General features: G+C 42.6%; 1 protein-coding gene across 3 annotated transcripts; it reads right to left on the reverse strand.

Moving 5' to 3' along the window:
- Window positions 1-17,334: 17,334 nt before the first annotated feature.
- Window positions 17,335-51,434, reverse strand: LOC147623374 (uncharacterized). 3 transcript variants are annotated; one of them, XM_086821525.1, is made up of 6 exons: window positions 51,123-51,434; window positions 50,511-50,648; window positions 50,292-50,366; window positions 49,006-49,134; window positions 48,030-48,170; window positions 17,335-17,595 (listed from the first exon to the last, which is right to left on the reverse strand). In XM_086821525.1, exons 1-6 carry the CDS (start codon window positions 51,238-51,240, stop codon window positions 17,522-17,524), a joined length of 675 nt encoding a protein of 224 aa, XP_086677651.1. In that variant the 5' UTR covers window positions 51,241-51,434; the 3' UTR covers window positions 17,335-17,521. The 3 variants fall into 3 exon arrangements, with proteins under 3 accessions (XP_086677651.1, XP_086677650.1, XP_086677652.1); XM_086821524.1 differs by having other exon boundaries at window positions 48,024-48,170; window positions 51,123-51,433; XM_086821526.1 differs by having other exon boundaries at window positions 48,072-48,170; window positions 51,123-51,432.
- Window positions 51,435-72,089: the final 20,655 nt, after the last annotated feature.

Here is a 72,089-nt window from a genome sequence, read left to right on the forward strand (position 1 = left end):
GCCAGGTGTTGATGGCGGGCGCATGCACACACTCTTGGAGGATAGCTTCCACATAGGTTAGCACTAAGATAGAGTGGGATTCCATCGTTAGGGGAGATTACCATTCAAGAAAAGGGGTTACAAGCTTGAGGAGTGGTGGGGAGTTATACATGAGAGTGGGAGACACCCACATGCTTGAGGAGTTACACATGGAGTGGGCTAGTGGGGTAGCCCAAGAGTCACCCATTCAGCACTATATATACACCATTGTATCTTGAGTTGGGTTTATGAGAGTTCATGAGATGAGATGAGATACTGCAATCATAAGCTTTTGCCCCATTTCTTGTGTTTTGAGTATCATTATACCTTAATTATGTTATTAAGTATGCTTTTAATCATCATCTTGCTCATGTTTAGTGTGGATTAGTGTGTTTGCTTAGGTGTTCACCATGTTTGGGATGCCAACCCCAAACAATCTTCTATGTATCTACGTGGTGGTCGTTCGTATAAGGATGTGGGTGCACATTCCTCTCTATTCCTAGATTTATGCTCTCATACCCCACGGGGTTGGGTTGTGCTATTTTCCAAGGGCACTTGTCCCATGTTTGAGAGACCTATACACTACATATTGGCATCTGATGCAGTCATCATGGGTGCTTGGTTGGGCATCATGCCATTTTGAGGAATGAATTCGGTAGCTGTCTCTTTTTCCTTCCCCGTGTCCATTGTTCCTCATCCAAACGGGGTTGTTGGTTGTGCAATGAGTGATTGTCTCTTTTGGAATCCTAGGATAGGTTGTTCTATTCCTCCTAGCACTTGGTTTGCTACTACAGGAGACCATCTTGTTTGGGGAGGTACTACTGCGGGTAGTGGGTCTTGATTTGGCAATGTGAATGTGACCCTAGGTTGTTGTCTAACTTGCGGTGGGGTTGATTGGGCTAGGCTGCTTGTGGGTAATGCCTCTACTACTAGATTTTGTACCATCCCTCCACCAGGTTCTTTGAAAGTCGTGGTCTTGGATAAAGTTCACAGCACTGTTGGCAGAGTTGTGGGTGAATTTGGTACCTGTTAGACCTTGTCACTTTTCATTTCAAATTGGTCCACCAATCCTCCTTCCAGATCTGAGTTTGGTTGATTCATGTTGTACAAAAATTCTTCACTGAAAGTAGACTCAATTGACGGTTGCCATTTCAAAAGAAGGGCACTTTGTTGAGTACTAGTTGTTGGTGGGACTTGATGCTCTGGGAATCAGAGGAAGTAAGATTTGAGGCACTACATTCTTGTTTATCGTAGTCTAGGACTCTCCTTGAATCGAAGGTGCATCAAGAAGTACTTCTCACGTTTTCCTAAGATTTGGTGGTCCGTGGAGTATCGTCCTCTTCGCATGTGACCTGGGGTGTTTCTGGGCTTTGCTCTCTGGTTTTTCTTGTTTTTTATTTTGTTTCGTGTCTTTTTTCATGTGTATATATGTATATATATATATATATAAGAGAGCAAATAATTTGGAGAAAAAGAACAATATAAAAAATAACAATAATAAAAATAAACTTCGAACAGTTGAAATGATTTTGTCCACCTCTCTCTTACACAAGCCCCACTAGGATTCTTCTCATTCAATACACTTAGCTCCTAATGAGTTGTGTAAACAAGCACTAATTTTTCCTCTTTGTGATGTAATCTTTGAGCTCTAATTAATCTTAGTAGATTGATCAATGTATGCAAATGAACATATCATCGAATTCCTCATGGAATTGCTAACGTTTCAAGTACTCATTTGTAAGTACATTCTCAATTAATAAAAAATATAGGATTAATTGAGTACTTAATTTTGCAACATAAAAATGAGCTTAGTAAAGCTCAAATCCATTAGTTTTGATTGATCTGTGAGTTAAAATGAAGTATTGATGTGTAGAAACACTCCAAATCGCCAACGGTGCTTCAAAGAATCATCATATGCACTCAAAGAGACACGTTTTAGCTCATTTTAGTTCACTAATCACTCCCTTAATGGAAAAAACCAGCTCATTAAGGGAAATTAGTGAATATCAAGTGGTTTTCGATAACTTAGCAACTAGATTGCTAAAGCCTATGTGTGATTAGTCAATCTCGTCACTCTTTTTTGGTCTCTAATTTCCCTAATTTGAAGAGGGAAATTGGGACTTCAAGAGATTGATTAATGCATAATGTGTATAAAATAGGGTTTGAAGTGATAATTTGATGATAAAATTGGAGTATGACTAGCCCCTTTGACACTCTAATCAATCCCCTCTCACAAATTGAGCCCAATTATGTGTTTTTTTTTGGAAATTTTCAAGTTGACTAATTATCTACTAATCAAGAAACCAAAAATTAAGGACTAATTAGAAAAAATTAAGCAATTTATGGAGGTTTTGTGCAAATGTTTTTTCATCTGAATGACCTTATGCACTTGCTACACAAGATTATGTAACTAAAACAAACAAAAACACCATATTAATGCAAAAAATCAGAGATTTCTCTCTTTTCAAGCATAAACCCTCTTCCTAAATGCTCATTTTCTTGCAAATTCTCTACTCTAATGCAATGTAAATTAACCCAAATAAGAAAATCATGTAAAACAACATGTAAACAACATCAAAATATAATCAAAATCCTTCAAAATTACTTCCAATTCTCCAATACCATTGTTTTTTGGAGTGTGACTTTCTAATGAACAATAGGCAATATTGGGTGTACCCAATGCTTGGAATGGAGGGAATTGAGGCCAATCCCTAAGGCTATTCCTCAGCAAATATGTTATTTAGAAGCACTCACCTTGTCTTCCATCGAATAACTTGTATAGGGGACTTTGTTGAAGAGCCACAGGTGGTGGTAATTTGAAACTTCCTCTTATGGGTGGCTAGCCGATCATCCGTATCCTCAATTCCTTCTCACACGGAGAGATCCATAGACAATGGGTAGTAAAGAGTGTGCTCAATCTTGCTATGATGGAAGCAAGAAGAGGCTCTTTACTTTCGTAATCTCTCAGACTCACTTGAAAAAGAAAAGATTACTTTTATGCTATTTATGGCATATTTATATTCACAGCTCATTGTCAGCCTACTACAACTAGACGACTAGCACATATCGGAGCCAAACACTAATCCACAAGCAAAAGGTGCTACATTTTTCTTCATGGAGCAGAGGCTTCATCAACTTGTTGCGTTTTCTGCATTTGTATCTTGGGACTAGTGCATTTTTGCTGTTTTGCTGGAGGATGAAGCTCTCTTCTAGGTGCTCAGGACAGGGTTCCTAAAAGATTTGCTTTCTCTTCTAGGTGCTCAGGACAGGGTTCCTAAAAGATTTGCTTTCTCTATTTATCCCACCCTCACCCCCTTTCTTCTTTCTCTCCCCTTGTTGTGCACAGCTTGAGAGGAGGCTATTTGTTGTTTTTTTACAACCCTCTTGCTTCAGAGAAGTTTTTTTGCCAGAGGACATGGCTTCAGGAGATTTCTCTAACTACTGATGCCCTTTCTCTAGTTGATACTCTAGCACCATCACAGCCTGGATTCCCTGCTCCCTCTCCCGAGGTGGTTCCTCTTCCCAATATTTATTCTTTGGGTTTCTCTCATTCAAGTATTGCTCCCACCCCTACCCATATACCAACCTACAATTCCCCCCAAGTCAATGACTCCATGAAGCTTGCAGCAACCAACTATCATACATGGTCTTAAGTTACACTCAGTTATTGTTGGAAGGATGTCTATCTCCCAACTCACTTGGTGGACCGTGCTTTGAGAAGAATATTGGATGCTTGGGCCTATGTTATCATCATCCACCATTGCATGACTCCGTCTAAGATCCAGAGGAGGTATGGGAGAGTTTCGATAGTGAAGATTGCCAAACCAAAGTAGAGAAGCTCACAATCAATGAGTCCAATAACATGGTTTGAGAAGATTGGATCTAGTTCACCCATATCAAGCTGCAACTTGAGGAGTATGGGAGCACAATCAACAATCCTATCCATAAACTTCTTGGTAAATTTCATGTTTCCTCTTATTCTTTTAAGGATGATATTTACTTCTGTGAACCTCTTCCCCCTTTTGAATGAGGAAGTCATAAGTCATCTTCACAAGTGCATGCTTTGTGGAAAAGGTAGATTGGAGTCTGCTTTTGTTACCTCTGACAAGAGCAAAGGAAAAGGTGGAAAAGAAAACTCCAACAACAACAACAAAAACAAAGGCAAAGGCAAGGGTAAACAGGATTCAAAGGAGTCCAAGGACAAAAGCAATGAATGTGATTATTGTGGGCAAGACAGGTAATAGTGAAGCTCGCTAAGTTTTCTCGTCACCACTCGTGATAGCTCTCAAGCAGCCAAAGCTGAGTATGAAGCCTAGGATGCTTCTAAAGCATGTGACAAGGACAATACCAAAGACAAGGGCAAGGACAAAGTTTCAGAGGACGGATCTGCCAAAATTGCATACATGGAAGTCACAGATTCATCCACGAGTCTTCACAGGATTCACTCCTCGTGATCACAGAGATGACTTCTCTAGAAGAGGTCAATGACACACTTGAAGTAGAATGGGTTGGTGATAGTGGTGCTTCTGCTCACATGACCAATCAAGCCCATATCTTGGACGACTACTAGACTCTCTCTTCTTCAGTTTTAATCGGCGAGGGACAACACTTCGCTTCCTATCTCATCGATGTTGGTAATGTTTTTATGGGTTCCTCTGCCACCTTACATGATGTTTTATGTGTACCACAGATTTTCAAAAATCTTATTTTAGTGTAAAAAGCTTCTCGTAAGGGAATTTTTATGATGAGGTCATTAAAGTGATCGGCAAGAAGACTCTCTCGATTATTTCCACTGGAGTTCATGATGGGGGTCACTACAAGATCACCAACTTTTCTTCGTAGATCCCTTGCACTAACTCACATATTCATCATCTTTTCTCCCCCTTGATGGCTTTGGTTTTTGAGACAAATAATTCTCTGTGTAACTATCACTTCGGTCATATACCCATTACTGGTTTACAGAAGTTTCATTCTCTGTGGGTTGTCAGCAGACTACCTTAGCTCAGGTCTCTCTCACACATCTGCTCATCCTGCATGATGGGCAAGCATCATCAAGATGCATTTTCAAAGGAGGCCTCTCATCAAGCAACCCAAAAAAAATTGGAGCTTTTACATGCAGATCTTACTAGACCCATGGAGGTTGAGTCTCTTGGAGGGGCTTGATATTTTTTTCTTCTTATAGATGATTTCACTCACAAAGTCTGGGTATGTTTTTTGGCTAGCAATTCATATGCTTTTGCCAGTTTTAGGACTTGGATTGTGATGGTGGAAAATCATTCTAGGGGTACAGCTTCTTTTCTCCGAAGGGAATTCACCGACAGACCATAGTTCCTTACACTCCTCAATAGAATGGAGTTGTGGGACAGAAGAACCAGACCGTAAAAAAGAGATGGCTTGTTCTTTGTTTAATCATGTAGGTCTCCCTCAGGTTTCTGGGGTGAAGTTGTAGCTACCTCACTTTATCTCATTAACTGCTAATACAAAGTCACCTTCTGCAAAGGTCACCTTTCTACGTCCTTTATCCGCATAAGTTTTAGCGCGGTCTTGAGCGCTACGAATGCTCTCACATGCGGCTCTGAGCATATCATTCATATCTTCAAGGAAATCCTTGACAGATTGAATCTTCTCCTTTTCTAGGCCTACAGCCATCAGAGATCTCGGCTGGAATCCATACATTAACATGAATGGTGTAAATCTAGTCGCTGAGTGTTTGGATCTGTTATAGGCAAACTCCAATAAGGGCAATTACTCTTCCCAATTAGATTGCTTCTTACTAACATAAGAACGCAACATATCCTCTAGAATTTGGTTAACTCTTTCAGTTTAACCATCAGACTCCGAATGATCTGCCGTACTCATACTCAGAGTAGTATCCAGATTTTTGAAGACTTCCCTCCAAAAATGACTGTTGAACTTTCTATCTCTATCTGACACTATATCTGCGGGCAGGCCATATAGCTTGTAGAGATGTTCAATAAAGAGTTTTGCCAACTCTGGCATTTTTACAGTTTTCTTTGTGGCAATAAACTTTGCCATTTTAGTTAACCTGTCCACCACTACCACCCACACCGAGTCATTCCCTCGACTCGTCTTGGGTAAACCGGTAATGAAATCCATGGAAATGCTTTCCCATTTCCCTTGAGGAATCTAGTCCTGCAACCTTAAGACGTTCATGTTTATTGACCTGGCACTTACTGCATTTCAGCACATAAGTCTGGACGTCCTTAAACAAACTAGGCCAATAAAACTGTCTTTTTACTAGTGCATAGATCTTCTGAATCCCAGGATGACCCGCACTTGGACTATCATGACTTTCTTTAAGAATTTGGGCCCGAAAGTCACCAATAGTTGGTACACATATTCTACCCTTGTAGAGTAAGTACCCGTCGTCAATGGAGTAATTAGCATATTTCTCCCCCCGACGAAGTTTATCACTCCCCTTTGAAGCCGTGGCAGTCAAAGGTGATGAAGGGCCTATGTCAAAACTCTCCGGCTCCAAACTATACCCAGAAGACACGGCTAGTCGCTCCGAACAACTAACTCTCGCTTCCCTTCTCGTTGTACCTTCGGACAGTCTCTCCAGACTAGCAATACGTGCCAACGAGGGAGGTGGTCGCGTCTGTGAAGAAGTGCGTATGCTTACAGCGCGCCAGACCTCTGTAAAAGATGGATCATGCTCACATAAACCACGTAGTGACTCCAAGAAATCATTCTTGAAGACTATGAAACTAAGTTCATTAATCTGTGGCATGCGACTAAGTGCATCAACCACCACGTTATACTTACCTTTCTAGTAACGTATCTGAAGGTCAAACTCCTGTAGAATCTCCGCCCACCGAGCTTTTCTACCCTTCGGTTCATTTTGACTTGAAAGCCATTTCGGACTTTCATGGTCTGTCTGGACCTCAAAAGTAGCACCATATAAATAGTGTCTCCACTTTTTCAGTGCATGAACTATCGCTAGTAACTCTCGCTCATAAGCCGAGTAGTTACGCTGCGCACGATCTAACTTTTTACTCTCAAATGCAATTGGGCGTCCCCTTTGCATAAGTACGGCCCCAATGGCCTCATTACTAGCGTCTGTTTCCAAAACAAACGGCTCATTTGGATCCACAATAGTCAAAACAGGTGCAGCTGCTACAGTCACCTTAAGCTTATCAAAGCTTTTCTGTTGGGCTTTCCCCCAACTAATGTTTTTTGTTTTTGACCGTACCTGGTCAGTCAACGGGACTGCGATCTTTGCGTAGTCCTTCACATACTGTCGGTAGAACCCCGACATGCCAAGAAAAATCTGCAGTTCCTCGAGATTCTTCGGCGCTTGCCATTTAAGAATAGCCTCTACTTTTTCTGGCTCCATCCGCGTACCATCGACGGATATAATATGGCCAAGGTAGTGAATTTTTGTTTCAAAAAAATCACATTTGCTCTTCTTTGCAAATAGTTTGTGCCCTCGCAACAACATACTAGACGCAAATGCTCTATGTGTTCTTTCTGTGTCTTACTGTACACAAGAATATCATCTAGGAAAACTACTACGAATTTTCCCAGATATGGACGTAAAATGCTGTCCATTAGTGTCATAAACGTCGCTGGAGCATTGGTTAGTCCAAATGGCATGACCAAAAACTCAAAATGCCCGAAACAGGTCCTAAATGCTGTCTTCGCAACATCTTCTGCTTTTATTCTAACCTGATGATACCCAGATCTTAGGTCTATTTTTGTAAAGTATCTCGATCCATAGAGTTGATCAAACAACTCATCCATGCGTGGCATTGGATACTTGTTCTTAATCGTTATCTGATTAAGAGCCCTATAGTCTATGCACATCCGCATAGATCCGTCTTTCTTCTTTACCAGAAGAATAGGCGATGCCCACGGACTTGAACTAGGCCAAATAAAGCCTTTGTTCAAATATTCCGTCAATTGTTTTTCCACCTCCTGTGCCTCGGAGTGGCTTAATCTATAAGCAGGTTTGCTTATAGGTTTTGATCCTAGCATAACTTCGATGCCATGGTCTACTTCTCTAGATGGTGGTAAACCATCTAAAATCATCAGGAAAAACATTCTGAAATTCCTCTAGTAAATTCATTAAAGTATCTACGTACTTTTTCTTTATTGTCTCATTCACCTTGGATTTTTTCTTGTTTGAATTACATGCATGCCAAACAGGGTTTTCAAACAGTGGGTCTCGTCCAAGGTTATTTTGTTTTTCTTGTTTGTCTACGCAAACAACATTTATCGTTTCATCTACGGAAACAGAATTCAAAAGAGGGTAACAAGCATATACCTCTGCTATCTGGTCTCTGCGGACCGCTGTACACAGCTCCATGGAGGAAATAAGTGGTGTGGTAGGGACAGTACGGTCGCCCTGCAGGGTAATGACTCTACCTCCATGCTCAAAACATAGCGTATTATGTAAGTAATTCCGAGCTAGACTAGGGCCCAAGCCATACAGCCACTCACTGCCTAGATATACGTCTGCTCTGGCTAAGTGCATGACCTGAAAGTCAAGCGGAACCTCGTAGTCCTGCATAGATAATGGGACCCCCAATACTACGGTATTCCATACCGTTTTATCATATCCGGTATACCGTTGGCTGGGCCAACAGTATACTCATGATCACTCCGGGTCTCAGTCAATCCCAACTTCTTGACTAACGAGTAGTTCAAGAAGTTGTGGCTAGCTCCATCATCAATAAAAACTGTGACTCTACGGCCACCTATGGTGCACATGTGCACCATGTCATGCGGACCTACAGTAGGCTGCCACATCGCTGGTGTCACTGAACAAGCGTGATGCTCATCACAATGACACACTGTCACCTCTCTAAACTCTGCGGAACTGAGAGGGAGTCTCTGCACTGTATGCAACTGCCTAGAAGATTTACCATCTTTTTTGGACTCATTGCCACTCGTGCTGGCTTTAGGCTTTGGACACTCAGCCTTCGTGTGTCCTACTTCATTGCAATTAAAGCAGCGATTTTCCTTTCGCGCTTTAATATACTGCTCTTTCTTTTGGATTTCGGTGTCTCTTTTTTTCCTGGATGGTCGCGGTTTTTTAGACCAATGACCACCCTGTCCTTTCTGGTCCGTCCTATCCCCTTGTTTCTCACTGCAGAACCCTTTTCTTTTGAGGCCTGACCTCCTCTTTTCACTACCCTCGGCCCTGCTAGAACCACCACGCGCACTACGGCGCTTGATGTCATCAAATATCTGTGCATATTGAATTGCCTCTGCTAAGTCTTTAGGCTGTAAGGGCTCTACATACTCAAGGTAATCATCTTTGAGGCCTCTCTTAAAGCCTCGCAATGTCTGGAATGCATCGATTCCCATTAGCTTGAGTACTATCTCCCTGTAGTTTGAGATGTACTGAGTTAGGGATTTGTTCTCCATCGAGCACTTGTCCCATAACTCCCAGCTTCTCTCTGCCTCATTAACAGGCAAAAATTCTTTTCGAAACATCATTTCAAATTCCGTCCAAGTGGCAGGGCGAGTTGTCAAACTCATCCACCACTTGTACGCTTTGCCGGTTAATGAGAGGCTAGCCTCTACGGGCTGTATACGGCTAGGCTGCTGTCGCAGCGCGTGCAAATCTGACCACTTTGCTAGAAACATATTGACTGAGTCCTTGTTTCTCTCCTTTTCCTCGCCAACAAAACTAGGTGATTTTAAGTCTTTTAATAACGACGACGAAGCTGTCGCTAACGGACGGCCCCGCAGGCACATCGGCATGTACTCTTGCAATTACTAGCGAGGCTACGCTCACCCGTGCCGCAGGAGCTCGGCTACCACGAGGAGTCGGAGTACTAGCCGAGGCGGCTGTCAGTGCATCTAACCGTGTGAAGATGCTCTAGCATCGTGACTAAATCAGCCTCCTGGACTTTACCCATAGTGTTCAATTTGGCATTAAGATATTTAAACAGTCCACTAGAGAGCTCCGTCTCTGTCAGGACATCAGCAGGGTCCAATAGGTCATAGTCGTCATTGTTATAATCCAAGAGGTCCTCCTCGGTCCCCTCGGCGACGTCAGTGTTCATGTTCTCTGGCTCATCGGCCAGAAAGGGGTCATCAGCCAATGCGGCCGCCGCTGCGGGCTCGCTGGGTCCTAAGGCGGGGTCAATAGACGAGGAGGGCGCTGGCGGATCACACGTGATCGACGAGCGCACTCCGGACCGAACAACGGTCGGGCGTGTACGGCCTAACAATTCGGTCGAGGTCAAACCCGCGACCGAGGACAAGAGACTAGAAAAACCTAGAGAAGTAGAAGGCGGTGGGGACACACTACGCCTAGCAGACATCTTTAATTCTTGCAAAAAATTAATGCGAGAACTCAGAAATTACTAAAAAAAGATGCTAATAAAATGAGCAGTGGTGGAGAGAAAATAGTCACCCCCCTTTACGGTCGCCTGTCGATTTGTGTTGCGTTGCGAGCCTCTACAAGGACGCTTCCGGGATGCTCCGATCCACGAGAAAAATGCCTGCAACTCATATCAAAAATAATTTTTTGTTCGGGAAGCTGTGCCTGAAAAATTCGGATTATTTCTTGCGGGGATTATCCCTCCTCCCCAGCCGAGAGAGAGAATCCATTTAAATTTTCTCATTTTTAATGGTTGGTTGGTTGACCATGGTGGCTGGCCGTTGTGGATGCTTTGGCCGCCGCCGCCGCCGTTGGCCGCCCATGGCTGGCTGGCCGCCTAGGCCTGGCTGGCCCGGCCGCTTGGTTGGCTGCCTAGCTGGCCGCCTAGGCCTGGCTAGCCTGGCCGCCTGGCCCCCCTCAGACGGCACTCACGCAGTTCACGCAGACTTACAATGGCGCACAAAATGGCGCCATTGGGTGCTCTCGCCCCACATCCCCACACACGGTAGTGTGTTTCAATAGCTTTCGTGGGGCTGGTTTGCGTCCCCCCCTTCCACAGAGTGGCGACATTCTTTCGTGGGGCTGGTCTTCGCCCCCCCACTCTACGCAGAGTTATTTTATCGTTTCAGCTACGAGTTTGGGCTAGTTTTCACTGCCCCACCCCCACACACAGTCGTGTTTCAATAGCTTTCGTGGGGCTGGTCTTCACCCCCCCACCTCTGTGCATATTGAATTGCCTCTGGCTCACCACCCAACCATAGAGGAAGAATGAGGATTGTCCCTCATCCCCCCGGCTATATAGTGTGTGAACTGCCGTCCACACTAGCCTGGCCGCCCATGACTCTGCATGGGCGTCCTCTCCCACTGAACCCCGGACATGGTCATCCGGTCTGCCGTCGGTCTCACAGGCATTACAGCCTACGTGACATGCAGTGATGAGAACAACCTTGCCAACTCCTTTTATAGGATACAAGGAGTTATTTACATCATGTGTGATTGTTCCTCCTTGAGAATCAAACTCAAGTGATGAAAATAGATCACTCTAAGAAGTAATTTTCTTGCTAGCATCACTATCAAAGTACCAGGCATGCTGATCTATCACTAACATGCATCACTATCAAAGTACCAGGCATGCTGATCTATCACTAACATGCATACGTCATGGACCGTAGAAGGATCATAACTTCAATGCACAATGAATTCCCAATCCTCTTGTACATAGTTTGCTGACTCCTTCCTTTCAACACTTGGTGCTAATGCATCAGCCACCACACCCATGCTCGACTCTTCCTTCTCCTCCAATATTTTTCTTCATCAACTATAGACATGCTCAATCTTTCTTCTTCTCCTTCTCCAGTCTTTTTCTTTATTCATTGATGTAACGGCCTGGCTTTCGATAGTAGTTGCATTTTCGTTCTTCTTAGGTTTATCACCCCCCCCTCTTGGCATCCTTTCTAGAAGACTGGGATAATTTTTCCGTTGGCTTATGGTCTCTTTGATAAAAGGCTTCGCCTTTACCTTTTTAACTCGCCGCAAATGCCTAATCTCCCACATGCATACTAGTTTGATTTTTTCGAGATTTCTCTTCTTGCAAGAGCACTGCAACCAACTCATCAAAAGTAAGGGCATTGGGTTTACCCTTAATTATGAGCCAAAGTGTAGATACAAAACCCAAGTATGAATCTGGTAGAGTTGTGAGACCAGTAGATACCAAAGAACTATCAAGGAACTATCCACATAGGCCTCATCACTACATGCCTTGACATCTTTAATCCTTGTGTGAGGAACTCATCCATTAAATCTCCCTTATTCGTATGCTCAGACTCTAACTACTTGCATAAGTAGGCCATGCTTTGTAGTTTTACATGAGCGAATATGAGAAATAATGCTCCTTTTCACCATTGAAAGTGCCACTAATGCATGTGCTTGTGCATCCCCACCATCCCACTTGGCTTGTTATGATGTGGGAGATGTAGAGGCAAATGAGCAGAGGTGGATGCTATAGCTATATCATAACTTGTATCACCATCCAAAGTACTTGTACTATGTTGTTGTGCCGACGAGACAAGCCATGCCTCAATGCCAATAACAACATTCCGAAGCGCTTTAGTAGTGATCAATTTATGGTGCATCATATAGGATCACAATTGGTCCTGTCAAGCTTATCCTCAATGGAAAGCACCCTAAATACATCATTGCCTACCTGTAAATAACTAATCCTTTGACGCAGAATATAAATGTCCCAACTACCTATAGGTATTATCATTGAATGCAACCAAAATGGCTGCTAGTAGATCAGTGATGATGATGGAAACTGTAAAGTGTAAAAAATTACAGTTTAGAGTGTGGAAATGATACTTAGCTAGAATGTTAAAATTGATGATAATGTTGATGATGTTGGTGGTGAAGCTGTTGAAGATGAACTTGAAGATGCAATATCAAAGATGATGACGGGGACGGCACTATTTGCACACCAAAATGTTGATGCCATTGTGCTAAAAACCCAAAATCAAACAAAAATAGTTTGAACTAAAACTCCCCATGGATTCTTGCTGGCGAAAACCTTACAACACGCAAACAAGCCCTGAAACATGCTTGAAACATGTCGAAACCTGGAAAAAAAACAATGTTAATGTATGGTAGCTCAATCTAAGATAATCAAAAGAGTAACTTGAGAAGAAGATGACAAGGACAAGAGAAATTACTCTGATACCAATTGTTGGAGTGAAGATCAATGTAGCAACACACACATAGATGCAGCAAGCAATGAGAGATAGATGGAAGCACAATACTCAAAGTAGATTGATGAGAATAAGTGAATTACAAGTGAAGTGACATGATAAGGTCACTTACACACTCATAAGAGTGCATACATATGCTCGAAGGAAAAAAGTGACATGATAAGGTCACTTACATTTTAAGTAGAGATGTCAAGTACATTGAAAATATTTAGGGTTGAAAAAAGTATGTTTGGGATGAGATGAGTCTCCTCCTTTTCCTCATATGTTGTACAACACTTAGATGAGTCAATTAGAGAAGTTCAATGCCCCTTTATAAATGGATGTGAAACACTTCATATAATATACTTTTAAACCCACGCATTTCTTTTTGGTGGAGATGCAGGTTACTCATTGAGTTTCTATTGCCCAAAGCGTTGTTTTCTTCTTAATCATATTGCTTCACTAGTGTTCTCAGATTTGAAGTGAACCACCCCTTTGTCGGGGAATTTTACTACCTTAGGAGTTACTTCCGCCATTTACTGATGCTTCCATTCAGAGCTTATAACATTTCTCCTTTTTACCTTCCAGCACGGAGCAGGTGTCAAACTTTATACATCGTGTTACCACTTAGCGGAGTTCTATGTTTTTAAAATAAACAGTCGCTACCCCCAATACGTGCCGCTTTCCCAATCCTTCGATATAGGAGAGCACCCCTTCTCCGAAAGTTACGGGGCCATTTTGCCAAGTTACTTCAACATGGTTCTCTCAAGCACCTTAGTATACTCTACTTGTTCACCCATGTCAGCTTGGGGTACGGTTGGTTTTTCACTTCAAATTTTGAATCACCCTCCCAATTCCATGAAGTTTTTTCCCAGGAATTGAAACCCTGCATAAAGCAGGGGTGACTTTGTAGCCCCATACTCAATCATCCAATTCACGAGTTTAACAAACACACATGGTTCAGTAGTTAAAGCAACTTCGTCACTTTCATGTACCCCATCGGACGTTTCCCTTTCGAGGTTCCTTATTAGGGACCGGTTCACTCTATGTAGATTGATTGAACGCAAAAACTCTGGGACTGGCATGCGATCATGTTTTTCACATGATTTCTCATTACTCATGTCAGAACTCTCACTTTTGGTACCTCAAGGTGTTGTCACCAACAACCTTCCTCGATTGATAGAAGGTTTTGCTATTGACACTTGAAAGAACTTCTTCCAAGGTCTCGTCGCTTCAGTGAGTCACTTGAGCCCCGAGGCATTTTCAATGCCATGAAGCTAGACCAGTGAGCTATTATGCTTTCTTTGAGGGATGGCTGCTTCCAAGACCACCCCTTGGTTGTCATCACTCGATCACTTCCTTTTCCACTAAGTGATTGCTACTAGTATTTGAAGCGAAGAATGTTTTTGATAATTTGAGAGAGCTTATGCCAGGGATAGGAGGGAGTGAGCTGAAATCTTACCAATAGTATCTTGATGGCCCTACTTCAACTTGGTATGAAGCTCAAGCACAAGAAGTCAAAGCTGATTAGGCCTCCATACCTACTTGTTGACAAGTCGGCCATAAGCTGGCTGAAAAGTCAGAGTTATATAAGAATTCTCTATAAAAAACCTCAAAGGGCTCACTCAACGAGTAGAGGGAGGGAGAGAGATAAGGAGAGGAGAGGGAGGGGGTGGAAGAAACTCATCTTCTAAAGTTGCATTACTTAAATCCCATGTCAGAGGAGGGAGAGAGATAAGGAGGAGAGGGAGGGGGTTGGGAGAAACTCATCTTCTAAGGTTGATTAATTAAATGTCATGTCAGTAGTAGCATTTAATTAATACATATCAAACAGATTGCCTGAATATATATACATATCAAATAAATTGTCTGAATATATATACATATCAAATAAATTGTTACATTACCATGCAATATTTCTCCTTGGGAAAAGGAGAAATATGACTTGTGGGAAAAGGTGAAGAGACATATGACCTGTGTGATGACTTGAAGAATATGTAGTTTTTTGGGTTTGAGTTCTTGTCTTAGGAATTAAATATACTCCATTTGTCTCACAATTCTCTATAAAAAACCTCAAAGGGCTCACTCAATGAGTAGAGGGAGGGAGAGAGATAAGGAGGAGAGGTATGGATCCCAAGTATGGACACGGTGACCTTAGGAATCAATTAAAAAAACACACAGCTTCTTTACAAACAACCATCAGTGAATCGTGATTACCTGCTGACTCCATCTGTGATCCCAGAGACCCCTTAGACCTGTTTTTGCAAGCCCCCACGATCATCGCCATAGCTTAGCTGTAGCTCACGTTTTCAACGAATTTTCATCTCACAGAAACAAAAACAGAGCACTATCCTATTCTATCTGATCAACATAACCTTACCAAGTTGACACCTTTGGACGTGAGCCTTATTAGTTATCTTCTATGTAGCCCTTTGAACTTACAAATCAGTAGCATTCCACGCTTACTGGACAAGAAAACCCGTGGCAAAAATGGCAGAAGAGAGATGGAAAGAGATAGAGAGAGACAAAGAGATGAGAGATAGACCTCTTCCACTTGTCCTCTATTTTTAATTATGTTTCTTTAGCTTTTAGTCTCAATTGAGAAATATTCTCGAGTTAAATCAAATTAATTCTTGACCAACCCATAATCTAGACAAAAAGAAGACTTGAGACTTTTTCAATTTCAATATTATGAAAATAGCTGCCTAAAAGGTTTGATCTCAAATCATTGCTCAAATATTTAACTCTTAACCATTGGACAATTATCACTTTTAAATCATCACTCAAACAAGGCTCATTCCAAGGTTATATATTTTTAAAAGGAAGCAACACACCGCAAAGTATAATTGACTAAAAGACTTTGGTCAATGTACACACACCATGCTAATCTTTACTTCTTTTATCAAACTAATTTTCTTCTTTCTATACATGTTATGTAGAGAACTAAACAAAGAGAAGCCACTTATACATGGAGTTTTTCTATTAGCAACCATAAAGAATACTCTTATATTTAACAACCATAAAGAATACTCTTATATTTAAGATACATGTATTTAGCTACTTGTATGCTTCTAGCACTTTTGCATGTGTTTCTTGCCCTTTTGTTTGAACTATTGGGCAACCCATGCTTCACACGTCTCTCGAGACTCCAAATTCAAATTCTACCCAAACCTCCTCCCTTACCCGAACCTCCTAATTTTTGCCACGTGTACTTTGTGAAACTCTTTCTTAAGATAATATAGAGATAGAGAAGATAAGCTGCATGAAGAAATCAATGTATGTATTAGTAGAATTGTGAAACAATCTTCATTATCAAGTACATTTGTAAACATTTTCATGAATGCTCACAAATATCTTGTTTTCATCTTAAGCTTGATGGCGTTTGGGAGAACGAATGTGAATTTACATTGTGGTAGAGAAAGGCTCGGATGGCTTAAATTGCCTTTTTGTAAAAATTAATGTTGCAATAGCCATGATTTGAGCAAAAGTCTCCAAATGATACAAAGTACAAACTTACTCATAGAAATAATTTTTATATTTATTTTACCATATAATAGTCAATGTGGTCCTTGGTTGGACTTTTTCAAGGACCTTTTTTTCCTCCCTCTTTTTTACACTCGTTCACCCATTTGTGCAGTGAAGGCCAGCCAGAGTAGAACCCACCTCCAAGCTCCACTTAGAGCGTCTTGGCAAAGGTATAAGACCTTTGTCAACAGGCACTTGCCCGAGTGGCCCAGCTCATCACGACCCATAAGAGGTCGTGGGTTCAAGCTCTAATAGGGCAAGGCTGTGAGTGTGAGTAGTGTGTGAGTGGTGTAACTTTCCTTTTTTTTTTAGTGTGACCTTTAATATAAATGTTTATTCATTTTCCAAAAATGGAATGCAATTTTTTTATGCATGTTCATGAGATTCTATTTCCTGTATTAATTGGAACCTTGACTATAAGTTCATGCTCTATGCTTCAAGAGGGCTAGTTTGATCGTGATTAGCTTAATTGTGTTTGCATTAATCGTTTGTTCTGTGTGTCGTGCCTACCTTTTGCAATTAAATAGGGGACTAATAAGGTTAAAAAAAGCAAGAAGTGAAAGTTCAGAGAGCCCACCCCACTTCTATAAACAATCTTGAAAAATAATGTCATTAAATTCAAAAAAAACATTTTAAATTATTTTTAAAAAAAATAGCTAGTAGATGCTGTATGTGTCGTATTAAAAATTAAGGTTTTTGACTCAGGAAGCTTGATTCAAAGGACATGGATTATTCGTAATTTATGGATATTTCATCATTTGAACAACTAAGGTTGTCAAAATTTACCAAGACTGCACCAATGCACAACCAACTTGGCATATCCCAGGCACAAGAACCATATTACCATATTATGTACTACAGTCATGGTTGTTGGCTGATGGTGAAGTCCTTTAATAGTTGGCTACAAACATAATCCAACCAATGCTACAGTTACCCACGTGATTATTAGCCTGCTCAGAGATGCTAGCATAGTACCTGTTCAAACAAAAGCCAAAACAAATGCTCACGTGAGACCAATGTCTAAAGCTTTTGCAAAAGTAAATGTCCATGTGAGGATGAAATTTCCCACTAGCTTTCACAATTAATTTCTGTGTTATTCTAATGACTCGATCCCCCTTCCCTTTCAGCATGCATAGCATGCAGACAAGACCACTTGGCCTCCACAATCCGGCCTTACTAGAACACTTGTGCCTATGTGCTGCAAGGGTTTGAGAGAAGGTATAGAGAAGAGAGGAGCAGAATCAAACACACACGGCACACACGAGTCTTAAAACTGGCTGAGATAGTAGATGACAACTCACAGCCAGCACTGTGCTGAAGATCTCCTGGCCAGCCCACGCTCAGTACGGAAACGCTCTGTAGAGAGACTAGGGCTGAGATTTGCAGATGAAATGATGATTTTCCAATATTTCCACGTTCTCGATGGCACAAGTCTAGTTCTCTATTATTGAACTCATTCCATGCCCAATTTCCATCCAATGTGAATTGCCCTTGGCCTTTGCAAGGGTCTCGTTGTAGAACACTCATGCCTATGTGCAAGGGTTTGAGAGAAGGTATAGAGAAGAGAGGAGCGGAATCAAACATGCACAGCACAGACAAGTCTTAAAGCTACTACTACTGTTCTATATATGTACAACAAGAGAGTGTTACAACTGAATTTCTAGTACAACAGATGGCTGTGATAGTAGATGACAACTCACAACCAGCACTCTGCTGAAGATCTCCTGGCCAGCCCACGCTCCGTACAGAAACGCTCTGTAGAGAGACTAGGGCTAAGATTTGCAAATGAAATGATGATTTTCCAATATGTATATATATAGCACCCTGGAGTGCTGGTAGGCCTGCTGACTACATTCAGCGTGCTCCAGAGGACAGCCTACAACCTGCTGACCTGGCCGACTGCCAAGTGGCAGTGGCATATATGTATATATATATATGTATATATATATATGTATATATATATATATATGTATATATGTATATATATGTATATATGTACATATATATGCCCCGACTGCTGTGCCCGTTCTGCACTTGAAGCTGATGGCCTGCCCATTTTCCACGTGGCAGGTGAGGTGTGTCACACTTGTCTTCCTTGACTCTCATCATCTTATATTTTGCATTCATTAACCTGAACGGAAGTTAACACTTGCACATCCTACTGAAAGCTCCACCAACTAAGAAGGCTGTATAAAGAGCTAATGCTGAAGAAACGCTGAGAAAATCATGCTGAACTGGTCAGATTTCAGATGGACCAACAGGAGCAAGTAATGGGTGAGAACATGTTTTAGCTTGCCAATAGCCAAACAAGGTTCTTGGGTGACAGCTTTAGGCCAAAAGACCTAGTGGTATGTAGCACGGGGTATCAAGCGACACAAGGGACACATGAGTATGGTGTGTGGCCAATAAGCTACAGTTTGCATCTATCGTTAGAAGCTATCTTCTTCTTCATGTTTGTGTGGGCACAAGGGGCACATGAGTATGGTGTGTGGCAAATAAGGTACAGTTTGCATCTATCTTTAGAAGCTGTCATCTTCTTCTTCTTTACGTTTTTGCATACACAGTTTTGGCTAGGGTTAGGGTTTCTCATGGAGGGGACCTCACATTTGGTATCAGAGTGCTTGGTTCAAAATTGGGAAGCCAGCTTTCTTCTCTTGTGTGTGTAAAATCCTCTCGTTTGTTTGACACTACTTCTACTTTCCATATGGCTGAATCATAAGCCCATAGAAAGCATTTTCTTGAGGGAGAGAGAATCTCCGTGAGCTGGAGAGCTTGTCCCCCCCCCCCCCCCCCCCCCCCCCCTCCTTAGCACAGATTTGCAGTGCCCACCCCTGCCCCCTTCGCCTTCGCACCGCCTTCCCTTCGCCCCCATCATTCTCCGCTGCCCTCTCCCGTCTCCCCTGCCCCTTGGATGCCAGCGACTTCTCCCCTACCATACCATCGCCTAGTTGGTACCACCGCCCCATGCACCAGCTGCCCTTTCTCCCACCTTCTTCGCCCTCCTCGCCACCTCTCCTCTCAATTGCGCCCCTCTCCGTTTCGAGCCGCCTCCTCCACTTACCCTTCCCTCAACCCTAGCCTTCTCTTTCGCCCATCATCCTTGTCTTCTCAGCATAGGTGTTCCCCCGGGTTCTTTTCCTTTTGGCACGAGTTGGCTTCTTTGGTTCTTACCCCTTCAAGAGGACTCCATGGCAGCCGCTCCGTCATCCCCGACCAAGGCCACCGTCCCTTGCCCATCTTTTTCGAAGTGGACCTCCAGGTCCTCACATCAACAGTCACCTCCCTAGAGGCCTCCACCTTGGTTTGCAAGATTGTGGGTAGCGAGTCCTCCAACTTAGCCCCATCGCACGACGCATGTGCCATGGCCCAAGCCTTCTTTGCGAGGTGATAACACAGCTTCGACTCAACATCTAACCCCCTCGCAGGTGCGTCAGGCTTCATAGTTACAGTTTTCTTTCCTAGCCTCAGGAAGGAGTACCTCCCCCCTAGTGATTGGTAGAGTTATCGGGAGAGTGATGGAACACCCCCTCACCCCCCCCCCCACACCCACAAAAACCGCTTCAGTTCTAGCTTGGACGGCAAGGATTCCCTCCCTTCACATCTGCAAATCCTCTCCGGAGTTTGTTCCTCATGTCATTTCTCTTCCATGCCTTTGAGGAGATCCTATTATGCAGAGAGTTTAGTACTTTGGCCTCCCTCGATTGCTTCATTTGCCGTCAAATGGGGCACCTTGGTAGAGCGTACCCCCGCCGTCAATCCAAGCGAGAGTCGTTAGCATTCCCTCCTCCCCAATCCCAACACAGCTCCTCCTCAAGGCGGAGGGGGGGAATCCAACCCTCAAGATTCAAAGCACCAGGCCCTAGCCCTCAAGGATTGAGGATCCTTGGGTAGGAGAGTGTTAGACTGCCGATTTGAAGCTAAACCATCGCCAAGCCTCCATGGCGGAGCGACGCCGCTAGGCTTGGCGGTCCCATGAGGATACGGTTATGTCAAAGAACCATTTTAAGCATTATCTCAACAGCCCTCGGACAGTGATGGGCCCCCCTGTCACGTCTTGGGACTTGGCACCAATCCCACTTGCTAGAGACCGTTACCTTGCCATGATCCTCTGCCCAATGTCCAGATACCTCTAGATCTTTTGGCCCTTCCACACCCCCAATGGACCCGGCCCCTTAGCTGTTGACACCCCCTCACCCCCCTCAAGAGCCCCCCTCTTTGTTGCATGCAAGGACGCCTTGCTGTACTGATCCATAGCCCTAAGCCTACTTAAGAACAAGATGCTGAATAAACATGATTAAGACAAAGGACAGAGAAGAAATGAGAGAGAGTTGGTGTCAGGTATTCTTGTATTTCATATGGTAATAGAAGGCTGCTGAATGTATGTACATGATTGAGCCCTTGGTCAACAACAGATGCTGGTAGGCCAGCAACAAATGCTGTCGATCAATATTGGACAAGCAATTAGGCAATAAATGCCATAAAAAATTGTGCTTATTTCTATTGCTTGCCCCACATTGCTGGCCTTCAACTAGGTGCTGACTTGCCTGCTGCTAGGGCTCCTGCTGGCTGCCGACAAGGTGTCTACAGGCAGCCGACAAGGTCCCATGCACTCCATGTTGATGGTGATGATGATGATGCTGTTGATGCTGATGCTGATGCTGATGGTGCTGAAACTGATGTTGCTACTGATGATGATGTACTAATGTTCATGCTGATGATAATACCACTGATGATGATAACACTGAAGATGACCTAAATGCTTTCCTAAGTGCTTATCCTAATCAACGATTATGCTGTTCATGCCAGAGATTAGTCATGGCACGAGCATGCACATGACATCCCCTCTTGCTAAACTTGATGATGGGATGGACACTCTGTCATCCTTCCTCCCTGGACTTCTAACTTTGACTTGCTACTTCTGACTCTGACTTTGACTTTAATATTTTTGTCTGAACACCTTCCACTTTTGATCTCCACTTCCAAGTCTTGCTGAAGAACTGAGCATCTGTTCCACTGTTGTCCCCATGCTTGCCATCCCTTACCCTTAACACAACGGCGGTGGATCACCTGCCGGAACTGATCATGCCTGTTGCTAGGGCCTTTGGAATTGATCTGAGAGCTTAATGATGTACTAGTTATGCGTACATACATACCCTCAAGGAATGCTTCCTCTAGCTTCACCTGTTGTAGACTACTCTTGTTGTATTCTCGTACTAGATCTATGCACCTCCTTGGGACTTATGCTTAGTGGCTGAGCCTGAATGCTCTAATACCAATGTTGCATGCGCAAAAGCCGTGCTATACTTTGGTCAACCCCAAAGGGGTGACCTCTAGCCCCTACATATGCTTAACTAATGACTTCAATGATGAATGATGAATGAATGACTGAATCATTGCTGAATTATACTTGATGCTTATATATGAGTTGCAGATGCTGGTCGGCCAGCATTGGACAAGAAATTAGGCATCAAATGCCATAAAAAACTGCACTTATTTCTGCTGCTTGCCCCACATTGCTGGCCTTCAAACTAGGTGCTGAGCCGCCTGCTGGCTGCCGACAAGGTGTCTACAGGCAGCTGACAGGGGTCCCATGCACTCCATGCTGATGGTGATGGTGATGGTGATGGTGATGTTGATGCTGCTGATGATCATGGTGCTGAAGCTGATGTTATGCTGATGTTGCTACTGATGTTGATGGTACTGATGTTCATGCTGATGATAATACTACTGATGATGATGACACTGAAGATGACCTAAATGTTGTCCTAACTGCTTATCCTGATTCCTAATCAGGGATTATGCTGTTCATGCCGGAGATTAGCCATGGCACGGACATGCACGTGACACTCTTCCTCCAATCGGGTCCCCCCGCCTTTGCCTACACCCCCCCGTGCCCTACAGCTCTGTTGACTCTGCCCCTCTGCTTTGCCGGCCCCCCTCATTTCCCCCCATCTGCCTCTCCTAAGCATTCCCACTATCCATCGGCCACGCCCAATCCAGAGAGGAGACAGCACACCAGCTTGGTGTGCCAATTGATTTACCATTTTACTGAGCCTGTTGAGATGACCATTTCTGCCTCCGGAGTGCATGCCCCCCCCCCCCCAAAAGTCTGGGGCAGCCCATGGATTACAATTGCTTTCGATGTCTTCGTGTCACGGAAGCCGGTATTTTCAAGAGACGGTAGCTCCCATCCGCATTTGTGTGGTTCTACATCACTCCAAGCCTTCCACCCCAGAGAGTTGCGCAATGATCTTCTCTTTCCCCCAGAGCGCAGCTTCAAGGACGGTATGGAGCCCGGAGTTCATGTTTGCTGCCATTCAAGGGCAAGCGGTAGAGCTGTCCCACCATCTGCAGGACTTACGGATTACTAACATGCTCACTCTTTTTTGGTCACTGTCATCACGGATGGAGTTGGGTGGCTCTGGTCACAAGGATCACGGTGGGGAGTTGGTGTCCTCAAGCCTAGAGGTGCTCCTCTTCATATTTCTTCATGTCTCGATGGCAATACCTGTTACATACCTAGTACTAATCTTTAGGATTAGTGGTCTAATCCAACAAGGTTAGGGAAACTTGGGATTAGAGAAAGCAAGTTGATACAGGCGGCTAAGGCTCATGGTTAATAATACCAAGAATACATAGCCAGTATACTTGGTATTATTAACCATGCGCCTGTATCATCTTGTTGAGTTAGGGGAGCCCTCGGATTAGAGGAAGCACGCAGATGCATGCAGCTAAGACTCATGGTTAATAATACCAAGTATACTAGCTATTTATGACTAGACAACTATTTATATCAATAGTAACCACTATATAAGTGAGACTTGGGTTATCATTGTTCACAAAGAGTTATTCACTCTGTGGTCTATGACAAACAAAGATTACCGTCGAGAACATGACTAGATTCGACAATTGTCTCTCTGATTTCAAATTATCCAATTCCTCGGGAGTTGGGTTGAGGGATTGTTGTGTTCCTCACCGACTCTGGTTCGAGTTGGTCTGTTTTTAGTTCCACTGAGATAGTTGTAGGGACAATAGCTGCAAATTTAGTCAGTTCCTATCATAGTTACTGGGAAACGACATTCCCCCTCTAAGAAACGTGGGAACGCCATACCCCACCCTGGATGTCCGAAACGTGGGAACATTCCCGAACGTTCCCCCACAAGGAACGGCCAAGGGGAAACGTTCCCCCACGTTCCAAATCGTTCCCCTAGTAACAAGCCCAAAAACCCTTTTAAAAAGGGCAAAATGTTTTTAAAACAACATTTTTCCTCTATTTTTCCCGCTCAACTATGCATACATAACATAAATTTTCAAAGTTTTAGCCTGTCCTACTTAAAATTCATCATTTAAAGTGACATTTTTCAGAATTCCATTATTTTGTTTGCTGACGTGGCATTGCCCGTTCCCGTTCCAAGGGTTCAAAACGCTCCCATTCCCAGGGGCCAAAATGTTTCCCCGTTCTCTTTTCCTCGTAACAATGGTTCCTATAGCAAAATTACGAGTGGAAAGTGTGTGAATGGTAAACCAAATTATGGAGACCGTTGTCAGATGTAGTTTGAGTTTCTCTTGTTATTTGCAAGACTAGGAATGTCTTCAACTTGGGAGTCCATTGCTAGTTTACAGCATAGGTTTCCCAATTTTCTTTCATAGTCAAATTTTGTTTCAAAGAGTGGAAACGTTTGAGGAGGAGAAATATGTTACGTACCTAGTACTAATCTTTAGGATTAGTGGTCTAATCTAGCAAGGTTAAGAAAGCCCTAGGATTAGAGGAAGCAAGTGCTCATGGTTAATAATACCAAGTATACTAGCTATTTATGATCGGACAATTATTTATAACAGCAATAGCCACTATATAAGTGAGACTTGGGTTATTATTGTTCACAGAGAGTTATTCACTTTGTAGTCTATGATGGACCAAGATTACCGTCGGGAACATGATTTTGGATTCAACGGATCACAGACGGTCATGCCAGAGGCCTCAACAATCAAGCATTGGTGGTATACCAAGGTTGATTGGTATGGTTCATGGGATTAGAGCCTTAGCCTCTGGCTCGAGGGTAAGGTTTGCAAATGTGAACCTACGGTTGGGTGGTGAGCTAGCTTGCACCCCTCTTAGGAGGTTTGTACTAATCACTCATGTTTTGCGTTTAGGAGATCCATGGGGTTGTAACAGTACCCCTCCCCCCTCCTACACATACCTTCACTGTGACAGTTGTAGTCCAGAGTACGCCAAGGCCCGGTGGGAGTGGTTCCACATGGAGGACATGATTCATGACCACCTAGCGAGGCTTCTCCCTAGGACGGATTGTGATTACTCACCATCCAAACTCACACCCAAGACTTTCAGAGTGGAGAGAAGTTCCGACAGTTCCACCTCCCACCGCTCTTATCTATAATGTGTAATGTGTATCTTGTAATGTATCTTATTTTGCAATGATGTTTCCATGTTTGTTTCCTAGTTTTCTTCACTAAGTTTCAAGTAAAAGGCTATGCCGTTTTCTACCCGTTTCTGTTTCCTATCTTCGAACCATTTTCGTTTCCAGAGGGTCGACCGTTTCTGTTTCCGTTTCCATTTCTGGTAAGTATGACCCTGTTGCATCCTTTCTCTGCTGAAAACTATGCACCTTCCTTAGGACAATGCTTAGTGGGCTAAGCCTGAATGCTCTGATACCAATGTTGCATGTGCGGAAGCCATGTTGTGCTGATCCATAACCCTAAGACTGATTAAGAACATTGATGCTAATTACTAAGATAATTAAGACAAAGGAGAGAGAAGAAGAGAGAGATTGGTGTCAAGGTTTTCTTTATTCATATGGTACAAAAGGGTTGCATGAATGCTTGTACATGTGTGGGCCTTGGTCAGCCCCAAGGGGTTGACACCTGGCCCCTTCTACATACTTCTATCAATGCTAGATAAATGAACTTATTTATGAACTTGATCCCCTAATGATTTATGCCTTCTGCTTATATATATGGGGGAAGTTTGTAGTCAGCCTAATGCATGGACCTGAACTGAGCATTTAATGCATTAACTACTGCGCTTCATATATGATGCTGCCCAAAAGCTGCTGCATGCCAGTTGATTGCTTGGCCGCCTGCTGTTGGGACCCCTGATGGCTGCTGAAAACATCTCTGCTGGCTGCCGACAGGGTTCCTAGCCCTTCATGCTGATGCTTATGTTGTAGATAATGCTAATGATGATGATGATGATGATGTAGCTGATGATGGTGACTGATGATGACTCTGATGCTATAGATAATGCTGCTACACTAATGACTGAACCAACTGATAACTAGTCAAGGATTAAGACAGTTCCTGCACAGGATTAGCCATAGCACAGGCGTGCACGTGACACAAGACAAACACTCGAGCACCCGTATCCCCGAGTACCTCATTCAAGACTCCGAGATTTGTAGCAAGATTGAGAAGATTTGGGAGTCTTGATTTTCACGCTGGTTCACCTGCAGAGGCCCTGGGTGCAAGACTCACCGGTTTGTTTGCAGGAGGTGATGCAAAGCAGACTCACAACGTAGCAAGAGAGGAGCATCCGTCGGAGCCTCGCAACCCTGTAATGTCTCCAAGAAAGTGCCCCGGACAGCCCATGGATTGAGGCCCAGATGGCGATGGCCTGGGCAAAGTTGAGTTCCATCGAGGAGAGGAGTGGAGTACAGATATCATGCTAGAGCTTCTTGCTGGACACAGGCTAGAGACAAGGTCACCAACAATTTCTTTGACATCACAAGCCCACACATGTGGAGGGATGGCATCCGCAGATTGCGTGGCCAGGATGGATAATTGTCTTTGATCCCCCTCAAGTTTGAGCCATTGCCACAGTTTTTTGTAGATCCCTTCTTTCTGGAGCCCCTCCCTCCACGCAAGCAATGGAGGCGAGGGATTGGGTATGGCGGTACACGAAAGGATGGTCCCCCCCCCCCCCCCCCGCTCCATACCTTCTTGATGACACCCTTTACCTCAAAGTTACCTCAAAGGAGCTAGCTCTACAAGCACTCCCCTCAGGCAAATGCCCTTGGGAGAATGGACTTCCAGTCTCTTTGTTTCTCCGTCACTGGGATCTCAAGGAAGGCAGCTTTAAAGCCACTTTCAATGCGATTATGGCCACAGTCTCGATGCCAAAGAGGCTAACTGACGGTTTGATTGTCATGTGCATGCACATGGACATGCCTAATCCAAGGCTAATCCTGATAGGCAACGGATCAACATCTAGATTAAGGCTCTAGGATGGATCCAAGTGTGCACAGAAGGTAGCCAAGATGACTTAGACCATGTCGACCAGATCTGAAATGCTTATGGAGTGGGTCAGTAGCATATTTAAAAATATAGGATTTTTCTTCCGACTGGCTACTGTTTGGCCAACTTCTTGGGCATACTTTGGGCCTATAAAAGGCTAGGCCAGGATTTATTCTTGCAATCTCTCTCCCATATGGAGATTGGTCATTAGATAGGCTTTTGGGATTGCTAATGCAGCCAAATTGATGTACCTTTTTGTACTATATGAGTATACTGAAAATACATAGCCATCTCTCTCTCTCTCTCTCTCTCTCTCTCTCTATATATATATATATATATATATATTCAGAGATATTGTTCTTGGCGATGTCCCACACAACCTTACTACATCATGCATGGATGAAACCATCGCTCGTGTCTTGATCTTTTGGTGGTATGGTGACCTAGCAACATTGTATCAGCATCAGGCTCAGCAAGGCTAAGTGTTGGTAATGTCCCAGAAGAAGTGCATAGGTCCAAGGAGAGAAACGCAGCTTGTGTCAAGACCCCTAGAAGCTAGTTTGGTGTCAAGCAAACCCAAGGGGAGAGCTTCATGAGAGTTGGTAGCCAGTCAGGGCAACATTGTATCAGCATCAGTCTCAACAAGGCTAAGTGCTGGTGATGTCCCAAAAGAAGTGCACATGTCCAAGGAGAGAAACGCAACATGTGTCGAGACCCCTAGAAGCTGGATGGTGTCACGCAAACCCAAGGGGAGAGCTTTATGAGAGTTGGTAGCCAGTCGAGGCAACTCCAAAAGCTTTTATGGCGCACTCCAAAGGATGCGCTTCATCCAAGGGTTGGAGCCAAGGGTACCAGGATCAGTTTTCAAGAAGAAGGATTCATGCTTGTGTTCAGGGACAGGGCAAGAAGGCAAGGGGACAAAGTGGAACAAATGCACAGATCTCTACACATCAAACTTGGAGTGGATTCAAAGACATAAGGCAAGGTTTCAATGAAAAGATTGCCAAGAAGGAAAGGATGACAGGTATGGGAGACCATATGTGGAGACAAGGTGTCACGTGCACCTCGCACTTGGATGCCACGTAGACATATCTGAACAAGAAGATGCAAGACTTCGGGTGGAAAACTCGTCCCATGTGAGCCCAATCCGGGACGAGTCAACCAGGGTTCCACTCCATTCATCCGAGGTCAGGTGTGCATTGTCCTGCACATGCGTCCAAGGTCAGGTGTGCATTGTCCTGCACGTGAAACAATGCCAATCCGCACACTGAGTCTCCCTCTAGAATGATGTCAGTTGCTCTGTGTGTTTGGTCTGTGACCAGATTGACCAGACGCCAGACAGCTATGTAGGTTGCATGTAGAAGGGGGCATCCATTAGGGCTACCCCAGAAAGGGATATTATACCTCATGTTTGGACAGGGGGTAGGCCTTAGGCTACCGCAAGGGGCCCATGGCCCATGGTCCTTGCCCACCAACACAAGGAGGGCTTGGCCAAGCAGCCGGCTAGCCTTTGGGCCAACCCAGCAAGTCGGCTAGCCCATAGGACAACAAGGACTGCAGGCGGCCAGTGCCCAGGGGCTGCCCAGCAGCCTCCGTTGGCCTGGACAGCAGCCCATAGAGACGGCCAAGCCAATCCAGCAGTATGTTAGACATCATCCCCTACTTGCTGACTTCCTATTTTGTGTCCTATTTTAGCCTCTAGGGCTGACATGTTAGTCAGAGGGGTTGGTCACCCCTCACATATATTTTACGCATATTTATTCCCCATTTTATGGTCTTGGGTATTTTCCCAGTCGTGTAGGTATTTTATCTCCAGTCGGCTGCCTTCATGTAGGCATATATATAGCCAGCATGCCTCCCTCATGTCTCATTGCTTGCCTAGCTTGTCTAGCTGCAGTCCCTCACATACGAGGTTCTCCCCTCTTGCTCGGGACATGTGTTCCTTTTGGTGATGATATTGAGAGCAGGTTCTCACCTGTGTTTCCTCTCCATCTTTCTCGCTCTCTCTCTCTCTCTCTCTCTCTCTCTCTCTTGTGTTTCCACTTTCCCTTCTTCCGCTGCACATTCTATCATGGTATCAGAGCGTCGGTGATTGTCAGCATTGGATGCTCCCTCCTCTACCTCTTCATTTCTGCGTTTTTTCTGCCTATTGACAGATCTGCATTTTTTGCTTTGAAGCTTGCGTTGAAGCTTTTCAAGGGCTGATTCATCCCTCTTTCAGTGGGCTGCAGTTCCTCCTCATCAAGGCGTTAATTGGCACCCTCTAGGCAGCCTGACAGGGGCGTGTTTTTTTTGGACAGCATACCTGTCCTTCTTGGCGGCACCTTCCAGGGTTCTCAGGCGTTTTTTTTCAGGTCTGGACAGCAACATAGCTGTCCCAAACAGGCTGCATTTTTGGCCTGGTTGGGCTTGCTTTCCCTCGCCTTGATCTTGGAGCTCTCTGGGCTCCCTCTACAGCAGTTCTTGATCTGAGGATTCAACGTTTCCATATTCAGCCCGTTCTACAGCCCCTTTTATACCTCTGCATTTTCAGATTTGCAGCCATGGTTGCTGCGTTTTTCTGAACCGATCTTGCTGATAGCTCTACGGCTTCATCTGTTGGACCCGAAGGTACCTTCTCTTCAGCGTTTTTCCTCATAGGAGGTGTGGACACTGGTTGGCCTGAATTTTCAGGTTTGTAGCCCTTGTTTGGCTGCATTTTCTTCTCTAGTGGACACAGATCACTTGCAGAGGGGGTTTCTTGTTTGGATTATGGCTTTGGAGGCAATTTGGTACTTGAGGAGGATTCTGAATTTCAAATTTCAGTCTACGTTTTGCTGGTTTTGGAGCATCTATACCTGTGTTTTGTTCCTGGCCTTCACGGTTTCCCGGTTTCTACATGTTCCTTGCCTTCTATTGACAATGGAGTGCTATTTTTGTTGGATAGCAGTGTTTTGGCTGCGTTTTGCTTCCCACATGAGCTTTCTACACTCAGAGGGGACCTATCTCCAGCTACTTCACTTGAGGATCAGTTTCGAGAGCTGTTTTGTATCTATGGAGACTTTCTGTTACAAGAGTTTGCAGTTTTTTGGAGGAGCAGTGATCTTTTCAGAGATCCTAAGCAGAGTTTATTTTGTCCGAGCTTGTGTTCTTTGCAGTATTTGCAAAACAAGGAGGGTGTTTTGCCCTTGCGGTGTGATCCTTTCACATGGATCATTTATTTGTTGCTGATTCTTGGGATCTGGTTCTACTTCTGGAACAGTCTTCTGCTATCTGTGATGCTTTTGAGAACTTTGTTGTTGAGATATCGAGCTCATCTAGTGAGGCGGTGGACACTGATGACCCGCCTGGGAGATAGGCCCTACACTTACACCACTGGCATGGTTGGTGAGGTCATAAGTGATATTGGGCCAGTGGGATGACAGGCTGTGTGACAGCCATTCTAGAGACTGGCATAGTTATAGCGCCAACTCATTTAGTTGGGTTCACACTATAGAGAACCCTAGTATGTATTTGGTTAAATACCTTTTCATCTTGTGTGTACTCCTATCTTTGTATATGGTGTGTTGAGTGTTGTGTGAAGAAGAAGAAGATTTTCAGTCTCTCATCTTGTGTGTTCTCTTTTAGGGTTTTGTGAGTGTGTGTGCGCTTGCAAGAGCTCAAGCTCTCTTCTCCTCTGCATCTTTTCATGGTATCAGAGCCTGGTTCATGCTAAGGACTGAGCTACAAGCAAGAGAAGCATAGGAAGCGGTACGAGGGTAAGAGCTTCATCTACTCTTCCCTGTTTGTGTTGGCGACTACACCCTTGTCGGGAGCTCTACGGGAGGCACCGGCAAACAACCTCTGATTGAGGAGCTTTCTTCGCGGGAGTAAAGCTATAGGGCAACTATACTATCCTATCGGACTATCGGACGAAATTTTTCAGGCCGAAAACGCGTTTCGGACGCGTTAGGACCTCCGTTTTTCAAAAAGTAGGCGATTTCGAGCACTGCGGGTAAGTCATCAATTCTCTGCAAAACTCTGTTTTAAGAACTGCAGGAAGACAGATTGGTTGTGTAGACATTGTGTGTGCTGCAAGGAGGTCAACAGTTGCCATTGGGTGTATGTATGCACATTGAGGTCACTAGTTGTGACATTTGAGTGTAGTACAGTACCACTACAGAAAATACAGCAATTTGTGCAAGACAAACCAGAGTGCTGTTTCTGGTAAATTTGTGTGTCTGGCAAGATGTCAAATGATGGCATAAACCAGATTGTTGCTGAGAAGCTTGATAAGAAGAACTTCCATGCTTGGAGGTTCACGCTGGCAAATTTCCTGATAAGAAAGGATTACTGGGACTATATAGAAGCTGAGCATGAAGAGGCACCGGAGATACCGAAGATCAATCCGACTGCTGCAGATATGTGAAAGAGTTCAAGGATTGGAACCAAGGAGCCAGAAAAGCTATGTATCGGCTCTCTATCAGTATACAGGACACCATGATTGGGCACATACAGGATGCCAAGTCCCCCAAGGAGGCGTGGGACACCTTGGTAAAACTCTATGAAACGAATACCAAGGCACGAAAGATACAGTTGAAGAATGAACTTCATACTGTGAAGAAAAAGAGTATGTCTATGAATGACTATGCATTGAAGATAACGGGTATTGTGGAATCCCTTACATCTATTGGCGTTTCAATAGATGATGATGATAAGGTGGAAGTCTGTCTACGTGGTCACGGGCCACAATACAAGGCGTTCAAGACGTCTATTCAGACTCGGAAAAACATTCCCAATTTCACAGATTTGGTGTCTATGTTGATTATAGAAGAGAAGAGCTTGGGTGAAGACCAACAGTCTTCACAAAACAAAAATAGTTCAGAGCAACAGACCTTCTACACAAGTTCAGGAAGAGAATGAGGTAGAGGAGGCCGTGGACGCGGCCAAGGAGGTGACCGAACAGGTAATCAAAATTATGACCAGCAACAGCAACAACAACAGTCCCAGAATTCACAACAACAACAACACGCAAGTGAAAGAGGCCAATTCAAAGGCAGGGGGAGTCAAAGAGGTCGTGGAAATTGGCAAAGGCAATATAATGATACACGTGGATACTTTTATTGTGGTAAGCCTGGACATGTGCAGGCAGATTGTTACAAGAAGCAGGTTGACATGCAAAATGAAAAATTGCAGCAAAACAACTATACATCCTTGAGCAGAAACAATGAGGATAATGAAAGGTTGTTTGTTATACAGTATGTCGTTAATGCCATATCTGAAAATGTTGAAGCAACACATAAAGATGATGTATGGTACGTTGATTCAGGTGCTTCAAACCACATGACAAGTCATGGGGAGTGATTCAAGGAGATGAAAAACCTTGAAAGACCAGGTTTTGTGAAAACAGGGAATAACACTGCTCATCCAATTGCCCATGTTGGAGATGTGCCATTGTCTATGCAAGATGGCAAAGTGAAGTACCTTGTAGATGTACTTCATGTTCCGAACATAACAAAGAATCTAGTTTCAATTGGCCAGATGATTGAGCATTGTTTGCAAGTTCGATTTAACCCTGATGGTTGTTATATTGAAGATTTTAAAGACAAGTGCAGGTTGGTTGCAAAAGACGACAGAGTGGGCAGAATGTTTACATTGAATGTAAACATGCCTGAAGTGAGTGCTGCGATGTTTGCAAATGGTTCAGGAATTGTTGCAGACACAGACATTTGGCATAAAAGAATTAGACATGTGAATGTGCAGAGAATGAAGTCTATGCAGACTAAAGGAATTGTGACAGGAATGCCAAAGTTTAAAGTTGAAGGTATGCAGAAAATATGTGAAGCATGCCAATTTGGAAAGCAAACAAAGCATGTATTTTCACGTGACAGAAATGTGAGCAGAAATGCACTAGATGTTGTGCATTCAGATGTATAGGATCCTACGAAGACCATGTCTATGGAAGGCTGCAGGTATTATGTGACATTTATTGATGACCACACAAGGAAAGTGTGGGTATACTTCATGAAGGAGAAGGGTGAGGTGTTCACTCATTTTCAGAATTTCAGAGTTATGGTTGAAAAGCAAACAAGGAAATATGTAAAGTGCCTAAGGTCAGATGGAGGGGGAGAGTACTTCTCCAATGAGTTCTCTGAATTTTTGAAGAAGAATGGTATTCGAAGACAATTTACATGCAAATACACTCCGCAACAAAATGGAGTTGTTGAGCGAAAAAACAGGCACATTAGTGAGATTGCGCAAGCATTGATGGGAGAGAAGAATATGCCGCATAGCTATTGGGTTGAGGCTGTTTCTACAGCAGTTTACATCATGAACAGAACTCCAACTGCAGCCATACATAATGTAACTCCAGAGGAGAGGTTTACTGGCAGAAAACCTGATTTGTCTCATCTGAAAGTCTTTGAATACATTGCATATGTGCATGTGCCAGATGAGCTGAGAACTAAGTTGGATCCAAAAGCTGAAAAATGTGAGTTTATTGGATATTCCCTTCAGCAAAAGAGATACAGGTGTTATAACCCTACTACACGTGAGTTGAGGGTAAGCAAGGATATTGTTTTTCATGAGATGAGCCGCTGGTATGCTGCTGAAAAAGAAGCTGTTGAGGCTGATGTGAGTGAAAATGTGGTTGCACAGAATGCAAGTCAGCAATCACAGTCTTTGAGTGGACCAAGAGAGTCCTCATCTAGTGGTTCAGTTGATAGACCATGGAGTGGCATGCTGCGTCATAATACCAGTCCTACAAATGTGATTAGTACATCACATAAAGGCAAAGAGAAAGTGGTTGAGCCCCTTAGTATACCTGACATTTCTACAGGGCATTCTCATGTTGATGGAGAGTCTAGTAGCTCAGAGATGAGCCTTGATGAGGATCTTGGAATACCAGCTATGAGAACACCTGGTGTAAAGAAGGCTATGGAAGCCATGAATGCAAAGCTGCGAAGATCTGGGAGAGTGAAGAATCCTGTGCAGAGGTTTACCTATGATGGTTATGTGGCATATCACTATGCATACATGGCGAAAGTTATACAGGTTGTAGATCCCACATGCATTGATGAGACTGTTGGAAATGTGTGTTGGGAGAAAGCTATGGATGAGGAGATGGATGCACTATACGAAAATGAGACTTGGGATTTAGTACAATTGCCTAAAGGCAAGAAAGCCATTGGATACAAGTGGATGTACAAAGTAATAAACATAACAGTGATGGAAGCATAAGCAGGTACAAGGCTAGATTGGTAGCCAAAGGATATACGCAGACATATGACATTGATTATGAGGAAACTTTCAACCCAGTTGCCAAGATGGCAACAGTGAGTTGTGATAGCAGTGGCTGCGTCAAAGCAATGGTCTTTACATCAGATGGATGTAAAGAATGCATTCTTTACATCATATGGATGTAACGAATGCATTCTTGCATGGGGATTTGCAAGAAGAGGTGTATATGTTGCAGCCACCTGGTTATGAGAATGTGACTCACCCCGAGCATGTTTGCAGATTGAAGAAGGCCTTGTGTGGCTTAAAACAACCACCAAGAGCATGGTCTGACAAGATTTCTGAATATCTTGTCACTATTGGCTTTCATGTAGCCAATGCAGATTTCTCGTTGTATGTGAGACACAGTGATAGAGGGGTTGTGCTTGTTGTCATCTATGTAGATGACATGATCATTACGGGGACCATGATGTAGAGATCTTTGATGTAAAGATCTTGCTTAGACAGAAGTTTGAGATGAAGGATCTGAGGAAGCTCAGATATTTCTTGAGAATTAAGGTGATTAGGTCACCACATGGTATTGGACTACTGCAAAGACAGTATGGCTTGGACATGTTGTCCAAGTATGGTATGACATGCTGTAAGCGTATCTCAGTGCCATTGGATCAGAATGGTAAGTTGAGTGCAGATTCAGGAGAGATTTTGAAGGATCCTACTTTGTATAGGCGCATAATAGGAAGCTTGATCTACATGATGATCACCAGACCAAATTTGAGCTATGCTATTGGGTTGGTGAGTCAGTTTATGCAAGTTCCTCGGAAGCCGCATTTGGATGCATTGAGACGCATACTGAGGTATGTGAGGTCTACTTTGCATTGTGGACTATTTTATGAAACTGGGACAGAGACATGTGTACATGGGTACACAGATGCTGATTGGACTGGTAGTATCTCAGATAGAAGATCTACTAGTGGCTTCATGTTTTCTTTGGGGAGTGTTGCCGTGACGTGGAGCAGCAAGAAGCAACCTACGGTTACTCTATCCAGTACACAGGCCGAGTACAGGGGTGCTGCTATGGCAGCATGTGAGGTAGCTTGGTTGAGAAAGCTACTTACAGATTTGGGTCTATCAGTGGATAGACAAGTTGTCATTTTTTGTGACAACATTAGCAGTATACAGTTGGCTAGGAACCCAGTTTTTCATGCTCGCATGAAGCATATAGAGGTCCACTACCATTTTGTCAGAGAGAAGGTTTTGGCAGGAGACGACCTTGTTTATGTCAGCACACAGGATCAGGTTGCTGACATCTTCACCAAAGCAGTACTACAATAAATTGTAGACATGAGCAGTAGGCTTCCATGGGTTAAGTCCTCGATGCCAAATAATTGCCCACCAGTTTTGGAGGCCATTTCGATTTTAAGGGCATAAAAAGGTTTTCCTTCTGTCTTTTTAAACGATTTTGTTTCAGTGGAATGTTTCGTGCAACATTGTTGGCCGACTAGTACAGGCTTCTAGATTGGAAAATCTCATGTTGCTCGTTAATTTCTCACGCAACGTGGCTGTGAAAGTGGGGCTTTGATGGGAAGTACCCTTCTCAATGTCCACTATCCAACTGAAACGGGTAGGTTATTGATCTTGATAAAGAATCCAATCTGATTTCTTCCCGGTGAGGTACCCCAGTGAAGATGTCTATATAAGCCTTTGTAGCTGACCACTAGCTCTTCTTGAGATGTTGAACCTCCATGTGCTTCATCCAAGCATGTAACATTGAATTCTTTGCAATCACATTTTTTTTTTCATGGCTTGTAAGTTATGACTGCCCCTTGATCACAACTGCTTCACAAGCTGCAAAGGCACTTGCAAATAACCCAATACTTCCATACAAAAAAGAAACTTTGGTTGTTGTGTGAGAAAACAATAAGAAAACGAACTAAACTTGTATTTGAGTAACATGGTCCAACGTGACTCAGAAACCCACACAAGGTTTTCTTTGAAATGTAGCTCTTATGGGCTGCAATCCACGATTCATGATTCAGATGATTCACGATTTCAGATGTCCATGATTCACTATTCACGATCTAGGAAATCTGAAGCAATGTGTATGCCATTAATCTTAGAGATCATGACTCTCTCCCTTGGGTAAACCATTGGATTGTTGGAGGGGACTTCAACAGGGTTGAGCAATGTGTTGATGAAAAAGGGGAGACCTAGAACTGAAACCCTCTGCTGGTTGGTACTCATCCAATGCTGATTTTCTTGTGCATCCTCATAAGATACAGGCTCCTCATCGTCGCACAATGCGCTGATACAAGCATAATCATTGGAAGCATTCCGATAACCGAATCTAACCCTCCAAAAGTGTGGTGCTGTGTGTCGGCTGTCCTGCAAAGTTTGCAATGGCCAGCTGGGGATAGCCCTTGCTTCTTGTATGGGTGTCCTTTCATCTCCAATTACATCCTCAACAATTTTCAGATCAACTAGCTGAATTTCAACATGCATATCAGGCTGATTATCATGCTGTAATGGCTGCTTTACAGCCCTTTTGTGAGGCACAAGATCCTCAGATGGCTGTCCCGAAACATAGATGGGAAGCAAGTCCTCAAACATATCATGTGAGCCTTCATCTTCGCGTTTTCTACACTCTAGCCTGGGTTGAACTGAATTTTCCACAAACACGACATCTCTACTAGCAAAATTTTTTCGTATAATGGGATGGTTGAGGGGGTAGCCATTGCTTTCCTTACTGTATCCCACGAATATGTATTTTTACAGCCTTGTCATCAAGCTTGGTACGATGCAGCTCAGAGCCTCAGGCACAAGAGCATAAGCCAACCCCAAGGCCCGCATATGAAAGGAGAACTATCAAACCATGATGCCGGCGGAGGTGGTTGCCTCCCAAAAAGTGAAGATGTTGTTTAGGATACTTCGATCCTGTACAAAACCTGTCTTTGTGCCATGTATAAAGTTGAGGAGGAAACGTCGAAGGCGCTAGCTGATGGTTTTGGCTAGGATTTTGTACGCGGTTCCTAGGAGGGTGATGGGCTCCATTGCCGAATCTCCAATTGGTCTCCACCCTCCTCGGGAATCAAATGGATCAATGTTATATGTGTGGAAGCTTAGTGTCTTCTTTCAGCCCTAAGCACCTTTCGTAGGAACATATAGATGCAAAACGCGAAAAGAGAGAGAGAGAGAGAGAGAGAGAGAGAGAGAGAGAGATTCATATAGTACAAAAAGGTACATCAATCTGGCTACGTTAGCAACCCCAAAAGTGTATCTAATGACCAATCTCCACATGGGAGAGAGATAGCAAGAATGAATCTTGGCCTAGTCTTTTATGAGATCAAAGTATGTCCAAGAAGCTGGCCGACCAACAGTCGAAGAAAAATCTCATGTTTTTATATATGTCGTTGACTTGCTTCATAAGCATTTCAAATCTGATCGACAGCGTCTTAAGTCCTTTTGGTTGTCTTCTGTACACACCGGAACCCATGCTAAAGCCTAAATCTAGATGTTTATTTGCTGTCGATCAAGATTAGCCTTGGATTAGGCATATCCATGTGCATGTACGTGACATCTCCTTCTGCTGAGCTTGATGATGGGATTCCAACTTCTGACCTTAGATGACTATCATCATCCCTTGTGTAACATGCGGAAGCTTTGGGGGATATCGGTAATTTCAATGCTCAGAAATCAGCACACGTGTCACGACAAGAATAACGCACAAAATTGAAATAGATGTGCAAAAGAATATATGTAATGTATGTATGTATGTATGTATAGACAGAGGTCCCACCACGGATCGTGTATTTGCTTTTATTAGAATGATGCAAAATCTGAAATAAAAGACTGAACTTGAACCTTCTTGGCATCCAACGTAATGCTTGATGGTCAATGCGAACCTCAAAGTCACGGCCATAAAAAAAAATGTTTCCAATGTTTCAAGGCTTGTATAATTGCGAGGAGTTCATTATTATAGACCGAGTAATTTTTTTTTTGTGGGTAGTAACTTATGAGACATGTAAGCTACTGGATGACCATTTTGTTGTAATATATCTCCAATTGCGATGTTACTTGCATCGGTGATCACCTAGAATTGCTCGTCCCACGTGGCAAGTGCTAGACAAGGTGCTTTTGATAAAGCCACCTTGAGGTTCTTGAATGTCTCCAACGCTCGTAGAGTCATTCGAATCTGTTGCCTTTTTGTCTTGACACCCTTTAGCAGATCGGTGAGGTCTTCCGAGAGGTTAGAAAACTTGTCTATGTAGGTGGAGTATGCTTGGCATATACCCACGAAGGATCTGATGTCATAAGCAGTCTGAGGTACTTCCCAATTGACAATCTAGGCCACCTTGGGCCGGATTAAGTCGAATGTCTTTTGCACTAATTATATATCCAAGGTAATGAACGTCGAACAAATAAAATTCCGACTACTTCTCATTGATGTAGAGCTCGTTGCTTTCCAGCAACTTCAAGACTTTCTCCACATCAATGTCATGTTGCTCAACCGTAGTTGAACATACCAAAATTGCGTCCAGGAATATGAACACACTTTCCAATTAATTTCCGGAACACCCGCATCATGATGCGGTTGAATGTGGTTGGGGTGTTTGTCAAGCTAAAGGCATGATCACAAATTCATAGTGGATCCGCTCTGTACGGAAGGCTCTTGAGGATATCTCCCTCAACAATCCTCACCTGGTGGTACCCACTCTTTAAATCGAGTTTTGAGAACACCTTAGCCTCATTCAGCCTCTCGAGAATATAATCTCTTCGAGGCATCAAGAATCTACTATCGGTAGTCAGCTTATTGAGTGCACGATAATCGACACACAAACGAGAAGACCCGTCTTTCTTCTTGACAAATAGGTCGGTGCTGCAAATGGCAACACGTTGGGACGGACGAAGCCAGATTGCAACAATTCTTGGAGTTGGTGGTTCAACTCCGATTCCATTGCCTTGGAAAGGCGATATGGAAACTTGCTCGAGGGCATAGTTGTCACCGTACGAAAATACGATACTATACGGAAATTTTTGGTACGATATGAAAATTTGGGATACCGTACGATAAAATATGGTTTTTTTAATTAAAGAACACCTACAAACATAGACATTTTCAATTTGGAAGGGTAGAGTCTAGAGAAGTTTCAAACCAAAATTTCATTAAAAACAAGTTTGAAGTGAAACAAAAGTACATAAAGCATAGATGTGCGATGCGATTATGTGCGCTAGGCGCGAGTACAAAAAAGTGAGTACAAAAAGAGGACCAAGGCGCTCCAAGAACTCGACCAATGCACCCAAGCTTACTCCAAACCAGAAAGCGGAGGCAGGTAAGACCGGTGGCAAGTTAAGTGCTGAGGAGATTGCTCAGTACAAGAAGGAGGATAGGTGTTTCTTTTGTCATACAAAAGAGCACACTTCTCGGGAGTATCCTAAGAAGACTACCGTTCCAAAGACCGCCGCCTCAACCTCCACGGCTTTAGTGGCGAGCCAAGCTCCCACACAAACCCCAGTGGTCCCTATTTCTTCGAATTCCAATGCTTTGGTTGAAACAATCATTAGGCAGGAGCTCGAAGATGAGCAGAAGGGCGTCCATGACCAGGAGTATGAGCGCAACGAATTGCTCAAGACCTTTGGCTACATAGGTGGCCAGAGAGTCGTTGTCTTGTTTGACAGCGGCCGCACGGAGAACGTGGTCACGAAACATGCCGCTCGATGTGCCCGTTTCCTCCTAACTTCTGTACAAGCAAGTTGAGGGTTTTAGCACAGGCATGACGACCAGCGTCAAGTATGAAGCTCTAGGTGCTAAATTAGTCATTCAGGGCATAGAGTTTGTGCATGATTTTATGGTTGCCCCTCTTGTAGCAGCAAACATAATTTTGGGCATTCAGTGGTTTCATAAGTTCCTTCCTGATGTCAAGTGGGACAAGCACACTTTCCAAATTAGTCGGAATGTGTCCAATATCCCAGTGACCATTAAGTGTGAGCCAAGAATCTCGAACTTTCCACTCATCAGCCACTTGCAGGCTAAACGAGCAATTAGGAAAGACGCACATTGTGCGATGATTTACTACCTGACTGCTCAGACGGTAGTCAATGCTTCCGAGAAGTATTTGGCTCTCCATGAAAAATTCCAGAAGATTTTTCTTTGGGACAATATCCCTCCCCAACTCCCCCCGTCCAGATCGGAGGATCACAAGATCGACCTCCTCCCAGGCTCGGAACCTCCGAGCATAGTTGTTTCTCGTACCGGTATGAACAGGTTCATACGATACGATTCATACGGTACGGTATCATACGGTACGATAATGCAAGTTGTCGTTTCTGACCATTTGAGCTGCCCGTTTATGACCGTTTTCTAGCCGTTTTGTTTGCCTTGTGATATGTGTTGGGCCAAGTCTTTGGCACTTGGCACTAGCCTATGGGCCATGGCCCATACTTATGAAATGCCCACTCCCTAAACTTCCCTCAAGGCTCTCATTGCTTAAGTCTCAACTATCAAGCCCCCTCCCCCCCCCCCCCTCTCTCTCTCTCTCTCTCTCTCTCTCTCTCTCTCTCAACTCTCAAGCCTCTTCCTCCCCCGTCTCTCAAGCCTCTCTCTCTCTCTCTCTCAAGCCTTGTCACATGCACTCTGCACTCAGTGCATGGTGACAAGCTGGCTCATCAGTGCAACAGTTGTACAGTATTAGAACCCAGTAGGATGATATTTGTCGTACGCCGTGACCCCATTGTACATCCTCAGTCCAGGATAAGTCAAGCACGAGCTACGTAGGTCATTCCTCAACCTTAGCGGGTCAGTCAGTCAGTCAAGTCCCTTAACCCACTTGGAGAGAATCATTCATGCATGGAGGGTCGGTAGAAGCCTTAGGATTTGCATCAGAAAGCACTCTGCATCCTGCATAATATGCATTCATATGCTGTGCATCATTTAGAACATCCCAGAAGCCTTAGGGAATTTACTAGGATTTATCTGGTATTTTTTTCATATTTTTTGGTATTTATTTAGCATTTATTGTCATTTATAAATATAAACTTTATTAAATAAATGACCAGCCAACTTGACCAACCTCTAGTTAGTATAAATAGGCTTGCATAGGGCTTAGTTTCCCATTCAGTCTTCAGTGTGCTAAGAGCTTTCCTCCTCAGCCCTAGGAGTTCCCTTGCCTTCAGCACTAGACTAGTCTCATCCAGCCCTTGGAGTGCTTGAGTTTGCTTCAGCCAGCCTTGGTTCTCCAACGCATGTAGTTCAGCAGTCCCTACAGCCATAAGCGCAGCAATTCAGCAGTACTAACGCAGCCACTCAGCAGTCCTAACTCAGCAATTCAGTAGGACAGCATACAGGCGCAGCCGTACAGTCCTCCTCAGTCCCCAAAACAGCAAACAGTCCTGCGTTTTCTGTCCAGCATCAGTACAGTCCTGCGTTTTCTTTCCAGCATCAGCACAGCCCTACGTTTACAGTCCCACAGCAGTCCTACCTTGCGTTTCAGTCCAGCCTCATCCATACAGCTTGCGTTTCAGTCTATAGCAGTTCTCAGCCTCCCAATCATCATCCCCATCTACCCCAGCCATATGGTAAAGGTAACATAGCATTCATAAGCATTTACAGCATTCTAACATAGCTTAGAACAGTCCACCGGCTTCGTTTCTCAGCCTCAGGTGTGCAGCCCTTCCTCATGCCCTTGGGAAGAGTGCATAGGCTCGAGATTAGTCCATTGAGGTGTTTCTACAGCCGTGTATAGTTCAGTCAGGCTTCCGATCCTCCGAGATCTTGCGTTTGGCTTATCTACAGTCCACAATCATTCTCTCTAAAGAAATAAAGCAAATACTATCTCGTTATCGGGATAGGGGGCCCTTCAGTGGGTAATTCGGGACCCAATCTGGTGTACAGTTCTCATATCTCTCTCTCATATCTCTTTAAAGTTTGAAGTATTAAAGTGGATTGCTAAACTCACGAAACTCGGGATACAGAAGACGGTGTGAGCATTTGTGTGACGGGATCTTCCAATACAAAGACTTCCGCTGCATATCACAAGCCTAGGCTCTCTCTCTCTCTCTCTCTCTCTCTCTCTCTCTCTCTGAAGAGTCAAGCCTCAAGGAATCAAGCCTCTCTCACTCTCATTTTCTCAAGCCTCTCTCTCTCTCTCTCTCTCTCTCTCTCTCAAGCCTATCCATCTCTTCTAACTTCTAAGCTCTCCTTGTCTCTCTTAGAATGACGAGGGAGAAGAATGAAGCCTTCAATGTGCATGCTATCCATGTAGAGAAAGCCAATGGAAAGTCCAAGTCATATAGATGGACTTGTAAGTATTGCGGCAAACAATACACAAGTGGAGTTACTAGGCTTCTCCAACATCTCGGAAAGGCGGGAGGGCAAGTTGCGCCATGCAAGGAAGTCCCCCCTTGCTATATCCGATGAGATCTCCAACAAGATCAAGGGTGGATTGGGTGCTCACCGTGATAGTGGTAGAAGCTCAAGGGCGGATGATGAGGTCATTTCCCCGCCTTGTGATACATGCTCCCTCGCGCGCCTCCGCCTCCTCAAAGAGACAAAGGCTTGAGTCTCCCATGAGGCAAGCCACTCTAGCCCAAGCCATTGGGGTTCTCTTCTTCTCTATCACATCTCCGAGAATGGCAACGGTTAGCGGATATAGAGATTGCACGCACCATTATTGAGTGCAATCTCTCATTCCATGTGCTCAAGGTAGATCAATGGAAGTCAATGGTGAAAGCCATTACGGCTATGTCATGACTCAAGTCTCATACCACATACGCTCATTGCATCCATTCATGTGCATTGTGACATGTAGGTCGGATCGGAGAATGTGGTGCAAGTCATCACCGACAACGCTTCAATTTGCCGTCAGATGGGAAAATTGCTGGAGGAGGACTATCCCTCCATAGTATGGACGCCTTGTGCCTCCCATTGCATTGACTTACTCATGGAGGATATGGGCAAGTTAGTGTGGATGAAGGAAGTAATGACCGAAGCTATCTCTATTGTCACCTTCTTCACCACAAAGGTGAAGGTGCTTGCCATGTTCCGCGAACATAGCAAGTTGGAATTGAAGAAGCCTTCATCTACACGCTTCGCCTGCATGTGGCTCCTCTTGGAGCGCCTCCACGATGTGAAATCCTCCCTTTGCCAAACAGTGGTCTTCACAATGTGGAATGAGTGGGATGGTGAGAATCGGCGGAGGCCAAAGCCATGCAACGGCTTTACCTACAGGAGGAGTTTTGGCAGTCAGTCTGCACTATTGTCATTGCGGTCACGCCCTTCTATAGGATATTACGGATGACCGACATGGAGAGCCACCATGGGCCTTCTCGTTCATTTTATGAGAAAGGCCATAACGGAGTTTCGCACTTCTCCTTCCATCGACGAGGAGAAGCGTGATGGTATGTTGGCCATTGTGAAGAGATGGAAGTGGATGCGAAGACCTATCCATGGTCTTGCCGCATTATTGTATCCGGCTTACAAATCACCCACCCTCTTTACCAATGTGGAGCTACTTGAAGCTCGAGATGCTTTCTTGCCCAAAGCATTGTCGAAGGATTGCCATGGGAAGTTCCTTGAGGAGCTCATAAGCTACAATGACCAAAGGGAAGGAGCCGCGTTTGCATCTACTACCTGTTGGAAGAGGGAATCCCTTGTGAAGCCCTCTTTTGGTGGGAGACATTTGGATATGCGCTCTCAAGCCTCCAAAGGGTGGCTTTGAGAATCCTAGCTCAGGATTGCTCTTCGGGTGCATGTGAGAGGAACTGGAATTCCTACTCACTTGTACACACGAAGGTATGCAATCGCTTGAGCACGCAACAGTTAGAGCGGCTAGTGTATTGCCGCGCTAATTGCGCATGGTGCACGTAATGCAAAAGATAGAATCGGCGAGACGGGTATAAGTTACAACTTATAAGTTATAAGCATTCAAATTTCAAACTTCAATGTTTATTGAAACTTGAAACTAAATTCTAATACATTGCTTGTCACTTGATCATTGTACAATGTAGGTGAATGTGGATGCATTCAAGCTCACAGGGAGCACTCTTGAGCGTGTTAACAAAGTGCAAGATGAGGAGGAGGAGAGGATCTATGCAGAGATCTATCAAGAGCTCGAGTCGTTTGATTGACGACCTACTCGCACTCGTCGTGGGTATGGAGGTAGGAGCAAAGGAGTGCAAGTAGGAAGCTGTGGATGCACGATTCGTGGTGCTTCCAGGGACATAGTGCATACCTATGTGTGGCGTGGTTCGGGTAGCTCCACACTCGAGAGTGAGAGAGAAAGATGGAGAGGAAACACAGGCGAGAACCTGCTCTCAATATTATCACCAAAAGGAATACATGTTCCGAGCAAGAGGGGAGAACCCCGTATGTGAGGGACTGTAGTTAGACAAGCTAGGCAAGCAATTAGATGAAGGAGGCATGCCGGCTATATATATGCCTACATGAAGGCAGTCGACTGGAGATAAAATACCTACACAACTGGGAAAATATCGAGGACCATAAAATGGGAAATAAATATGGGTAAAATATATGTGAGGGGTGACCAGTCCCTTTGACTAACATGGTCAGTCCTAGAGGCTAAAATAGGACACAAAATAGGAAGCCAGTAAGTAGGGGATGATGTCTAACACCCCCTCTCAGCACCGGATGCTGAGTGAACTCCAAGAAGCTAGAGACGCCGTCCTCGATCAAAGATGAAAGATTGCAGAAACAGGTACCAAGAAAGCTCCACAAGCAATCTCCTTAGCAACTTAGCTACAAAAGCAACAGAACAAGCTGCCAGGTACCCCGCTCCTTTGGAAGAAAACAACCATATAGGCTGCGACGTGCTGCTCCAAATAATGGTTCCAAATCCAAGTGTAAGAACACTCCCCGAAGTCGAATGTCGTGTATCCAGCCTGGAGAAGGTATGAAAAACCTCATAATCAACCAAGATCAGATCCTGTATATAATCAATCCTGGGAGAAGCAAGGTGCTCCTCATTGGAACCCACAAAAGAAAGAGTCAATCTGCTCCAACTACTATACCAAGAGTAGCCAAATGCTGGACAAAAGCATCCTCTGAAAAGATCGGCATCGCAAGATGTAAAGACTCTGTAGAAAAGATGGGGTCCATCTGCTCAAACTCTGTACCATGAGTTGCCCAATGCTGTACATAAGTACACGCCACTGAGGTGGGCATCGCAAGATGAAAGGACTCCACATTTCCCTCTAAAAAAAGATATTGTCGGACTGATATAAGCCCAACCTGATCTTGATCCAAATCCAAAAAACTCTGGAAGTACCACTGTGCCCCAGGCACGGTTAGCAACCACAGATCCAAAGCATCCCACTGGGTTCAAAAAATCATCCTCCAAAACAATAAGCCTGCAGAATTGGTAGAGGGAGGGGCATTCTTAGAAGCATCACAAAGAGGCAGAGGTAGACTCCTCACAATGAGAAAGGGAAGCGCGACTATAAACTGCAGTGGTAACAAATGAAAAGATGCACGGGAGAAGAGAGCTTGAGCTCTTGCAAGCACACACACACACACACACACTCACAAAACCCTAAAAGAGCACACACAAGGTGAGAGGCTGAAAATCTTCTTCTTCTTCACACAACACTCAACACACCATATACAAAGATAGGAGTACACACAATATGAAAAGATACTCAACCAAATACATACTAGGGTTCTCTATAGTGTGAACCCAACTAAATGAGCTCGCGCTATAACTAGCCAGTCTGGCTGCATATCACCCATGATCTCACCAACCATGCCAGTGGTGTAAGTGTGGGGTCTATCTCCCAGGCGGGTCATCAGTGTCCACCGCCTCACTAGATGAGCTCGATATCTCAACACTCTCCCTCGAGCTCAACTCCATCTCATGTACACCAAGCGAAGCTCTGAATTTGCGGAGCTTCTCTGTATCCAACTCTAAGGTGATCTCTCCAGGTTTTGTTCCACCATATTGTGAACCCTTGGCTCCCCACTTCTATACTAACACTACAGAGTCCAGACTCACTTAGACCATACCAAACTATCTCCTATTATTTGTTCCAAGCTTCATTTTTGCTATACAATGATCCTCCACATCAAGCCACATCATACATTACACGTGCATTAGGAAAAAATTGGACTCAAAAAGAGTCCTCTAAGAAGATCCATGTCATCACTTTTCTTTAAAAAAAGAGATCATATCTTATGTTAAAACTCCCACGTGTGACATACCATTGGAAAGCCTTCGAGAAGTAGATTCGAAATCTACCACCTCCGACAAATTTGGAGTTGATATGCTCAAGTTATGCCTTCCCCACTAAAAGGTAGATTCTGTTAGAAGTCATCTCCTGTCTTTATCAGACACCAAGGCCTCTGTTGTGGGAGTGCCCACCCTGTATAGGTGTTTTCTCATTTTTCCTCACTCCTCGTATTTTTTCTCCATTTTTCCATGGTGGGGGTGGCTGCCCTATGCTGGCAGGATCACACAGAAGCTGGCCGACTGCACTCGTATGCATATGGAGCTGGCCGACTTTTTTTGTTGGGGTCGTGGAGGATTTTTTGGCTAGCCAACTGGAAGGACCCAATCATGAGGCTGGCGGCCTGCTTCTCCATTGGCCGACTGCATTTATGGGGCCATATAAAATGGCCCCATTGCCCACACATCATTGTATCATCTTTTCATTGCGGGATCTTGTGTATAGAGAAGAGTTACACGCCTATCTCTCTCCTTCTCTTGTGCTGTCTATTTTCTGCACTCTACTTGCTCTTGTGGTCTCAGATTTGGTTATCATCTCTGTTGCGTATTTTGACAAATTCCAACGATTATACCTTTTAGTGAGAAAAGGCATAACTTGAGCATATCAACTCCAAATCGATCAAAGATGGTAGATTTAAAATCTACTTTTCAAGGGCTTTCCAATGGTCTGTCATATGTGGGGGTTGGGACATAAGATGCATAATGTTCACCATGACCCCCTTTTTTCTAGAAAAGTGATGACATGGATCTTCTTAGAGGGCCCTTTTTTATGCCAATTTTTTCCTCATGGGACTTACCCCATGGGCTCTTAGCCTATTGAACATGTCTACAACAAGTTGTGGCAGACACACTCTAAGGTGATCTCTCCAAGTTTCGTTCTCTAAAACCACCACATTGTGAACCCTTGGCTCCCCACTTCTATATAACACTGCTACTCACTTAGACTGTTGCAGCAGACACACTCTAAAGTGATCTCTCCAGGTTTCATTCTCTAAAACCATCCCATTGTGAACCCTTGGCTCCCCACTTCTATACTAACACTACTACTCACTTAGACCATACCAAACTATCTCCTACTATTTGTTCCAAGTCCCATTTCTGCTGTACAATGCTCCTCTACATCAGGCCACATCATACATGACACCTAATATTGATCACGACTAACCAATCTCTTTTCGCTGTCTTCATTTCTCTCGTACTTTGAGGCTCATCATGCCCACACTGGGCAAAACATACTCACACGGGTGCATATGAAAACAATGCTCTCATAATCAGACTTGGCACATCCACCTACCCCTTCCCACCAAGTAAACTTCCCAAGCCACACAATCAGGCAAGTTCATATGACTAACTGATATCATGCAACCTCGACGTGAACCAAATACATTTCAACATTTTTCCCAACCTAAACAAGAGGAGCGTTGAGGTCATGATGGTCTCCTCACAAGCATCAAGTGTGTGCTGTATATAAACATATCTGTGATTTTCCATCATCAGCACCCTAACAGCAGGTGTAGGTAGGCTTTCATATAACAGCATGTCTACCTTCGTGTAAATGTCTCCGTACTCCCAAAATCACGTCACTACTTTTCATCAATTTTCAGGAGACAAAGACAACGCTAAGCTATGCTGAAGGCTAGCAGCCCTGTCCAGCAAATGGAGCCGATTTCTATCTCATCGTTTTACAATAATACTTCAAACAGCAAGCAAAACTGGAATCAAGCTTTATACCTTTACTTGGGGTGGTTTGATTCGACGAGCTGGGGCTTGGACTTGTACCTTGATTTGAGTTTTGACTTGATGGCGGCGGTGGAGGTGGCGGCTGTGGTGACCCAATAATAGATATGTTCAAATTTGTACAATCAGCTCCTATGGCACCTGTCAAAATAAAACACGTTCAAAGTTCAAACATCTATCTACGAGTTCAGGCGTGTGTAGTCATTGGAGAAACATCATGCATACATAAAGGCGGTATAGTTACTGACATGTTCACATACAACACAGAGGCATCATCACCACATTGGAAACATAATCTTGTGCATAAAGAAGCACTTATTGGGTCATGGGAATGGTATATGCCCTCGTTGCAAAGCAAATCTGGAGACTGTTTCTCATCTCTTTTACACATGCCCAGACACTAAACAGTTTCTGAAAGTGCTTAATGATGCCGTCGAGAAGTCTAGAAGCTCCCCGCTCAGCTGGAAAGAAGTTCTTTTAGGGGAATGTCGTCAGCTAGACCCCTTAACTTGGCAGTCTGTCAGATGTCTCCTGTTGTAGCATGTCTGGAAACAAAGGAATGAAGCCCTCTTTGGCATAAAAACTAATCACAATTTCTTTCTATTTCTTGACAGTATTTTCAAGTTGACCAAGCAAGTCCAACCTAGAGGTGAAAGTTCTGAAGCTGGTCGCTGGCAGGATCATCCGTGGAGAAAGTGGAGGAAAGTTCTGAGTTCTTCTAACTCCAACACTAGTGACTAGGGCAAGCATGTGTCAAGGATTGGAGAAGGAACCTATTGGCTTAGCTGTCTTAAGGGTCCCCCCATGGACCTTCCTCATGGGTCACTGTAATCTCATCCTTTTTTAATATATTTTCCTGTTTCTACTAAAAAATAAAAAATAAAAAAGAAATAAAGAAGCACTTATATTGGAGAGACATTATTACATGCATTAAAGAAGTCGACGCTAACACCGATGAGACATCATAAACACTTACATTGGCGAAGACAGTATCCATCTGACTTGTTAGACAGATTTATATACCCAGGGTCGCACTTGCACTCATAACTACTGGAATTACTTTCACGAGTGCATTCTCCATTCCCACAGACAGGAAGAGAGCAAACTGAAACACCAAAAAAACAGAAGTTGCAGAGTGTCAAAGACAGCATGATCATGTGATTTAAGAGAGGATATGATGTATGTCTATTAGCTTGCACATTAATAATTATGATGCATCATTAGGTGAACTTGTGATGAGCAGTGACAAGATATGGTTATTTGCACTGCTAAATGAGGTGCTTGCAGCTTAATGCATCTCTAAACACGAACACGACTGCTTTTCAGATTTGTTATATACTTTAATTAACAGTCAGAGAGGACTCTTAAAGTTTTTGAGATTAGCAGGAGTGTCATATTTAATAATTGCTAAGTTGTACTATTTAGCATTGAAAGGTGTACCACCGAATTGTGCAGAAGGTTTGTATTGACAAACAGTTAACCTGGTTAAGCAAAGGACTGTTTGATACCATCAACTCAGATATTCTAATGGGATGCCATTGACACGTTCAAAATCGCCATGGTCACTGAATGGTCTGACTCCCCCCTGCAGCTCAAAAACCACTGCAAGACTTGGCGCGGCAACCTTTCAGTGCCCATGACATCACTGAATGGGAGCTGATATACCCATACCTGCCAGCATCTTCCCCACTGTGCCCGTCGCCCCCCACAGAGGCAGGAATGGGGATCCCACTGCCCATGCCTTCTTAATCAAATGGATGATTAACCCCTTCTATTAAAAAAACCTTTGGCTATAATGATCAGAAGGATCTTTACCTTTCAAAGACTGAAAAGGCTAGGATACCCTATGCATTACAATGATTTCAAACCTTTTAATCGTGGGCAACAGTGTTCACAGAAAACATTGCTCTCTGCAAATCATTAACCTTACAGCCTGAAAATTTTTAAAAACCCAGTTGAGAATTTGCAATTTTTTGCGCTAAAATACAACTAATAACCTTACTTTTTGCAATTTTTCTTAAAATTGAGAAAAGAAAATTTGCAAGCAAAAACGAAAATGTTGCAGGTATACTGCATATAGTTTGCAGGTTTTCTGTGAACACTGGGCAAATCAAAGATACCATACGCGAGATCATGTACAGCAAAGGTTAATCTATTTGCAATTTTTGTTTACTTATTGGTGCTAATTATTATTTGGGATGGTTTTTTTCTTCATGGAGAGAAAAATTAAAGAATTTATTGGCAAGAATTTAACCCACATACCGTCAAGCGAAGTTGGAGAAGAAGCAGGAGGTGCTGGAGTGCTGCTTGAATTCGAGCAGCCCAGACTAAATGAGCCTGCAAAAGAGGCATGGAAATATACCAAAAATAAAGATAAAATAAAAATACTTCTTTAGTGTTAGAATAGAAGTCACAATTTATTTTCCTCCTTTAGATGATTTTCATTTACAAATAAACAAATAAAGAGAAATTAGTGCTCACAATTGGGGAGAACACATGGTATCCAAGAAAGTCCGAAGGGAGACTGCCAGCCCTCATCACACTGGCACTGGTACAAAGGAACTGAGGAAGAGCCCACACACTTTCCCTTCACACAATCTATTATCCCGCAAATAATAGCTGCCATTGAATTGGGCGAACAAAAACACATCAAAATTAATCAACTCATTAGACATAATCAACAGCTTCGCATGACATAAACAAATCAGCTCATTACACAATTTATCTTCTGCAACGTCGGCTACCTCTTCAACACTTCCAAATTAAAACCAAAAAATAATCTTAAATTCCACGTTGTGGGTTTTCTTCGACGCCAAATTTTTTTTACTGGGTTTTCTCTAAATCAAATCCTTAATTGTGGGTATTCTCAATATCAATTTTTCAGTTGTGGGTCTTGCTCCGCCATTGAGTACTCAAAACATTTTGCAGAATTCTCCAACAGCAATCCATTCATTGACCTTCTGAACTGTAGGTTTAGCTCAGCATTGATGATAGTTAAGTTCTATAAATGGGCTTTGAAGCATGATGCTGATTATATGCTGGAAGTGGGTTCTTAATTAAGATCAAATAAATGAGAAAGGATGTTGTATTTACAGCTGTTGAGGTCGAGCCCAGAGAGATCAAAGGCACTCTCTTCTTGGAAAGTAGAGCAGGCAGAACACGAGAAAAAGCAAGAGAGAACTATGAAGGTTAAACAGTGGTGCCAGGCCATGGCTGTAAACTCGAACTTTTGATCTGTCGCTTCTGCTAAGCAATGAAGTTGGTATCTCTCAGGCAGGATTACGAGCGTAATGAAGCTCTATCTGAGGGTAACCTTAAGGTAAAAGCTTGCGTTAATGATAGCGAAGCTCAATCTGAGGTAAATCTTCAGGACTCTCTTGAGAGGTTTGACATTAAAGTAGGGGTCTGTGGAGGTGGTTGTGGGTAGGTGTCCAAGCATTAAAGCGAACAGCATAAATTGTCCACAGCTTGTCCCTTTCCTTCAATTAATTTAATCTTAATCAATATGCCATCCAACTCTAATTAATTATAATTTGACGTAATCATGTTTTTTTTTGAGTTGTGTAACCCCTTGCGTTAAATTAAGTAATTAATTTTTATCTATCAACCCAATTTGCCATGAAATTGGCTCCAAAACCTAAAGTTTTTGCCGCCCAGAATGGTGGCTTTTCTTGTTTTCATTATATGACCCCACAATTTTAAATTTGCCTCTTTTTCCCTTGATTGTGCAAACCCGTCTTGGGTATTATTGAAGAGGGAAGTCTAAGTTCTTTCCTTTTTTTAAAGAAAAGACTAGAATTGTATTAGAAAATAGAAGCACATAAAAAATATATAAAGCTTTCTAAACGACTTCAATATCTAAATAAATAGAAAATTGAAGATGTCATTCTTTGTCGATACTCCTAGTTAGTTGGCAAATATATTGTGCTAGCTCTTCATCCCGAGTGTCCAAATTAGCAATAACTTCTTTCCCTTCAGTTATCAAGGAGGCAACATTCTCAATCGCTTCCTTGCGTCGTTGTCTACTTCTAGCATATCAGCAATTCTTTAACTCTCGAGCGCATATCAGAAAAGAAAGGCATTCCTATTTTTCCACACTATCCAAAGAAATTATGCTCTGATGATATTCCACAGTTTAGTAGAACAATCATTAGCTTCACCCAATAGGATTTCTTTCTAGTTGAGAGCGGTAGAATGGACCGGCTTGATGCACACTTGGAGGAAATCCAATATGATGGAGTTTCCATTCACAGTTAATAAAGAGGTGGGCTAAAGTTTTAGTTTTATCTTCTCCTTTACATCTGGGGACAGAGGCCTCACCCTATACCAATCTTAGCAACACGCTGGTTTATCCAAAGAGCTTTGTGGAGGATAAGCCACATGATGCATGACTTTTTAGGAGCTATTCTTTTAGACCATGTATGATGAAACTTGAATTTCCACTGACTTCTATGCTAATTAATGAACCATCTATCATTGAGTTTGACATAGAGAGAGGGAGGAGGAGGAAAGGAAGGAATGGGCAACAAATTGGATTGAAGGGACCAAATAATCGAATGAAGGAGAAGGGGGGCTCTAATCTGGATGAGATGAGCGAGGAGAGGATCCCAAAAGTTCACTCTATCTTGAATGAGGTCCAAATCCTGAGCATTTACCCTAAACATTATTTAGGATTTTAAATCTAGTAAGCCATCTTTTGTGATCGAAGTGTCAAATGTCAGCCCAAGTCCAAATGCCTTTCTTAGAAAGTGCATGAGCTCTTTTAAAGAGGTGAGGCTGGATAAAGTTTTTTTGAGTCAAAGAGAACCATATCGAGTCAAGATGAAAGATCGAGCTTTAAGTCTGAGATTTCCCACCAGACCAAGCTGGGGCTTAAGCTCATTCCACACCTACCAAAACAGCTTTAATAAGAGATCTACCATGAGCTTTAATTTGAATTGGTCCACGATACAGGGGAAGGAAGGGGAGATCCTTCCATCTCAGGAAACCCTTGATAGAATTTAGATGTGTGCACCTATTTGCTAGGATATCCCAGTCCTCCTTAGGGAAGTAGATGCTTCCAACAATCCATTTGGCTATGAGTTTGTCCTGCCAAGTCGAGGATGTTAGGCAGGCCCTGTCCTCCTTCATCCTTAGGGAGAGTACATTATCTCCAGGCCACTTTGGGGATCTTATAATTGCTAGAGTCTCTAACCCATAGAAAGTTTCTACACATAGCTTCCAAAGTCTTGAGATCATTGGTAGAGGGTCTCCAGCAAGAAAGAAACTAGATAATGGAGGGGATAAAAATGTGTCTCAAGACCACCAATCCGCTAGCTAGATTTTTTTGACATCCTTTCCATATGTCAAAACTTTTGTTGAACCTTCTTGAACACCCATTGCCATCTTTGGTTAGTTGAGACTCCAAAGCCCATAGGGATTCCAAGAAGTTTGAAGATAGAGCCTTTGGGGTTCATTTTACAACCGTGTTCTAAAAGCCAGCAGGGGGTTCTTTGAGAAGAGTTTTGATACCAGTCTTGATGTGGGTTGATGGTAGATCTTGAAGCAAAGAAAAATGTGGAGAGGCAACTTCAAAAAGAGACAATGAATTACTGATCATATACGAACCATATTGTCGGTGTCATTAGCAAATTGTTGAAGGCAAAGTTGGCCTACATTGTTGGGGAGGTGGATAACCATGAGGGATCCAGACTTGATAGCATCAGATGTCCAGTAGCCAACGATAGAGCATCTCCAACTGTGGCAAATAGGAGAGGAGCAAGAGGGCACCCTTGTCTAATTGATTTCTTAAGGTAAAAGGCATCCGATAGGTTACCATTAATGGTAACCCTAGCATGAGCATTGCCAAACAGAGTTTTTACAAGTCTAATGAATTGGTGCCTAAGACCCATGTCATGGAGGGACTGAAGAATGAAATCCCATTCCAGTTTGTCATAGGCTTTATCAAAATCAATGTTGAATAAGATGAAGTCCTGATTAGATTTTTTAGCATGTTCAAATCTTTCCCACAAGGCTGCTGGGGGAGGGGGGGTGGGAGGGTGGTTGGCGAGCATTTTTTAGCGAGCTCTTCTTAGGAATCGAGCGAGTGGATTCCAAAAAAATACCCCCCTCCATGAAGAGAGAGAGGGGCAAAGCAAGTTGGAGAGAGCAACATGACATAATTGTTTGAGAGAGAGAGGGCGATAGTGAGCTAGAGGGAGTGAACACAAAAAAAACATGTCAACATCACATCCTCTACATTGAGGTTATTGGTTCAAACTAAAATAAAACCAAGATCATTTCATGACAACTTCCAAATACAGAAATGTGAAAACTATCATCTTTCCTAATATGGGCCTCGCCTGTTCTCAGGGGTGTAGGCATAAAGTAAGTGAACTGTGTTCGTACCCTTCCGCACTTCCTCTAGTAAGACACGCTCAGACGATTCATCAATAAATCCATGGGCTCGCCATATTGTAATTAAGCCCACGGCTTTGTCCTTAACTTGAGAAATAGCATCATCATTCCCAGGAAGTGGAAAGGATGTGAGACCTTTCCATGCTTATGCACCATCTATGGTCTTCTGCTTGACTTCCACATTGGTGGCCTCCCTCTAGATACGCTCAGCAACAACTTCAATACTAACATTTGATGAGGCCATCACAAGCAAAATGAAGGAGGATTTAGGATGGTGTACTCTACTCTAAAACAAGGCTTGGTGGCAAAGGTCTATAACAAAGTGCTTTTGCCTCTATATTTATAGTAGTGGGAGAGGTGCACTCTTCTTTTTAAAAAAAATATCTTTTTTAATGTTAATAATAAAGGCATCTTTCCTTGATTTTCTACACCACAATAATAAAGGCATTTTGTAAGATTCCTCCCCCAGCCCCTCATGATGTCCAAATTCTCCCCCTGTAATCAAATCCCTCTTCAGAAATATAAAAGATCTTGTTTCTACCTGTTTTGGTCTAGAGAGAGAAAATGTTATAGAGAGAGATTATTCAGATTTTGGATATTTTTGGATGGAAAAATATCTCTTCATATTTAAATAAGTTCCCCCGAAACAGAAGTTCAAAAAGATTTTTAGAAGGTGCATTCGAAATAAATTATAATCTGTTCAAAAGGCCTTATGTTCAAAAGGCCTTATCCTAGGGGTCCAGATTTTCTGAAAATTTTAAATTAAGGTTTTGAGGGACCAATCAGATTCATCCAAATGTGTGGAGGAGATAAATGGAAGAAATAAAGAAAATCCTCCCAAAAATGAGTAAATACTCACATAAGATAAAGAGTTGACTAAGGACAAGGATATTAGTTAAAAAAGAAGAGATATTTAGTGAAATGATGAATTTTTGACACCCCAAGATGGGGATTCCCCCTCATGAAGGAGGCGCCTACTTCACATGTGTGGTGGAGTTTAAAATTATCAAAAATTGAGATATTTCATCTCTCCTCTCTCCAAATTCAAGTCTAGTTCCAAAAAGTAAGCTAAACTGACCTAAAAATGGTCAAAAATTGACCAAACTGATTTGGAAAATTCTTAAATCAATTTGCTTGGTTAGAGGCTCACTTTTTCCTATAAATAGAAGCCTCTCCCTTTGTTGAAGCTTAATAGTGTTTTTTGCACTGTTACCCTGCTTCTCCCAAGAGCCAAAAACTGTGAATTTACTCATAATTCATTAGTTTTTGACCTTCCCTCTTCTAAAGATTGGTGGCCACTCTTGTTTCAAACAAGAGTAGATCCCTCAAACCATCAAGCCAAAGGAAAGCTCTCAAATTCCTTCGTAAGTTGAAAATTCTCTCTTTTTTCTGTTCATTTTATGGTTTTTATGATTTTTGTCTTCTCTAAAATGAATATGATGTTATGTCTCATTGAAAAAAAGGCATTCCCCTCTCTTCTTTAGTAAATCCAACCATTCTTTATCCTAGATGAATGATTAATGGATAAAATCAAGTTTTTCATAATGTTTATCTTAAATGAGTAGAAAATGTTTACATTAGAATGATTTAAATACACTTGGTGAAATTCTAATTAATTTTAGAGAGTAAAAATTTAAAAAATGGTCAGCCATACAAAGGAGGTTATGGCAAAATTTTCTAAAATTGTGTAAAATAATTTTTACTTTTTTTAATTCAAAAAGAGTAATTCCCATCGTATATGTATTCTTAAAGTGTTATTTTTCATCCTAGGTATAGAAAAATGCATACTAAAAATATTTTATTAAAAAGTGTTACTTTCTTTAGAATTAAATTCTATGCATAGAAGGAAGCATATTAAAATTGTTATTTTGATTATAAAAGTGTTATTTTTATCATAAATGATTTTTATGCATAAAAGAAATTCTTTTATATTAAAAGAGTGATTTTCATCATTAATGATTTGTATGCATAAACTTATGCATAAAAGATTTTTTTTATATTAAAAGTGTGATTTTCATCATAAATGATTTTTATGCATAAATGGATGCATAAAAGAAATTCTTTTATATTAAAAGAGTGATTTTCATCATAAATGATTGTATACATAAACTTATGCATTAAAGATTTTTTTTAATATTAAAAGTGTGATTTTCATCATAAATGATTTTATTGCATAAATGGATGCATTAAAAAAATCTTTTATATTAAAAGACATTTATGATGAAAATCACTCTTTTATATTAAAAGAGTGATTTTCATCATAAATGATTGTATGCATAAAAGATTTTTTTATATTAAAAGTGTGATTTTCATCATAAATGATTTTTATACATAAATGGATGCACAAAAGAAATTCTTTTATATTAAAAGAGTGATTTTCATCATAAATGATTGTATGCATAAACTTATGCATAAAAGAATTTTTTTATATTAAAAGTGTGATTTTCATCATAAATGATTTTTATGCATAAATGGATGCATAAAAGAAATTCTTTTATATTAAAAGAGTGATTTTCATCATAAATGATTGTATGCATAAACTTATGCATAAAAGATTTTTTTATATTAAAAGTGTGATTTTCATCATAAATGATTTTTATGCATAAATAGATGCATAAAAGAAATTCCTTTATATTAAAAGAGTGATTTTCATCATAAATGATTGTATGTATAAACTTATGCATAAAAGATTTCTTTTATATTAAAAGTGTGATTTTCATCATAAATGATTTTTATGCATAAATGGATGCATAAACGAAATTCTTTTATATTAAAAGAGTGATTTTCATCATAAATGATTTGTATGCATAAACATATGCATAAAAGATTTTTTTATATTAAAAGTGTGATTTTTATCATAAATGAAATTTATGCATAAAAGAAATTGTTTTATTATAAAAGTGTGACTTTCATCATAATTGAATTTACACATAAATAGATGCATAAAAGAAAGTTTTTATTTTAAAAGAGTTATTTTTCATTGGATTTAGTTTTTATGCATGGGAAGATGCATAAGAGAATGCTTATGAAATGAATGTGGATTGATGTAGATGAATGTATGAATAATGTGGATTGACATGTGGATTGATAATGAGCTAGGAACTATCGAAAAGGCCCTTGAGTGAACAGGTGGTGAGCGTTCTGGTTGCCAATGATGCCATAAGTACACCGATGAAGGGATGATTGGAAATAAGGATTCAACCAGAGATTTTGAGGATTGTGATCAGTGACACAATGGTTTCATTAAAGGATTGTGATCAGTGACACAATGGTTTCATTAAAGGATTGTGATCAGTGACACAATGGTTTCATTAAAGGATTGTTTTAAAGATAGCTGATGCTAAGAAAAAGGTAATTTCATATTGGGTGTGTAAGTGGTGTGACTAGTTTTATGTTTGCATGAACATTCGGCTAGGGGGCTTGGGAACTCTTTTCCCTGGTACCCGAGACAAAACATAACCAAATTTCTAATTGGATCCCATCACTACAGTGGTTGGTGGGCGGTTGGCTAACCCATGGGACTGGATGGGGTTAGGCTGGATTGGTAGATCCGTAAATCGAGACTTAATTTCTGTTTAGTTCGATAGATGAAGTAAATTTCACACAAAAATTGTTCTATGGAAAAGAATCAACGGCTGTGCCTCTCAGTGAGGAAAAAAGCGTTGGTCTCTATGATCCAAGTACAGTCTTTTTCCCTGATTTGATTATGGGACTTATGGGTTCGGTCAGATAAGCTCAATTAGTTAAGGCTTTTGACTACATTAAGGAAAAGTTATCCTGGTGGAATCGCCCGTGCTTTCTAGGCAAAGGAAGTTTTTTCCGGGTTCGGTTTTGGAAAAACCGATGGATTAGTCTCTTGTCTGGATATCCATGGGTGAGGCCCCGAGTGTGGGACCCTACCCCACGCAAGAAGTGCTACTTCCGCTACTAGCACCCCTGAATTTGTTGCACGGTGGAGACAGGGATCTTACACATTTTTTGAACTTGTTTGGGAAAGAGCGAGTATGTATTGGAGCACCTTCATCCTCTCTCTTTGCTCCTCTTGTAGGATTTCAAACCCATGAATGCTCGTAACATGAATACCATTCATCACTACATGACAACATTCTACAATACTAGACCTATTTGAAAATGCACAACCCGTAGAGTGAGAGGGGGGGAGGGGGGGAGGAGAGATAGACATTGCACAATTCAACCCTCTACAATGAGGTTACTTCCACAAAGGTTACATAGGTCCCAAAATACTAGAGGTCAACTGATTGTCAATGCATTCAATTGTCTAAATTAGGGTATGTTCTCCTACGAGACACGGTATCGTAAAGCTCAAGGTCGGATATAATAGGTTGGTGGTGGATGAATATATTCTCGCTCTAGATTAAGCCTAGCACACATAAATAATGAAGTACAAGTTCTTGCATGCAAGATATGGCTTCTTCTTGGATTCTTTATCGGTAGTGCAATCATCGTAAAGAGAAATCTTGCATCTATATCCTTCCCCTGCCAGCCAACTTCCATGCTTGCTTTCTGCTAGGTTTGTTCTTAGGGTATTTGGACAATTATTACTTATCTCTATCTCGTTGTCATGACTGAATTCCAATGTGCTATGTGCACCTTCCACTAGCTTAACCAAGAGTCCATTGGTGACAAATTCCTATCCATCACATGACCATTGCACCACCGTTGATGTATCAACAATCGAGCCTCCACCACTAATGCAGCTTCATTGGGCCATACGCCACTTCTCGCGCATTGCTTTGTGCTCTCCTTGAGACGTAATGCATACATACGTTGTTGTGTGGGCAACCATGCTCTGCTCCCAATGAAATAGGCAAGACCTCTCCCTATCTGTCAAGACGTTATTTTTTTCACCAATGAACACATGCCGAACTGCATTCTACTTAGCCTGAACCTCGTCTGCCATGAAACCAAAGAAATCTGCCCTCTCACAACCATGGTTGGCCATCACTTCATTAATGCATTCCCGTAATAGACATTGGGCCTCCATATCCTCCTCTTTCATTTCATGTGTCGCAATCGTGAGAAGATCTTGCATGCTATGTGAAAACTCTAGTCATTTAAGATGTTACACAATTAGCTAGCTCTAACTACCTAAATACGCTACATTGGTAATATGCTACCTTGGATCATACATATAACAAGCCATGGTCACCCAATCTGATGTTCGTAGGGTGTGGTCAAATTGTATCCACGCAAGTCGCCAACTGGTCCATCACATTCGATTCACCAAATCCAACCCTAAAGCAGGTCCAATGGTGGACATCTTGAAAACATAGCACTTCTCACCGACGAGGATCCTTGACCCAAGTATCTACTTCCGTGGGAAAAGTCGTAAGTGCACTCTCACTTCAGAAGTGCATCCAAGACAAAGCTCTCCTTTGAAGGCCCTTATCAGGTTACAGTGATGACTGACCTCCGAAACCTTAAAATCAAATTGTTCAAATATCACAATTTACTGCCCCATCATTGCGATCTACCCCTAGCACCCTGGACACCACATGCCTTGTCCTATTAATTAGTGCCTTTGATGTGCATGAATGTGCATAATGTTGATGGAAGCCGATGTGTATCATTAATCTACTCATCGTCTCATCGAAGGGCATTACATAATAGATGTAGCAATGCACATCGCCAGAACTGAGCAATAATGGCAAAGGAGCTTTCCAAATGCATTGTTGCACTCCTCTCCAGTGGTTGGTGCCTTTAGCATGCTTCTAGTAAAATGTGATGTATTTGACACCCTGTGGTTCTTTAAACACAAGCAAAGTTCATTCACACACTTCAAACTACCTAGGCAATGGCTTCTTCGACATACTCCAGGGAAGACAATGTTAGAGCTTTGCAGCTTTGACCACTAGTGGGGATCATACTTATGCTCCATGGAGTCCATTCTTGAGCATGTTCCTGGTCGGTGGGAACTCAAATGCAATATCACCATTATATTACCTAGGAATCTCCACGACCTTGATAACCTCTTTGACATTTAACAAAATCTTTGTTAATGTGTTTCCCTTGTTCATGCTCCAAAGGTATTCCAAAATGCTCTTACCTCTCCTCTTGCAAACAGTGGATAAGCCTGATGCATCGGTTTTGTAGTTATCTTAAAAGGGGCTGCATAAATCTATCACATTCTTCTGAGTTGGAAGACCTTTGGACAGGCTATCTAAGATGGCTATTGGTTGTGGGTTTGAGTTTAATCAAGCATCAACTATTGCCGAGTAATTGGCTGAAAGAGAGTCGTCAAGTATATAAAACTCCTCCCCCTCATGATTAGAGGTTGCCTCGAGAGGGATATGCAACTCTCGGGACCCAATATTTACTATGGCTTTCAATCCATAGAATATGGACCCAATATTTACTATGGCTTTCATGCTCCAAAGCTATTCCAAAATGCTCTTACCATCTCCTCTTGCAAACAGTGGATAAGCCTGATGCATCGATTTTGTAGTTATCTTGAAAGGGGCTGCATAAATCTATCACATTCTTCTGAGTTGGAAGACCTCTGGGCAGCCGGGCTATCTAAGATGACTATTGGTTGTGGGTTTGAGTTCAATCAAGCATCAACTATTGTCGAGTAATTGGCTGAAAGAGAGTTGTCAAGTATATAAAACTCCTCCCCCTCATGATTAGAGGTTGCCTCGAGAGGGATATGCAACTCTCGGGACCCAATATTTACTATGGCCTTCAATCCATAGAATTAGTGTGGGGAGCTACTTGTTTCTGTAAAAACTTTGCACTCACGATAATTTGTCCATTATTGAAATGTAGACTCTTCTTAGAAGATGGGAATGTGATTGTATAGCTCATTGTAAAAAGGGACAAAAAAGAAGTACACAAGAATAAGAAAGAATGGCATAATAGGTAGGGAGTAAGTATTAAATAGTTATTAACACCCTTAAATAAGTTGGCCGTTTTGAATTTGACCATTTTTAAATCAATTATTATTTTTAAATAAGTTGGCGGTTTTTAATTTGACCATTTTTAAATCAATTATTATTTTTGAAAAAAATAAAAAAATGATCCTGTAACACACACACACACACACACACACACACACACACATACCAAAACTTAGCATCCCTGCATTCTCTCCCCTTTTCTCTCTCCATCACTCCTCTATCTCTCTCTCCCCTCTTCTCTCTCTCCTCTCTCTCCCTCATCGTGGCTTACAAGATGAATATCGAAAAACATAATCATTATTTAGCTATAAAAAACTCGACAAATACATTAAAGAAGTTGGCATTATGAAGTAGTGACAACATCATTACTACATCAAAGCAGTTGGCATTATGAAGTAGCACCAGCATTATTACTATGTTCAATACTTAGGAAACACACTCATTAGGCTCTACGGCGCGTAACCATTGATGGGCCCAAATTCCTAATTAGTTGCTTATTCTCATCATTGATGACTCTGCATGTCCTCCAGTAAGTAATCGTACTTGATATTATGCGCTCGAACATATATATCGTTGCAAGGTCGTTCTTCTTTGCTTTGATTATTTGCTTGAATTCCCATAATAAGTTCCTTGAAATCTCTCTAGCTTGGTACAAGTCTGGATTGTTTGAGTCCTTCTTGTACATCTCATCAAGTGCCATGTATCCTTACCATGTGGCTACCATATGTAATCCCCGATTGTAGGCATTACACGTGGCCACATGGAGTGCGTAGTGTAGCACTACGCACTCTATGTGGCAGACACATACACGTGGCTGGACGTGGCACACCACGTGTAATGTCCGCACATGGGCATTACACATGGCATCGCCATGTGGGCGTCATCCGTGTGGCCTATGCCATGTGTCATTGCACGCGACACAGGCCACGCGACGTGGCCTGCATGGCTGTGTAATGGCTTTAAAGCCGCACAGCCAGCGGAGGGCCCTCAACCCAAGCGCCCTCTCTCACCCTCAACGCACGTGTCCTCTCTCGCCCTCGCATCCCCAATGCCCCTGCTGTTCTGCCCTCAACACCCTCTCTCACCCTCAACGCTCTCTCTCTCTCTCTCTCTCTCTCTCTCTCTCTCTCTCTCTCTCTCTCTCTCTCTCTCTCTCTCTCTCTCTCTCGCACCTCAACGTCATCTCCTCACCTCTCAATGCTCTCTCTTCCCTCAACTTGCCAATCGAAGGGGTTCATCGGATTACAAGATGTGGGCATACCACAAGTGGCTACATTAAGCGAGGTAATGCCGAATATCTCTCAATTGCAGTTGACTATGGGAGCTGGTTCTTCAACACACACCGACAATCGTGTGGCTAGCAGTAGTGCCATGATTATAGAAGAATAGGATTTTGTAGTAAAAGAGAGTTTTGGCCAAGTGGTTAATTGACACATCTCCACGAATTGGGTGGAGGACCACTTGGTCGATAACCAAAACCGCCTTCCTAAAGTGCCACTTTGTTGCCTCCTTGCAAACCCGACAATCCACGTGAACAAGGATTCTATAGAGGGGTTAAGGAGAGCACATACCAATCGACAATGGCGGCATTCATTGTCTCTGAGGGACGCCTTAGCAAAGCACCCATTCCATTCGATCATCGAAGTGCAGCTAGTCATGACCTATCATTGTCACGTGAGTTTGACACGATACTAGAGGAGACCAAAGGATGGGAACACATGGTTGGGAAGATGTTTGTTGTTTGGGATGGCAGCCATCAACTCAAAGCTTGGCAAGAATGGGAGAATACCAATCGAGTTGAAAGAGAGAGGATTCCCAAGGTGAATTGCAGAGTGGGCCGATTCCTTGAGGAGGAGGAGGAGGAGGAGTTCTTATTTGTGCTGCACATGAGTAAGTGGATTGTACATTGTTTTTTTTTTGTATGAAATGAACAAACATTGTATATCTCATCATTTACCTTATTTAAAATGCATGCAAAATTTTCAAGGTCACTACCATTTATGTGCCGAACACAACGGCACATGATATATTTATGATATAGCGTGTGGGTCTTGCTGATCCACAATCATTGTATTATTAAAGTGCAATGACGCTGAACATGCATGGGACCAGAAAGTGCTTACTCATCGGGGACTTGATAGATCGAAGTGGCTAAAGCTTCCCATGGCACTCTGGTTACAATTAGGTTTCAAGGTGTGTGCACGCCTCTTTCTCAAAGCATGTTTTGATTTCGAAATATATTTCATAAATATAATGCATTGCAGTCGGTGTTTGATGCTGCATTCCAAGCCAAGATCAGTGGCTTACTTGAGCGAGGGAGTAGAGAACACCATTGAATGTAGAAATGTTCGACAAGAACTACAGGGATGCCCTCAAGGAGATGGAGGAACTTTTCACTAAGAAGGGACATAAGCTGGCACAAATTGCTAGCCCCGACGATTGTGGAAAATAGTTTTTTTTAAAGTGATCTTGTACCTGGGCTGGGGTGAAAAAGCTAGAAAATTCACTAGTCCAAGCTAGCAGAGATTGCTCGAGCACATATTTCAAATGGGGAGGAATAAGATCTCTAACTCTCTTGACGCATTAAATTCTTTTTTTAAAGTAAGTAGAAACATAATACTTGTTCACAATGTAGGAAATGTAGGCTCCTTGACATATTGGCAAGTGGCGAGTTTGCTATGAGGGACACTCAGATTCCACCATCCACCACCAATAGAGCGTTCTTCATGTGGATCCATCGTCATGTGTACTGGTTCCAATTGATCGAGTACTATTAATCCCATTTTGGATTAACAAGTATGCTCCTCCAATTGAGTACATTAATAAGTGTCATGAAACGACACTATAAAAGTTGTAAATTATGAGATATTGGCCACCCAAGGCCCAGTTAAGTAAGTTTTGGGCGCCCAAGTGTGAATAAGGGCCAAATGTATATAAGGAATTTTCACATAGTGAAAAGACACAATCCCCCTTTGTGCTATTGAGAGTTCTTCTTTGTGTCTTGAGAGAGATTGAGAGAGAGCATTCTAGCATTGTGCCTCTTATGCTTGTATGATTCATGCTTATGTCGGAGAGTGAGAGAGAGTGATTGCCTTATGTGACAGTGTGAGCAACTCTACGGTTATAGCGTGGAGGTGGATCTTGGAGTTTTGGAGCTTAACAAGTGAGCTTGGAGGCCTCAAGGGACTCAAGTTCGAAGCATTGGTAAGTGCCCTACGATAGTTGTGTTCTATTGCTCATCCTTTAGGTGAATGTATTGAGTTCCTTTTTGGAGGTGTGGTAGCCCATAACATTTTTGGCGCTGCTACTAGGGAAACATCTTTGTTTCTTCCTTCCTCTTGGAGTTTCAGCTCCCATTGCATAAGATTCATGATTGCCTTTGCATTCTAGTAGTGCATTATGTAGGAAATGAATGGATAAGATTTGTGTAAAAGTAAAAAATCATGAGAAATTGGTTGTGTTTGTTGTGTATATGTGTGGTGGAGTGGTCTTAGAATAGAGCTTCACTATTTTTTCTAGTTAATTTTGATATTTGCATCACTGGAAGCATCAACATGAACAAGAAGGTTGGTGTTCTATTTTTTTTCTTTACCAAAAATTCACAAAAATCTAAAAAATAAGGAGCCATTGACTGTGCCTTGAACTTGTATTCCACTCCTTAGAAGTGGCACAATCATTTTGGGAACTGTTGAATAAGTATTTTGCACCCATAATCACATTAGTTGACGTGGAAAGTTCTCACGTGAAACTGCAAGAAAATGTTCACACCGTGAACCATTTTCTGTAACTTCACACTGTGAACTGCTCCCGACATCAACGCTGCGATTAACGCTACAAATCACAGGATTACCTTGCCAAAAATAGGTTATCCTAACACCTCTAACGCCACGAGGTCTGACAAAATTAAGAACCGTGAGTGCAGAAATTTGTTCACGACGTGAACCATTTTAGAAACTTTCATGGCATGAACCATTTTTTGTTCATGACATGAACCCATTATTTTCCACATGACATGAAACCTTATCTTTTCATGGCATGAACTTTTTCTTGCAATCTCATGGCTTAGTCCAATCCAACACACTAGCTTGGTATAGTCAGGTTAAGGCTACAAATGTATGGAAAGGATCGATACCCACAATAAGGTAACGAGGAATTCTGATCTCAAGAGGGAAAAAATTTAAACACGTGAAAGTGCAGAAATGCGTTCACGACGTGAACTATTTTTTGACACTTCACATCGTGAATTGTTCTCTACAATCTCACGGCCTCTCAGAAACAGATCGACAGAATCTAATCAAAACATACTTGGGTCATCAAAGTAGCTTATCAAATCATACATACATTTATCAAATCATACATACATGCACTTAAGATCTGGAAAGCTCATCGGAGACGATCTTACACCAGACGATAGTGCATCAAATCACCCAGGATCTTCCTATAAAAAAAGTGTGGGTTCAGGCCATTCAGTAAGCACTCACTTGAGTGTCTTAAGGAATCTGACCACTGTTGAAACTAGTAGTGAAGAATCCATGGAAGAAGGGCTGAGGTACTCTTGGGAAAGAGGAGAAACCACCCTTCCCAACCAGATCCAGTGGTATCATTGATATCGCCCGGGGATTTTTTGGTCTCCAAACCACCCTAGACCAAGAAACGCAATCTGCGGGGCGGGCATGAGTCTGTCAACCAGCGCACTGGACTTGGTCCAGGGCAAGAAGTGCCCATCCATGTCAAATTCTAGGCTATCGAACACCGGCACCTCCTGAATGAGATGGGACATGGAAAGTGCGGCCAGGACGGGCAAGTATTCTTCCCCACCTTAGAGGAAGTAGAGTTAGATCTAAAAAGGATCGAGGTGGAACGATAATTATTACGAGAATTGAGCTTAAGGAAACAAGAGCTCGATACTCGAAGGGTGAGAGCTAAACAAAAGGAGATGGGAGGTCTAAACCTACTCTAATCAAGGGGTAAGGAGCCAAAATTAGTTATGTGGGAAGAAGTGAGGGAGAAATTCCAAACTTAGAACCCATCACGGAAGAGCCCAGAGTTGAGGAAGGGTTTATAACCCTAGAAGAAGAGGATAATCTAGCAAGAGCACCGGGTGAAGTGGAGGACCGTCTGTACACCAAAAAAGATATTAAGCAGATGATCAATCATCCTACGTTCCTACAGGACATGGAACTTTTAATTATGCAAAGGCGTATAGAGGCAACTAATGATGAGCCACACCAAGGTGTAGTGGTGGCAGAACCATCCCATGAACCGGATATACCTAGAAGAGCCAACACAAGAAGAGGACGAGGTGTAGGTAGGGGGGAGCAATTCCTCACAGACCAAGGGTGGATTGGTCTGTGAGGAAGAAGAGGACGAGGTGTAGGTAGGGGGGAGCAATTCCTCACCAACCATTGATCTTAATGCAGCCACAAGGACGGATTTGTTGAATATGGCTGCCGAAATAGGCTGAGGAATGGTCAAGGAACTAGGCACTGATCTAGAATCCCGACCCTCCTAGATGAAGCCACACATCATTTCCAAACTCATCCAAAAATTCTATGGGGACATAGATCCTATTCAACATGAGGAGATTTTTGAATACACATGAGAAACTTGCAGGCCTGTCAGTGATGTGACAATGATCCATGCTTTCTCACTGACCGTGGAAGGGAAAGCGCATCAGTGGTTCCGAACCCTCAAACTTGAGGATAAGGTTAACTTCACACGACTCAAGAATGTGTTTGTGCCCAGCTTTGCAAAGTGGTGATAGATTAAGCCCTGTAGCACAACTACACAATATCAAACAAAAGGAAATGGAATCGATGAGAGACCATGTGTCTCGACTTGAGCACACTTAAATTTAAGGTGCAAACTATGGGAGAGGTTAACTGTCGCGAGTTATTGCCTTGCTTCCGGAGAGGAGTTAGAGACCACAAGATGCATGATTATCTGGTACTAGCCCCGACTAGCCACTCTAGATGCATGATTATCTGGTACTAGCCCCGACCAGCCACTCTAGATGCATGATTATCTGGTACTAGCCCCGACCAGCCACTCTAGATGCATGATTATCTGGTACTAGCCCCGACCAGCCACTCTAGATGCATGTTGCAAACTGGCAATTGAATATGAAGATAATATGCTGCAAACTACCACAACCAGAAGATGTTAGAATATCTTCGACAACAACGACTTCTCGTGTCTCGAGTCAAGAGATTGGAACTCGGATCAAGAAAGTCGGAAACATGACTATGGATGAGCTTAGTAACGTAATACTAGAGAAATTGAAGGTAAAGGAGGTAAGAGAAACATCTGGGCATGGGCATAACCATCTTTACCCCTGTAGGGAAGTGGTGTGGTACCGAAAGTCCACAATTAAGAGCAAGGGCATTACTCTATTGTGCACACTGTGTAAAATTAGGGAATCATGACACTTCAATGTATAGATATCCAAGGTTCCAAATTGTTGCACAACTGCCGACACCTAGAGCTCCATTGGCTTTACCAGCACCACATGGGTAAATTGCTGTAGCTGCAGGACACCCCAACTCTTCCTATTTGCCTAGGGGGATGTTCCGGGTACAGGACACTTCACCTCTACCTTCACCTCTACCCCACAACCACCAGTTCTACCACCACAACCACCACACAGACTAAAATCAACCGAGTATTGATTGAAGAAAACCCGAGTCGTCAAGATACCAATTAATCAATTGGGACGTTATCACAAAAGTGATGACATAAATGCTACAATCCCAATTCATCATGGTGGGTACCAGGCACTGTGGATGGTGGGGTGGGGGTTAGCATCATCATCATAAAACATTGCTGGGAAAACTAGGGAAAACTGGATCTAAAAAGGGTATTTCTAATCGTTAAAATGGCTAACGGAACATCTTCAAGACCCATTGGACTTTTGGAGAATGTGAAACTTAAGCTCTTTACATTTTTCTACCAGCATATATTTGTGGTAATGGACTTTCTATGCTAACCTGGCTCATATGACATAATATTGGGGAGACCCTTCATGAGGGAGCCCAAATTGGTGTGTGATTGGGCCTTAGATCATGTGTATGTTCGTAGGGATTCACAAATTTTAAAGATAGATCTGAGAACGTGGAAAGCACACCCCATGGAAGGGAAATTGTTCGGTAATGATTCGGTCACAAACGGAGCGGACCACATCTGTACAAATATGCCAACCCACGGTGGAAATTTATAAGGAAGAACAAGAAACGGAAATGTATGCATCACTTCCTTCTCCAGACTTCAATGAAAATTGGATGCATGTGCTAGCTACCATAGATGTGATGCAACCCAGGGGGATCCAATATGTGGAATCGGGAACTGTCCCTACTAACTACGACCTTTGTCTGTATGGTTAATTGGCAAACCATTGATGAAGAATCAGAAGAGGAGGCCTCTAGCATAGAAGGGACCATAACACAAGGACGTACCAATGTTCAATGCCTCAGAAGATGGCAAAAATAGAAACGATATATTGCCCGATGAAGTGCCCTATTACGAAGAAAACCAATGGATGCCTAGTGGCTGAGATACCTCGAAGCCACTAAGGTACACGATGAGTTTTCTAAGGATTGGGGTGAGAAATTGAGTGTAAGATATCACTGGAGGGAAAACACAAGGAGAAAGTCACCCTTCAAGAGCCAAAAACACGTAAGCTTATGAAAGCTGGGAGTCAAAAATGGAACAAAGGTTTGGTAGAAGTCGAGCGTGAGGCTAAAAAGTCATGGCTAAAACAAAAAGCGAGAATGAGGATAAACCAAACTTGCTCTCAGTAGAGCAGACCCACTTCAAAACCTACACTGTTGATGAACGGAAAGTGGTCCGATGATTGATGGCAACAAGGGTCAAGGAGGATGGGCTATCCACTTCATACGATGGCCCAGCGCGAAAGTTAAGGAAGTTGATATTGTGGGACAAGGGGAGGAAGCCAGACCCATATACATTACTAATAAGGACTTCAACTGAAGAAGATGAACTCGTTGCCCTCCTTAAGGAATTTAAGGATTGTTTCTCCTTGAATTACAAGGAGATGAAGGACTTCAACTAAAGAAGATGAGCTCGTTGCCCTCCTTAAGGAATTTAAGGACTGTTTCTCCTTGAATTACAAGGAGATGAAGGGTGTACCACTTGAGGTAGTGCAACATACTATTCCAATCATGGAAGAATCAAGACCAACTAGGCAGAAACCATACCAGATGAATCCTAAGTATGCGACAATTGTAAAGGAGGAAATAGATAAACTCATTGCCTGCGGATTTCATCTATGAGATATAACACACAGATTGGTTGCCACCAATCGTAATAGTGCCAAAAAAGAATGGAAAACTTAGGGTATATGTTGATCTTAAAAAGGTCAATCCAGCTACTACGAAAGATCATTATCCATTACCCTATACGGAACATATTTTGGAGAGGGTGGCTGGTGAAGAAGCTTACAGCTTATTGGACGGATTTTTCAGCTACAATCAGGTGTCAATAGCACCAGAAGACCAACATAAGACAGCTTTCAATACAATATGGGAAACATTTGCATACAAAGTCATGCCCTTCGGTCTCACCAATGCCCCAGCAACATTCCAACGATTGATGTGCATATCCTTTAAAGATGCCTTTGCAGCAGAAGTGGTTGGAGGTACTCATCATTGATGATCTGTGTGCACACTCTCGATGGGTGGATCATATGGCTTGCTTAAGGAAGGTGTTCAAGCGATGTCGTTATATCGTATGTCCCTAAATCTTTTAAAGTGTCAATTCTGGGTTAAACATGGTGTAATATTGGGACACATTGTCTCAAAGAACAGTATATCCATGGATGATAGCAAGGTCAAGTTAATATTGGAGCTCTAAGACCCCCCTATTGGGACCTCATATTTCATGTGCATATTGATGCATCAAACTTTGCTATTGGATGTGTACTAGCCCAGCCCGATGAGTTCAAATTAGACTATCCAATCTACTTTTCTAGTCGTCAATTAAATAATGCAAAGGTGAATTACACCCCACCACAAAGAGAGAAGGATTGGCTATGGTTTACGTTGTCAAGAAGTATTGACATTACCTATTGGCCGACAAATTCGTATTCTTTGTAGACCATCAAGACTTATTATACTTGGTGAATAAACCTTGCACCATGGAAAGAATCACATGCTGGTTGCTCTTACTATTGGAATTCGACTTTACAGTTACGGTAAGGAAAGGGACATAGCATGTGTTAGCCAATCGTATGTTAAGAATTCCAAATGGGGAACCAACACTAGTATTGAAGACGATCTCCTTGATGCTTGTTTGTTCAAATTGGACATGGTACCTGAATGGAGCAAGGAGATATCTGATTATCTAGCTCATGGTTTTCCAGCAAGAAACACCCTTGAAGAAAAATAAAATGCAACAGCTTATCAAGCTTACTGCACCTTATCAATTAATTGCGAGAGAATTATATAAGCTGGGTAAAGACAATGTCCTAAGAAGATGTGTGCGAGAAGATGAGTTCGTCACTCACAATATTGGATGAAGCTCATTCAGGGATAGCAGGAGGGCATTTTGCAGGGAAAATCACGGCTCGCAAGGTACTCCAAGCAGGATTATGGTGGCCTACATTATTTGGAGACGCCATAGAATTTGTTAAAAGGTGTGAAGAATGTCAGCGCTTTGCTATCCCACAATAAAGAGACAAGATGTCACTCACCTCTATTATTGTAAAGACAACCCTTCGAAAAATGGGAGTAGATTTTGTTGGACATATTAGTCCTGCGGCACATCCATCACAAGCCCAATATGTGATCATGGCCAAGGACTATTTCACCAAATAGGCAGAAGCCAGAGCCTCGAAGCGAGCTAATGTATGAACAACAGAAAAATTCTTATATGAGCAAATTATTTCGAGATTCGACTGCCTATTAGAATTAGTTAGTGATCGCGGCTCACATTTTATTAATGAGGTGATTAATCATTTAGTTTTGCTGGATTCTTAGTAGTCCATCGAAAATCATCATCTTATTACCCCCAGGCTAATGGTCAAGCAGAGAGCATAAACAAAATTTTGTATACTATCTTGACGAAAACCTTGGAAGCAAGTTGAATGGACTCGAAACATAAGTTGACAGTGGCCCTATGGGCATACCAAACATCATATAGGGTAGCAACGGGATACACTCCCTTCCATCTAGCTTATAGTGTTGAGGCAGTGATGCCTATGAAATACCTAGTTCCGAGCTTAAGGATTGTAGTACAGGAATGTGTGACGGAGAATGAATTAGCTGAAAGGCTAATCTATTTAGAGAAGCTTGATGAGACCAAGCTAATTGCATCCCATGGACTCATGGTCAAGAAATTATGCAGAAAGCTTGGTTCGACAAAAATTTGAAACAAAAAGAACTGGAAACGGGGGACCTTTTCCTCATGTATGGTGTAAGAAGCACCATGAAAAAGAAACTCAAATACAAAGGCTTAGTACCCTTCTGAGTGTCTGAGATCACACCTCAGGGGTCGGTTAGAATTGAGACAATTAACGGCGTATAGATGGAGGGTTACGCCAATGGGAGCAAACTCAAAAAATATTTTGGACCACTGACCTAAGAGATACTCTTGCAAGAACATCTCTTAAAGCAATAAAAAGAGCTTGCAAAGGAAAAAATCCAGCAAGCTCAAGAAGAGGCAAAGTCAAGGGAGGCCAAAGTTAAACAATTACTCTAAAAGAGAATGCTACATGTCAACATGGCTTCCTTGA

This window comes from Cibotium barometz, chromosome 27 (assembly GCF_041138505.1).
Source record: "Cibotium barometz isolate CiBa-2024 chromosome 27, ASM4113850v1, whole genome shotgun sequence".
Taxonomy (NCBI): Eukaryota; Viridiplantae; Streptophyta; class Polypodiopsida; order Cyatheales; family Cibotiaceae; genus Cibotium; species Cibotium barometz.

Bases quoted from the DNA above. Each gene is read 5' to 3' on its own strand.
- LOC147623374 (XM_086821524.1), bottom strand. From the start codon at position 51,240: ATGGCCTGGCACCACTGTTTAACCTTCATAGTTCTCTCTTGCTTTTTC. The intron at 50,649-51,122 runs GTAAATACAACA...ATTCAATGGCAG, and splicing joins TGGGCTCGACCTCAACAGCT to CTATTATTTGCGGGATAATA. The intron at 49,135-50,291 runs GTATGTGGGTTA...TTGGTGTTTCAG, and splicing joins TTCTCCAACTTCGCTTGACG to TTTGCTCTCTTCCTGTCTGT.